The 52818-nt window shown below is 42.5% G+C and overlaps 3 protein-coding genes across 6 annotated transcripts; 1 reads left to right on the top strand and 2 right to left on the bottom strand.

Moving 5' to 3' along the window:
* Positions 1 to 2759: 2759 nt before the first annotated feature.
* On the bottom strand, positions 2760 to 17000 carry C11H9orf64 (chromosome 11 C9orf64 homolog). Its single transcript, XM_033164387.1, has 5 exons — positions 16928 to 17000; positions 14737 to 15088; positions 12367 to 12626; positions 6765 to 6960; positions 2760 to 3418 (listed from the first exon to the last, which is right to left on the bottom strand). Exons 2-5 carry the CDS (start codon positions 15071 to 15073, stop codon positions 3186 to 3188), a joined length of 1026 nt encoding a protein of 341 aa, XP_033020278.1. The 5' UTR covers positions 15074 to 15088; positions 16928 to 17000; the 3' UTR covers positions 2760 to 3185.
* A 2995-nt stretch (positions 17001 to 19995) lies between these two features.
* HNRNPK (heterogeneous nuclear ribonucleoprotein K) lies at positions 19996 to 37400 on the bottom strand. 3 transcript variants are annotated; one of them, XM_033164380.1, is made up of 16 exons: positions 37270 to 37400; positions 35386 to 35449; positions 35210 to 35282; positions 34377 to 34474; positions 33704 to 33760; positions 32384 to 32427; positions 31430 to 31502; positions 30126 to 30239; positions 27057 to 27185; positions 26566 to 26867; positions 26197 to 26251; positions 24193 to 24243; positions 22476 to 22497; positions 22314 to 22396; positions 21800 to 21969; positions 19996 to 21073 (listed from the first exon to the last, which is right to left on the bottom strand). In XM_033164380.1, the coding sequence occupies exons 3-16, from the start codon at positions 35256 to 35258 to the stop codon at positions 21040 to 21042; spliced, it is 1281 nt and encodes a 426-aa protein (XP_033020271.1). In that variant the 5' UTR covers positions 35259 to 35282; positions 35386 to 35449; positions 37270 to 37400; the 3' UTR covers positions 19996 to 21039. The 3 variants fall into 3 exon arrangements, with proteins under 3 accessions (XP_033020271.1, XP_033020273.1, XP_033020272.1); XM_033164382.1 differs by having other exon boundaries at positions 19996 to 21013; XM_033164381.1 differs by lacking the exon at positions 35386 to 35449 and having other exon boundaries at positions 37270 to 37319.
* Positions 37401 to 37522: 122 nt separating this feature from the next.
* RMI1 (RecQ mediated genome instability 1) lies at positions 37523 to 41786 on the top strand. Of its 2 annotated transcripts, none has more exons than XM_033164379.1 (2): positions 37523 to 37598; positions 39405 to 41786. In XM_033164379.1, exon 2 carries the CDS (start codon positions 39439 to 39441, stop codon positions 41161 to 41163), a length of 1725 nt encoding a protein of 574 aa, XP_033020270.1. In that variant the 5' UTR covers positions 37523 to 37598; positions 39405 to 39438; the 3' UTR covers positions 41164 to 41786. The 2 variants fall into 2 exon arrangements, with proteins under 2 accessions (XP_033020270.1, XP_033020269.1); XM_033164378.1 differs by lacking the exon at positions 37523 to 37598 and adding an exon at positions 37754 to 37926.
* Positions 41787 to 52818: the final 11032 nt, after the last annotated feature.

Genomic DNA, 52818 nt, shown 5'->3' with positions numbered 1-52818 from the left:
CCATTGCTGGATTTTTATGGACTACTAGGCCTCAATCGCCCCCATTCCAGCTTCGGCAGGCTGCCTTCCTCACCCACCAAGAGGAAACAGCGTTGTGTGAAGCTGCCACGACTCTCACAACTCTGCCAGCTGCACAAAGCGGCCACACTCCTGTACAAGCAGCCTATGGGTCTACTGGTTCCAGGAGTGGGGGGGCTTGCCCAGGCCTCCCCCTGCTTTATGTGGAGATACTCCACGTAAAGGTAAAGGACCCCTGGACGGTTAAGTCCAGTCAAAGGCGACTATGGGGTTGCAGCGCTGATCTCACTTTCAGTCCGAGAAAGCCAGCGTTTGTCCAGACAGCTTTCTGGGTCATGTGGCCAGCAGGACTAAACCGCTTCTGGTTCAACAGGACACCGTGACGGAAACCAGAGCACACGGAAACGCCGTTTACCTTCCCGCTGCAGTGGTACCTATTTATCTACTTGCTCTGCCGTGCTTTCGAACTGCTACCGTGTTTCTCATAAAATAAGACGTGCCTATAAAATAAGCCATGGCAGGATTTTCAAGCGTTCACAAAATATAAGACATACCCCGAAAATAAGCCGTAATGCTGGGCAGTTCTGGAGGGCGCCAAGGAAGAGGAAGAGGTCTGTCGGGTTGGCGCCCAGAACCGGATGTTGCTGCTGCTGCAGCCCCGATCCAGCAGGACCCAGCAGGAGCTGCAGACCGCGCCGCATGGATCCCCGATCCAGCGGGACGCGGCAGGAGCTGCAGCGCGCGCCGCGTGGAGCCCCGATCCAGCGGGACCCGGCAGGAGCTGCAGCGCGCGCCACGTGGATCCCCGATCCAGCCGGACCCGGCAGGAGCTGCAGCGCGCGCCGCATGGATCCCCGATCCAGCGGGACGCGGCAGGAGCTGCAGCGCGCGCCGCGTGGATCCCCGATCCAGCGGGACGCGGCAGGAGCTGCAGCGCGCGCCACGTGGATCCCCGATCCAGCCGGACCCGGCAGGAGCTGCAGCGCGCGCCGCGTGGAGCCCCGATCCAGCCGGACCCGGCAGGAGCTGCAGCGCGCGCCGCGTGGAGCCCTGAGCCAGCAGCAGCCAGCAGCAGCAGCCGCAGTGTGCGCCACGTGGAGTCCCGATCCAGCAGGACCCAGCAGGAGCTGCAGACCGCGCCGCATGGATCCCCGATCCAGCGGGACGCGGCAGGAGCTGCAGCGCGCGCCGCGTGGAGCCCCGATCCAGCGGGACCCAGCAGTGCTCTGTACGGTAGCAATTTGAATCCTCCTCCTCCTGTCGCGGCTTGGGGCGATCCGCGCGGCGCTGCTGGGCGCTTTATCAACACTTCAGCAGCAACAGCCAGTTCCGGGCTCCAAGCCATGGCAGGAAGAGGAGGAGGCTTGCCAGGTCGGCGCCCAGCAGCCCCCCGAGCCTCCGGGAGCCAGGAGGAGGAGGAGGTGGCCTGCCGGGTCGGTGCCCAGCAGGGCCGCGCGCCCCGAGCCAGCTGGACCCAGCAGCACCAATGCTGGACACAGCAGGAGGAGGCAGGCGCCCAGAACCGTACGGTACTTAATAAAAAAATAAGACACCCCCGAAAATAAGCCATAGGCTTATTTTCCTGAGTAAAATAAATATAAGACGGTGTCTTATTTTATGAGAAACACGGTAGGTTGGCAGGAGCTGAGACATGGGAGCGCACTCCATCGCAGGGATTCGAACCACCAACCTTCTGATCGGCAAGCCCAAGAGGCTCCGTAGTTTAGACCAGTGTTTTTCAACCTTTTTTTGGGCAAAGGCACACTTGTTTCATGAAAAAAATCACGAGGCACACCACCATTAGAAAATGTTAAAAAAATTAACTCTGTGCCTATATTGACTATATATAAAGTAATTTTTCAATTTTTCTCACGGCACACCAGGCAACATCTCGCGGCACACTAGTGTGCCGCGGAACAGTGGTTGAAAAACACTGGTTTAGGCCATAAATGCTCCATGTAGGCACATGGCTGCTCTAACTCACATGTGCCATGGTAACAGGTCTCAGAAGGTATCCATCCGAAGACCCTTACATACAGCAACGTACAATTGTCTTCATTTTGTGTGCCTAGATTTGCATCCTTGTAAGGGTGAATTGAGAAGCTGTAAATCAGGGGGTAGAACACATGCTTTTCATGTAGAAGTTACCAACTCCTGTATCTTCAGGTATCATGCCCAAACCTTTTCATTAGCTTTGTCTTTAAACGTCCAAAATGATGTTGACTGCTCCTTTTGGTTGTTGGTCTCACCCTTTATGCAGTTTTTATTATGTATATTTGTTATATACACACATACACACACACAGTATAAAGCATCCTGGAATCCACTGGGATAATGGGCTAAAACAAAAATGCTTTACATAAGAATAAAGCTTGGTGGTTTTAGTTCAGCAGATATGTGGTGCTGGAAGGTATGAGGCATATGTATATATGCATACAGTGGTGCCTCGCTAGACGAAAATAATTCGTTCTGCGAGTGTCTTCGTCTAGCGATTTTTTCATCTAGCGAAGCACCAAGGCAGAAAGTGGTTTTCGCGACGAAAGAAGCTCCATTGACTTTTCCGTCTTGCGGGGCTGCCTTCCGCTAGCGAATGCCTTTCACCTAGCGAGATTTTCGTCTAGCGAGGCATTCGTCTAGCGGGGCACCACTGTATATGCACAAGCACATTAATTTGGTGATTAATTTGAATCAGCATTTACAGTACTACGATGCCATATTCAGCTTATTGGTATATTATGAGATATAATCCAGAATTATGTTTAATATTATTCCACACCATTTTCTTTACTGAACTGAATACAAAAATATTGCTGAAACAGAAATAGAAACTTTATCGATTACAGACTCAGGTGCACTTGAAACAAAGCAATCAAAGCAGCAAGGGAATAGTGTAAAAATTACAAGAAAATACATTTCCTGTGATACAGATAGTGTGCATAATTATTAAAAGAGTAGAGTCTGAAAAATACATGATAAGTGCTCTCAATTTACTCTTTGCAAGTTTGTATACAAAACAATTATTGGGCTGGATCAAGAGTCAAATTTAGGAATTAAATGAGTCATGACCAACTTAAGCCTTACTGATTTCAATGGGACTACGCTACTTGGCACAACTCAGCATCTAGATTTTTGATACTATACTTCATCCTCAATCATTAAAGTAGTATTCAGTAGTATATGCAACGTGTACGATGGAAAGGAATTCCCTTCATATCTTCCCGATGATCCCGTGCATAGTCCCATAGATAATAATCAAGAAGAACTGCATTGATCTTCTCATCCATGTTCTTGCCTTTCTTTCTGTAAAGCTCCAGCAAGTGATTGCAAATGAGATCACAACACCAAATAGAGCAACCTCGAATTTCCACTTCCGGATAGTCTCCAGACTGGAACATGTGCCCTACAGGAGAGTAATATAAATTAGTAAAACAGAAGAGGTAGGACACTCAGAATATTAAACCTACCTGCGGTACACATCTCTCTCTCTGTATATATATATATATGTATATGTGTATATATATATATATATATATATATATATATATATATATATATATGGCATTTCTAATGCTTTCAATCAGGATAATTCAGGTTATATATATTCAATGGTTTAACCTGCAAACCTGACAGGAGCTGTGTACAAAATACTGTTTGCTCTGGCTTTAGTGCACTCCCACTGCTGGTACATGTGTGTGGGACGTGTGTGCATGCCTGGGTAAAACACATAATGCACAGGAGAGGGTGCCTCCTCTCTAGTGTGTACAGCAACATGCAAATGCAACTTGAAATGCAGAAGGGGGAAGCAACCTGGCTTCATTTTAAACCACTAATGTGTACATAGCCTAAGATAGGTGGTGATAATTTACCAAAAGAGATTAACAATGTGGTCCATGTCCAAGAGCCCATCTGGTCCGCTCCTTATAAATAGCACCAATCTAAATTGCAATGTAGTAAATGAAGTATTGGGGGAGATATATAAATATGTTTTTAATACTGTTACAGTACTCACCTTCTGTGAGAATGAGAGTGAGAGCTCTAAAGATCATTTGGCCCATAGTCCAAAGAACTGTCAGTGCCGTTAGGATTCATTAAAAGACCCACCACATATGCTTCACACTCAACATTCCTGTCTTTATCCAACCTTCCAAGTAAGGGGGGGGAAATAACTTGGATATAGGATCCAAAGAACTGGGAGTAGTTCCCAAGTTCCTGCTTCTTATTGCATCCCCCCACAAGCTGCTGTAAAAAGTTGAGGCATTTTCTGGAATGTCCTCAGATGCAGGTTGAACAGCTGCTCTGTATCAGATAAATTTGGAGACTGCCATGCATACTCAGAAGCAGTTGGGCATGTGTATGTCCAACTGTAAGTATAACATAATGCCATTTTTATAGAGAACTGAAGGGTTGTATTAAGAAGATAACTCTGCCTGTTTTATAGAGAGTTTCACAGAAAGAAAGGCAGATCAGGGATGGAGAATGAAAGTATTATGAAACGTTACATTTATTTCTGTAAAACTCTCTATAAAACAGGCAGATTTATCTTCTTAATACAGCCCTTCTGTTCATACTATGACCAGAAGTTTAGATACAGACTCCCATTTCTCCATAAAGAATGGCTTCATGTTATTGTTCATTGTAAGATTCGTGTTCCCAGAGCTGATATTCAAAGAACCCCATACACATGCCCTACGGCTTCTGAGTCTAAAATTGAGGAAGATTGTGCTGGGTCCTTGTGGAAGTGGGTAGAGACTACTGGGCAAGAAGGTTTCCCCAAAAGTAAGTAAGTACAGTGGTACCTCAGGTTACCTACGCTTCAGGTTACAGATTCCGCCAACCCAGAAATAACGCTTCAGGTTAAGAACTTTGCTTCAGGATAAAAACAGAAATTGTGCTCTGGCGGCGCAGCGGCAGCGGGAGGCCCCATTAGCTAAAGTGGTGCTTCAGGTTAAGAACAATTTCAGGTTAAGAAACGGACCTCCGAAACGAATTAAGTACGTAACCAGAGGTACCACTGTACACAGTACTGAGTCGCCACTTCCACAAGGACCTAGTAGCTGTATTTTTCAGTTGCACCTGTTTCTTTCAGTTGCTTACTCTGGCTACTTACTTACCATACATTTAAAGAGAACCTGTGTGGAATAACGGTTGGAGTGCCAGACTAGGACTTAGGAGACCAGGGTTCAAATCCCCTATCCGGCATGAAGTTCATTGAGTGTGAAGTTCATTGGGCAAGTCACTACCTCTCAACCTAACCTACCTCACAAGTTTATTATAATATTAAATTAGGAGGCGGAGAACTAGTTATACCACCTTGAGCTCCATGGAGGAAAAGTTGGGATATAAATGCAATTAATAATAATAATAATAATAATAATAATAATAATAAATGATAAAGCACCCCTGTAGTGCAAGGAGGCCTCTCCAGAGGTGAACTTGGGGTTGCCGTGCATAAGAAAAGTGGCATTTTGGGAATGTGGGCTTGACTCCGTGCCTGGCTCTCTCTTTAAGATAAACTTTCCCCTCATCCTCCTTTAAGGGGCTATCTGGAGTCAAACGTGGATTTATGCTAAGTGGCAACCTTGACACAGCTGGAAGGGAGAGTTAAGGATCAAATAGTGATCATCAATTTGGAAACAGCGAGGCTGGGAAAATAGGGAGGAACCAGACGTTTTTGGAGACCTGTGAATCAACATTCTCACAGCTGCAGAAATTACTTGACAATAGTGAAATACGCTTGAGGTCTTTATCCATTGGTGGAATTAAATTAAAGATCACTTAGAATAGGTCGAATCACGGAACCCCCATGGGGTAATTTTGTATATCTATCCAGCATCTAAAGATGCTAATTGTCAGACTATTGTGGGCTTTTGTCAGACCAGGATGGCTGTTTACCTCAGCTGTGGGCAGCGGCCGGCTGCCTAAGAAACCAACCATGCGTTCTAGCTGGAGGGCAGGGCCAGGGAAACGACTTTCTTTATTTTAGCTGATGTTCTATTTTGTGAGTATGATTAGCCAGTGATATTTTACAATTTATTTGTTTTGTGATTGTACTCTTTTCTAAGAAACGTGTAACCTTTGTTTTTTAATCATTTACTTTTAATAAACTTTTGAACTATAGTTTTGCTTGGCGTCTTTGCCTTTGGTTAAAGTGAAGCTGAGTCCAGCGCCTAGCCAACTCGGAGCCTACCAGGTTTTATGAGTGTTGTTTGGCTACACGGTAAAGTGGGCCAAGGTGTGAAGTCTGGGTAATTAAGTTAGAAGTGTGTCTCCCTGAAACTACTATCGGACTTCACAGAAGGAGAGTGGTGGCAGCCTACTGTGAGTTTTGTTCTGCTAAAGGATTCTGTGAACCTCCTCTGCATTGTTTAAAGCTCAAGAGGTGGATAATTGGCTGGAGGGGGTTTCAGGACCGCTATAACCCCACTCCCAAGAATCCTGGGAATTGTATTTTACCTCTCACATTTTAATAATCTCAGAAAGTAATAATCAGTCTTATATTTTTGTCTATATTTTTCTTGAATAACAGTAGCAGGAAAGAAGCTGGTACTTTAATTACAGATTCAATCTAGCAATTTACTGGTAATTTCCATGGGCTGAAAAAACTTGCCTGTAATAGAACTTAGCCTATATTTTGTTTGAGCACCACTACAAAGATTTGTGTCCCCCATCCCTCTACAGTAAGAGAAAAGCTATTTCTAAAAATTCTCAAATATTACATTTTTTGATGATCCTGAATGGTTTCATACCTTCCTTGAGTTTCTTCATTAGTTCATCAGAATATTTCATTGCTCCCAAGTGAACAAGCACCTGTGGTATTCTATAATCAGCAAATATAGTCACACTGGAAATATCACTGAAGCAGCCATCTCCTTTTCCTTCCAGGACGCTCCAAGTGTCAGCCACAAGAATCTGCGCTCGTTTGTAGAAAGCCACCTTTCTACCCTGATGGGCAAAGGAAAAATATACACCATTATAATACTTCCAAGGATCTTTTCGACCAAGTTACAGCACAGGTGCATGTTGAGACATCTCTCTGAAAACAGCCTGGAAACTTCAGCGACTCCAAAAGAGGGGGGCTATCAACTAGAACGGGACGATTCACTTGCATTACAACAGCACTTAGTCATGTACACTGGCTTCTAATCTGGTTGCGGAGTGCAATATAAATACTATAGAATCATAAGAGTTGGGAGGGACCAAGAGGGTCTTCTAGTCCAGCCCCCTGCTATGCAGGAATCTTTTGCCCAGTTCAATAATAAATAAATCTTCTTCAACAGCAGGATTTGCTGCTGCAATGCCCTGCCAAAGCTCTAGGTACAGGATCATAGACTTTATGCGCACTTTATACCAGGCATGGCCAAACTTGGCCCTCCAGCTGTTTTGGGACTACAACTCCCACCATCCCTAGTTAACAGGACCAGTGGTCAGGCATGATGGGAATTGTAGTCCCAAAACAGCTGGAGGGCCAAGTTTGGCCATGCCTGCTTTATACATTGATAAACTTATTTACTTCAGTCATTTCAGGGATTTTGCATTTTTGGCAAAGGGCTGTGCTGATATACTAATGCAGGGGTCAGCAACCTTTTTCAGCCATGGGCCAGTCCACCGTCCCTCAGACCATGTGGTGGGTCCGACTATATTTTGAAAAAACAATGAACAAATTCCTATGCACCACAAACAACCCAAAGATGCATTTTAAATAAAAGTACACATTCTACTCATGTAAAAACACCAGGCAGGCCCCACAAATAACCCAGAGATCCATTTTAAATAAAAGTACACATTCTACTCATGTAAAAACACGCTGATTCCCGGACCATCTGCGGGCCAGATTGAGAAGGCAATTGGGCCGCATCCAGCCCCCGGGCCTTAGGTTGCCTACCCCTGTACTAATGTTTGCATCTGTGCTCTACACTGGATTACTTTTGTGTATCTCCAAACATCAGTATGTTTCTGGATTCTATATATATTTCTATACATATATTGGATTTCATTTGAAGCAACATGTTTCTGGAAAATTTCAAAGGTCAGATCACATTCTGATCTGAAACAATCCTTTCATTACCCTCAAAACTCCAGTGCCATATCAAAATATTACATTTGCTAAATTATTCCCTGACCTGTGTGTTTCCCTTACGGCACGAGACAGGATAACAGGCTTTTCGTGTGCAAAAATAGGAGGTAGCCAATGCTTCTTCATCGCAGAATTCTAGGTGTAACCTGATACTTGCAAACATACAGTAGAGACTAATCGGTCTGCAATCACTATATTCAGAATGAGTATAAATGCAGACTTCAAGGCTTTAACATCCAGCCTATTTTTTAAATGGATTTTTCCTGCATTCATCCAACTTCAGCTTTGTGTAATATCTACCTTGGTGAAGAGTTATAAGTAACTTAAAAGCTCAAGCACTATTTTTGAAACGTTTTGATTGGTCCTACTAAAATGCATTGCCCAACTGTGGATTTTGATGATTATGTATGTTTTTCTTGCTTTTTGTTAGCGTGCTGTTAAATTTACAAAAGTTCCAATCTTTAAAAAAAACCTATAGTGAGCAGTGTAATAAGAAACAACTCCAAAACATTTGTTCTATTCAAGAATAAAAGTGGAATTTTTGTTACAATATTGTTTTACTTCCATAATTTATGTTTCACTTTTAATTAAATTTTGCAAAATAGCATAGGGCAAACTAGCCAAGCCATCAAATGTGTACATCTCACCAAAAGTAATGCAGTGCATATGGTCAAAATGCATGACTGATTTGTAGCTGACATTCCAATCCAGCAAATTAACAACACTTCTGTGTGTAGATTTCACTGGGGCTAACAACTTCATAACTATTATTGGTTTAGTTATACCACATGAGATGTGGTCAAGATATATTGTGTTAACATTAGTACGTCACCATACTATGTCACCAGCATGAAATGATTCATTACATTGCTAAATGTAAACATTTTCATATCTATAATTAGCAATTTAAAAGTATTATTTATCCATTGACTATTTGAGAAGCAAGTTCATTGAAGTAATATACAAATCAAAATTATACACAATCAAAATTACATATTGGAACTAATACTTTATTTTGTTTGTTTTTTCATAGATCCCTCAGGTGAATAATAGAGTTTTCAGCTGCTGTCACAGGCTGAGATCTCATATAGCACCTGGTAAAATGAGCAGAAAATCTATGGCTACGTCTCAAAAACAGATACATAGAAATCCCATGGAAATCAACAGAACTTCCTTCAATATAATTATGTTTAGGATTAGGATGTAATTCTAATAAATTTACCATGTTCTAGTATGCATTTTTACTAAAGTGGTGAAATCTAATTCATTTTCACCACTTAAATCTCGTCTCACACCCCTTTCTTGGTACTGCAAATCTCTGCAATATCTCAATCTGTTGCCAGGGCAACTGTGTTGACAATGCGAGCAGATACTAGCATCCATCTTGTTAGACAAGTGGTGAAAATTTGGTCTTCCTTCAGAACATGTAACCTGGTAGGATAAAATAGCCAAGGACTCTCCCTTAGAAAGTTAGTCCAATTGTATAAAAACGAGAGGACTTACTTCTATTACAGAGGTTGTTCTTAACTACTGTTGCTTTTAGAGAACACGGGATTTTAAAAACCCTTAAGGGGCCTTAAATTCTGCATTTTAAAAAGATCTAAAACTTTACAATCGAAAAGTTCAGACAGTTCAATTGTAACAAGCTACTATGCAAATAAGTAACAACTGCATACATTTGGCAGGAGGAGGATTCTGAACTCACACTTCAAGTCTCAAGTTAAATAATACAAGAATGACAAATGATATTGTAGCTGAATACACAGCAGCCATAGTCAAGTGTTCAAATCTATGGATACTGAAAACAAATTACTACATTTTAATATATTATGTTATTTAGCCAAGATCTTCCAAGTCACATGGTAACCAGAATATACTATCCAACCCATGTTTGCACACTGAAGTCATAGCTATCTATCTATCTATCTATAAGTTGTAAATGTATAGGTAACTGGCTCTATTTAAGGATCACACTAAACTCTGGTTAATGGTGCTGATGGCTATAATACTCTACACAGTTACATGGGAGAAAGTCCCACAGCTCACTATTACTTCCTTTTGAGTAGACATGCGTAGGATTGCATTGTAATTATGGTTTAGTGTGAAGTGTGAACTAACAAGCCAGAGTTTGTGATCCTCTAGCACAGGCACGTCCAACTCCCAAGAGACTGGGATCTACTCCCAGTATAAAAAAAAAAAAACTGGCATTGATCTACCCATTGTCATTGGAGAGAGGAGGATCATGCATGGGGAGGGTGGGTTGCCCAGAGTTGTTGAGCTTTTTGGGGGGTAGGATTGCCCAGATTTCTTCAGCTTTTATTTGTTAACTTTTGGTAATCTTCATTTAATCCCACAATTGATAAGGGTCCCGTGATCTACCAGGATCAGCCGGGGATCTACCAGTAGATCACAATCTACTGGTTGGACATGCCTGCTCTAGCAAATCGGAGAGCATGGTTTAAAGTGAGTTTTCAAAACACCATGGCTCAGTTTGCATGTTAACACTAAAGCAAGCTGCCGCTTAAAGCAAACACACATTCGTAGGGGCTCTCAAGAGAAGATATTGTTAGTTCTTTGCTTCTACTGTAGTGTTGCTGAGCTTCTGTGAACTATGCCATGGTTTGGCTTATGGTGTCATCTGGACCAAGACCTGTCGTTTGACTTCTCCAAACAAACCATTATCTGTGAACTAAGAACAACATAGCTTACAGCTTATGGTTTGTCTGGAGCAAGAAAAACTGTAAGGCAAGGTTCAGATAACACACTTTGCTCACAGCAATGCAAGAACAGCAGGAGAACCAGAGGAAGAACAAAGCGGCCCCATCTCCTCTCTCATGCTAAGACATAGTTCGACCCTATTTGCATGTAACCCTAAACTGATTTATGCCAACAAACCGGATATGGCTCCTGAGGCTGCTGGAGCTAGATACAGTAGTACGATTCACGCAACACGTTGGCGACACACAGTATAGTAATTACCAAAATAATTATACATTATTTATCAATCTTCTGAGAAAGACTGCTAAGCAGAGAGAAAAGCAAAGCAAACAAGCAGTTCTAAACCATGGTTTCCTGACTATGTGAAAGCCCAAGGCCTTGTTTGGTTTCTAAACTACATTTAGAACATGCCATTGCCTGGTGTGATGTCTGACAAAAGCCACTCACTGTTTTGTGAAGTCAATGAAATACCAATCCATAATATTTAATAGTGTTTGCATTTTATTTCCCCAGAGAAGAATGGTGTCTATTTGCAATGGGAAGTTAGGAATATTTAGAAGAGAAAATTTTCTACACTGAAAATTAAGAGTAGATCCGGAATATACCGTATTTTTCGCTCCACAAGATGCACTGTTTTCCTCCTAAAAAGTAAGGGGAAATGTCTGTGCATCTTACGGAGTGAATGCATGGTCCCTGGAGCTGAATTGCCTAGGGGCCAAAAGCAGATTGTGCTCTTTTTTTACAAAGAGAGAAGGGGATGTTGAAAGGAAGCCGCTGAACAGCTGTTCAGCAAGTGATCAGGAGAGAGATAAGGCTCCCTTTCCAGCCCTGCCCCCTTGCCCAGGCCTCCATTGCTGAATGCAGAGGGAGGCTGTTTGTTTCCCCAGCTACATGTGACTGGCTGATTAGATTATCTGTCTGCAAACTGTAGAAATGGCTGTAGGACTAGAAGCTGCAGAACTGTGAATTGAACCCCATAAAAACGGGGCTTTTCCTCTTTGAAAAAGAAGCTGCACCACTTTCAGCTGATCCTCAAAAAAGCAGGGCTTTTCCCTTTGCAAAAAAGCTGCACCACTTTGAGCTGATCCTCAAAAAAGCAGGGCTTTTCCCTTTGGGGGAAAAAAGCTGCACCACTTTGAGCTGATCCTCAAAAAAACCGGGTTTTCCTTTTGCAAAAAAGGCTGCACCACTTTGAGCTCAAAAAAAAAACAGGGCTTCCCCCCTTTCCTCCTCTAAAAACTAGGTGTGTCTTCTGTTCAGGTGCGTCTTATGGAGCGAAAAATATGGTATTCCCCCCAATGGGTGATGGCTGCCACCCTGGCAAGAGACAGGTAAGCGTCATTCTCACAAAATTTAGTGGTGTCCTGTCCTGAAGTGGCTTCCCTTCAGTTGGTTGGATGTTTTAATCCTGCCTTTTTATAAATCTGAATGTGTTTTTAGCTTTTACTGTTTTTAGTTTTGAGCTGGTTTTTAATGTAGGTATTACTTTCTGTAAACCACTTTGAATTACATTTTGTAAAAAAACAAACAAAAAGCAACTATAATAAAAACAATACCTGAAATGTAGCTTCATCTCTAAAAGATGGGAAATTTTCTACTATTAGCTGTAGTAATTTCTGGGCACTTTTCCCACTTTTCTTAACGCAGGAGAGGAAAGAACCTCCAAATTTCTCCAGGAGAACCGTCCCGGTCTCATTCAGCACCCGATGTCTCTCCTCGATTAAAGGCATGGGGACCTCTGTGTCCGAGCGAAAGACATGTTTCACTTGCTCCAGGGTCATAGTGGCATAATATGAAGCGCTGGTAATGGGTATTCCTTCAGAAAGCAAAAAACAACAACCAGGAACAGTAACAACCATACAATAATAGATGAAGCTCTATTTATTTATATCCCAGCTACAGAGTTGCAAAGTTTACCACTGCTCGTGTTATTAAAGCAACTAAACTGTTTACCGTATTTTTCGCTCCATAAGACACACTTTTTCCCTCCTAAAAAGGGGAAATACCTGTGCGTCTTATGGAGCGAATGGTGGTCCCTGGAGCTGAATTGCCCAGGGGCCAAAAGCAGATTGTGCTTTATTTTACAAAGAGAAAAGGGAGTGTTGAAAGGACCACACTCAGCAGCTGATCAGCAAGAGATAAGAGTCCCGGCTCCCTTTCAGCCCCGCCCTCCTTTGTTGAATGTGCTGCAGAGGGAGGTTGTTTGTTTCCCCAGCGACATGTGACTGGCTGATTAGATTATCTGTCTGGAAACAGTAGAAACGGCTCCCTTTCCTTAAGATTTTTCAGAAATGTGAGTTAAACCCCATTAAAATGGGGCTCTTCCTCTTTGCTTTTCCCCCTTTGCTAAAGGAGCTTTGCTTTTCCCCCTTTGCAAAAAAAAGCTGCAAAACCTTTAGCTGATCCTAAAATAAAACAAAAAAAACCAGGGCTTTTCCCTTTGCAAAAAAGGTGCAAAACTTTTAGCTGATCCACAAAAAACAAAAAAAACACGGGCTTTTAGAGCAGGAAAACCAGAAAAATATTTTTTTTTCTTGTTTCCTCCTCTAAAAATGAGGTGCGCCCTATGGTCTGGTGCGTCCTATGGAGCGAAAAATGCGGGGCTTCTCTATATTATGCCAGGCGCCCATCTTGCCCAGCATCCTGCTCCTGCCAAACTGATGCCTACGGAAAGCCTGCAAACAGAACCTGAGTTAACCTATTATTTAATAAAAAAACAACTTTATTTCCCCCCTTCAAATTGTGTTCCTTAATGGATGTATTTCTAACTTCAGCTCCAGCTTCTCAAACCACCTAACTTTAATTACAATAAATACATAAAAACAATATAAAGCAGAACTTAACTCTCCGATGCACAGCCGCCGAGGAGGGCGATACACGAGCGGAAGAAGGCTCTAGCATACCCATCCCCTACCAAAGGCACCCAAATATTACCGTATTTTTCCGTCTATAAGATGCCCCCAATTTTGGGGGATTCAGATTTAAGAAAATGGGGGAGATGGCCCCATGTATAAGACACCCCCTAATTTTTGACATTATTTTTAGGGGGAAAGCCTAGTCTTATATACGGAAAAATACGACAATTAACCCAACACTTAGGCAGCCTATGTAGCCCCCAGTACTGGATTGGAAATGCCACCTACTAGAAGGGAGGTGGAATCCCCACTCACAAAAAGCCCCCACGGGCTAACAATATTATTTCATGATTTCCAAATGAATCCTCAACCCTACTAAAAGAAATATTGCTTATATTTTGTTTAGATTCGCCCTTGATTACAGGAGCAACTGGTTTTCTGCTGATCTCGTAATGATGGTGGTCTAGTAACGAGGAGCTGCTTTTTCTGTGATCTAGAAATGAGGCTGTTACCTCTCTCCCACCCAACTAAGCCACTTCACCTGCACTCTCCGCTTGCAGGCTTCCCAGAGGCATTCGCCTCTCTCCTATTAATACTCTGTTCATACCACAAACTGTCATTTCTCTTTGCTCTCTCACCTCACTCATTTCTACCAGTCACCAGAGCTCTCCGGTGTTGGATTGTAGGATTCAGGGCAAGGAATTTAAGATAGGGAATTTAAGAATGATAGCTGCTGCCCAATCTCAGCAGCTCCTCAAGCTACCTAAAGACCACACAGGCACCAGTATAGTGTTCAGGTTTATCCCCAAGGTACAGAGACTGTGGGAGGCAAATCCTGTGACTTACTGTTAATTCTGGTCCTGTGGTACTAGAGTTCTGAAGCATGGCAAGATGGATATCAAGTGCCCTGCTTATTTAAAATAATGATGACACCTGTGACTCTGGGATCCAAACCTAGAGTTGCAGATGAATGAGTAACACAAAGATTTCAAATACTTTGCATTCCCCCCCCCAAATCAAGGTTATTTGCCCACAAATTCTCTTCTTCAATTTTGAAAATTAAGAACTAACCCTCATCAAGTGCTCTGTTGATGGCAGCACAAAGAGACCAGTAACCGCTATACGTTTTGCCTTTATACTTCACCAGACATTTGTAATCTTCACGCTCGGACCAAAAGGAAAAATTGAGGGTATCGGCAAGAAACACCCAGTTCACTGCGTCTTCACTTGCCGCTTGAGGGTTAAGCTCATGAGAAGACTTCCAGCCGGCCACACTGAACTCCTTGTCCAAGACCTTGTCAAATAACATCTCTCCAACTTTTCGTACACCATCATCTTCAATGTACACATCTTTACTGTGTTCTGCTATGAATTTGGCAGATTCTTTAGGGTTCAAGAATGGCTCCATGGTCTTCTTATGTTTCTAAGTAAAGGTAACATTGCCTGTTAGTCCGATCTGGGTGAAATCCAATTATCGTGCAAGCAGAAACACTAATTCTGCTTTCTCTCCTCCTCAAGCACCCCCCCCATCCTTATTCTCCTCCCACCATGCCCCCCTCAACCTTCTGTAGCAGATTTTCTGGTTCACCAAGGGCCCCTGGTGGCGGGGACAGGAAAAGGATGCCCTGCGTGGAAGTCTGTACCAGCCTGCACATGAACAGAATTAGATGTCACCCATTGCTCAGTTTTCCATTTAGTATGCTGTGCATGGGGCACTTTTTGCTATGGCATCTGTATGTTGAGTGTAATTGTTTTGGGACATCATAAGTGGAACACAGCGCTCCAATCTGAGGTGATTTTGTAGCTCATGGACACAAGGTGCAGGGGAAATGAACATACTCGAGGAACAACATGGGGGGGGGGAATAGGGTGGGAATGATTTCTGATACTGCACGTAGTCAGTACGAAATAGCAGCACATGCATTCATTGTTCCAGGATTAGGGATGTATGACTAACAGACACAAAACTTTCCAGCACAAACACTTTGCGCCACTGAGTGAAATATGTGTTGAATCAGCCCTCATTTATCTAATAAATAAGCTTCTGAATGGATCCAAGAGTCTCAAAGGTCAAGCAAATAACCAGCCAAGCCTCTCCGAGGAAATAGCCTATGGCAGGCTCAGCTTGCTGTACTATCTAGTTATCAGCTCAGAGCACAGGAACCAAAGCAGGGCCTGTGGTTTAGAAGGAGACGGAATAAAAAGCTCTACAAAAAAAAAGGAAGCAGGTCCCTTCACTGGTCCACAGCACCTGCAACACTGCAAAGAAATCTAGGGTCCCTCACAGAGATGCAGCCAGAGGCCTGAGGAGGTGTTACTTCTCCCACAATTGTTGCATTGATTGTCAATAACCCCATCTTTCTTCTGGGATCACTCTCTTCAGGATATAACCTGCCTCAAGGAAAACTGAATGAACATTGCCTACAACAGCTTGTTTCTCCTTGCACTTGGGGAAGCTTTTAGCTTTGAAGGAGATTATTTACAACAGCTTCTCTTGTATAATATAGTACTCTTCTAGCCCGTTTAATAATCTGGGAGGAGAGGAAGAGACGGCATTTCTTCTAGCTTCCCTGGCCTACTTATCCCCATAGAGCCCAGCATTACCGACTCTGGCCGGCAGGGGCTCTCCAGGGTTCCCAGCAGGACTCTTTTCCCGCTCCGCCTGGCGATGCCAGAATATGCTCTCTTACCACCGCCTACTTCAGATTAATGGTTTCACTCATGACTACGCTTTCCAGGTGACTTTTCACTACTGATTTTATCTTCTTCTTCTTTTTAAAGCGTTGATCTAAAATCCTGCTGTCTTGTGCAAAGCACATAGCTGTCAACTTTTCCCTTTTTTTAAAAAAGGGAAATTCCCTTATTCCGAATAGGATTCCTCGCAAGAAAAGGGAAAAGTTGACAGCTATGAAAGCAGCAGCCAGGTGCAGAATGCTAGCGGATCTGCCGGTTTCTGGGGACTCTCACAAATCCAGGCATTTTAGACGATACCAAAAAAGGCGCCATTCCCCGCCAACCCGTTCCTCCCTCCCGCTCCCATCCCCAATCGGATCCCAGTGGAAGGTCTCCGCGCGAGTCGGGGGCAGAAAGGAAACGGGTCCCCTTCCTCCATGCACGTGGCCGCGCGAGGCCTGCTGCTCTCCCGTAGGCCTGCGGAAAATAGGTGCAGGCGCGCAATTTGTGACTTTTGCAGAGTTACGGCGCCGCTTTTCTCTCCTTAGCCAAAGATCGCCACGCTTCCGAGCGCTCAAAGCCCTCTTACCTCCGCAAGCAAGCAGGTGTTACCACGTTCAGACGATACCTGGACTCCGGTTGCAGGAAGGGCAACAAGATTCCCCCCCACCCCACCCGCTTCCGCGCGCGAAAATGCCTTCCTTTCCCACCTTCGTACCAGCCCTCCCACTTTCACGCTCCAATCAGAATTAGGCATATTTGCATACGGCGGGCCTGACTCTGAAAGCGAAAGTAGCTGCCTGCAGCCATCCCGTGCCGGATTTACGTCTAAGCGAAACCAGGGGTCAGCAAACTTTTTCAGCAGGGGGCCGGTCCACACTGTCCCTCAAACCTTGTGGGGGGCCGGATTGTATTTTGAAAAAACTAATAATTAATGAATTCCTGTGCCCCACAAATAACCCAGAGATGCATTTTAAATAAAAGGAAACATTCTGCTCATATAAAAACATGGTGATTCCCTATCCGTCCGCGGGTTGGATTTAGGCGGCGATTGGGCCGGATCTGGCCCCCGGGGCTTAATTTGCTTACTCATGAAATAAACAAGCTATAACTTAAGGCCCCACTCCCTTGGGGACCCCCCCAAAAATTACAGAAACAAACCTCTGGATGTACATTTAGAAATATAAGATAAACAAATGAAATAAAACCTACATACAGCAAGTGTTTTGTGTTGTATAGGCTCCTATGATGTAAGTAATGGGCCCCACCTGCTCCCTAAAATATCACTGGTTTTAAATAGCTATTACGTCCATATAGTATCACGTAGCATATATTCAACACAAAAAACAGAGGCAATTTATTGACATGTTGACAAAGGACAGCTGGACATTTAAAGAGCTCCATTACCTTCAGTAGTTTAGGGCCTCATCAAACCTACCGGTAAATCCGGCCCTGTGCCCAGGGTCAAAGGGGTTCTGGGCTTCCAATCCCTGCAAATAACTTGCTCTGCTTGACTTTCTCGAAGGTTGCTGGAATTGCATTTATTTTAAAATCAGCTTAAATAGCCCATGCCCAACTATGCACATTACTTGGTGGCGCTTTTAAGAACCCAACCTGGACTCCTTGCACTGCAAGTGCAGCAGGCTGTATTCTTCCTTCCTGCAACTGGAAAAGGCTTTGGAAGAGATGCTCCCGTTCATGTTACTGTTCCAAGGGGAACGTGCTGCATTCGAGTTCAGTTCTTAGCATGGGGGAAGCCCTATGGAAAGTGGACATGATTGAACAAGTATGGACTTATCATTGAACTTATGTCTACGGGATAGTGGTGGGATGTCAAATTTAATAAATAATATACGCATTTAATAAATTAAAAAACGACGTCTAATTAAACGGCCTGCAAGAAAACAAGCTCGTTTATTCAGTATAGCGACTTTGCAAGTCTGTTTCACTATAATCTTCACTTGTAAACTCAAGATTCTTTCGTGAGAAAAGTATCACTTCTCTGCGAACCTTTCAAAAGCCTGGTTGTAGGGGCAAGGACTCAATTCTTAGTAGAAAGGGATCCCAACCTGACAAACAATTGAAGGGATTTTTTTTTTTTAGAAGTACTGTAGTTGCATTTAATGAAACGTTAACCTTGCCATCAGAGTCCTTTTATTACGATGGTTGCAAAATTCCTACATTTTCATTTCCTTTACAATGTATTTCCTCAGAGCAGGAGTCAGCAGAGTTCGGTCTGGTAGGATCTAGGTTGGTTTTCACTAGAACCAAGGTCACTAGCTGGAACCCAGGAAGAGGAGCAGAGTTGGGAGGTACTATTCTGAACAGGTTTCAGTAGTTGAACTAGATCTCACATTTACATGTTTTTCTCCCTTTCACAATTTCAGCGGCCCGATTTAGGAGGGGGAAAGGCTACCAACCCATTCCAGTAATGCAAAAATACCCCATCTGCCTTCTGCCCACCGAAGTTTAGAAGAGGCAAAATATTTGCTTGCAGCATCCCTTCCATACCTGTTGGGATATAACTCGTGTTATCATGAAAACACCCTAGGACAAAATAAGCACCTTGACAAAAAGTACCACCCCTGGTTAAAAATAGTCCTTCTTTCAATCACACTCAAATGTTAACATAGCCAAAGGATACAGCAAATACAGTGGTACCTTGGTTTAACAGTCCTGCTTACAAATGATTTGGTTTACAAACTCCACAAAACCTGAAGTAGTGTCCCAGTTTGCAAACTTTACCTCAGTCTAAGAGCAGAATCTGAACAGTGGAAGGGCACCGGCGGTGGTAGGCCTCATTAGGGAAAGCATGCCTCGGTTTAACAACGGTTTTGGTTTAAGACTACTACTGTACTGCTACACAGGGACCTAAATCTTCTGATTAAAAACCCATTTACTCAATGCTCAGAAATAGGACACAACAGCCTCAAATCCCGATGCATAATGCAGGCTGTGACACACCTCCCCCCCCAGAAACCCCTCCCTCCTACATGATATGCCAACACCCAGCTAAAGACAGCATTTTGTTTTAGGTGAATTTCACTAGAGGTATTAAAAATACACTCTAATGCAAGGATGTTTCATTTTGTCTGAAAAAATAAAGGTCCATTAATCAAAGCTTAGTGCAAATGGCATAAAACTTTATAGTCCAAAAATATCCTTTTGAGTACCAAAACTGAATGGAGCTCTTCTGTACTCAAAATCCACTTCCGATTAATCCAAGTCTTCATTTCACCAATGGGGTATCAAGTATCACTGCTGATCCACTTCATATCAGAGATCTACCAGACAATCCAGATCTATGTTGTTCTCTTTGCTCTAAAGCACTCCACTGCAGCATAGCTTCCTCTCCGCTTGCAACTTTATATGCCATTTTTTAACTTTGACACAAGTAGCACACATGATCAGGTTTTGCAAAAAGCCCTCATGAAGATGTTCTTCCTTATATACTAAAGGTATCTCAAATGAAGGAATCTTTGGCAAATATTCTTCTATAGCTTCTCAGTGTAGCATTCAGAGCTAAGAAAGAAGGGCATGGTAGATTTCAACTTGTCTTTTACGGTAATTTATTGTGAAACACAGAGAGGAAAATATTTTAAGTCTGTAGAGAATTAGACCTTGAGTAAATATTGAAACCTCGATGTTACATGCAGCTGGATGTTATTACAATGTTTATTCAAGACAAATAAACTTGTAAACTATTAATACAAATGCTGAGATTTTTACATGAAAATATCCAGGTTCTTTTGATTCCACACACATTTTCTATGCAACTCAATAAACAGTGAGATACAATTGGTTTTTCATTCAGTTTTTATACAATAGAAACATTTTAAACAAGTTACAGTTGGATATGGGCAAGATTGCCAATGCTAGAAATAACTAAAATTCCAACAGCATCTACAGTTAATTGCTATTTCATGACAAATCAAGTTTTGTGAAATTTTATTCAAACCAACAAGTTGCAGTACAATAATTAGGGGCATACATTTGGAGTAACAAGAACGTAAAACTGTTTCAATATTTTTCAGTTTCTTCACACATCAAACTTTGGAGTCAGTGCATTATCAATACTCCCAATTTGCCAAAACAATGAAATTGGGTGTTCTGCTTCTCTGGTATAGGGAAAAAGCCAAGCTCTAATTAATGGTGTAGAGAGTGTATTTTAGCTACAGAAGTATGCATAAAAAATGACTGCAAGAATTGGTTCACTAAATTTATTTTTAAAATCATAAAACATCTTACAAAAGAGCATTACATTCTGCACACTGCTTTGAATGGATGCCAGGGATAGGTAAGTGAACTACCAGTACTCTTCTCCCTCTTCAAAACAAAAAAGGTATAAAGCAGATGGTTCACAAGTGACAGAAAAAACATTACAGTTTACAACCAACATAGAACAAAAATAAAATCCACCTTCTCTGCTGCTGTTTCAAAATACCAATGTTAGTTTTGCAAGCCACCCCACTCCCACCCACCTATATGTAGAGAACTAAAAACATTACAATCTGGTGACAGCAAAAAAAATTCACTACACCTCAAATGCAGAACACCTATGAAGCAGAGGAATGTTGGCTTTTTAAACAGAAGCAGATTTAAGAAAAAAAAAAGATGCAGGACTCCTTCAGTTCTTCACTAGTCTTAGAAAAACTTTCCAGAATACTGCTTCACACTATAAAAAAGAAAAAATATCTTGCATTAGAATCCTTCAACATCTGCATACTGCTTCACACTATAAGGAAAAAGAAAAAAAAGGCATGTATTAGAATGGTTGAACAAACAACTTGAATCAATATTTGCAAATACATTTTAAACAATTACAAATATTAGACAATACATACTGGTTAAAATTTTACAGTTTGTAATTAGTGGTTATCTACTTTCAAAAAGACAAGTTACACATTGCAAAATGTTCACTAGACAGCTGATGTTAGAAGAAATAAAGCAAGTAAAACCTAGAGCTGTTATACATGGCAGAAAAGGAAGCAATGCCAGTGAGGTGTGAAATGCTGCATAGTTTTCAACTTGTCCTGTAGAGGCATGGTCTGTGCCATATGGCAGACTGCGATTTGTTGTCGATTTAGTTATCTAAAAACAACAAAATCACTAGTCTTCCACACAGAACTAGACCAACATCCACTGAAATCTTCTATATTTTCTACAGGCTCTATGTAATAGATTACAAGTAGGTTTTTTGCAGCAGTTTTCACCAGAGAAATGAGGACTGCTTGGTTAAGATCCCTTCCAGCAAGATTAGTTTTGAGGGTGTCTTCACAGAGTAAGAATGGAAAACAGAAGAGAAAGGCATACTACCAAGTGCAGAAGTTAGTATACACTACCAGCATAAAGGTGTTTTGTCTTTTTAAATAGCTTTCTTTAAAAAGGCATACCATACAAGAGACAAAGTTCAGTAATGATTTACACATTTAGTTTACAGCTGCAGTTCTATGCAACTTGCCTGTTTTGCAGTAAATACTGTGCATTTTGAATCTGGTCCTGTGTGCCTGTGATAGTTATTATCCGATCTTCTGAGCCCTCTAAGGGTTCATCAATTTTGATTGAAGCTCCTGATTCATGGCGTATCTGTTTGATCCTCTGGCCTCCTTTTCCAATAATAGAACCAGCCAACTAGAAAAAAGTTAAGGGTTGTTTTTTAGTAGCAGCAGCTAGTAATTGCAATATTACAGCATACAAAGTTATTACCAGAGTACAAAAACATACCATTACACAATATGACAATTTATTAGGCAGCACTCCTGGATAGTATGTTCAATAACAAGTTAGGGAGGAAATTTTTAACCCATTTCCTTCAAAGCAGAATAGAAGCTTAACATTTAACACTAAAGGTAACAGTATGTCTAACATACTGCACAAAGATTAAAAAACCATACGTCTAAAATTATTAAAAAAACAAAAACAAAAAGGTCTCAAGGTTTATTTGAAAATATTTTAACTACAGGGAATATACTTACATCTTTGGGTATTGTTACTTGTGTTGTAATTATGGGTCCGCCAAGATCACCGTAAGAGCCACGACCCCCTGCATAAGAATAGTCTGATTTAAAACGTATGCATCTTGCCCTTTTAATGACTGAACAGTAAATTGTATATAGTACACATGCATTAAAGCTTACCATATCCTGATCCACCCTCGAACTAGCAAAAAGGAAACAAAAAGAAAGTCTTAGCAGCTTTCGTTTCATGTAACATGGAAGCTAACGAAAGTATTCTACACAGCTGCTATCTCTATCTATCTATCTATCTATCTATCTCTACCTATATATAACTGGACCTCTGCCATAAAACCATAGGTAGATTTCAAAAGAGAGCAAGGGCCTTTCACCACCAAAGCACCAGCACTGTGGAACTCCTTCCCCAATGAATCTAGGTATCTCAACAATCTCAAAATACAGTGGTACCTCTGGTTACAAACTTAATTTGTTCCAGAGGTCCGAGGCCCGTTCTTAACCTGAAACCGTTCTTAACCTGAGGTACCACTTTAGCTAATGGGGCCTCCCGCTGCCACCGTGCTGCTGCCGCACAATTTCTGTTCTCATCCTGAGGTTAAGTTCTTAACATGAGGTACTACTTCCGGGTTAGCAGTCTGTAACCCAAGGTGTTTGTAAGCCGAGGTACCACTGTACTTTCCAACGGAGAACACCAAATCAGTAATTAACCAGACGTATTTTATGCAGCATGATTCATGCAAAGTCAGTGATAATTATAGTGGAATTGTTTATATTCCAATACCAGATAACGACTAAACTATATACAGTGGTACCTCGACTTACGAAATTAATCTGTTCTGAAGGCGCGTTCGTAAGTCGAAATCTTGGTAAGTCGAAGGCGCCATCTCGGAACGGGAAAAAAATTCGTAAGTCGAAAAAAGCGCATTCAAATTTTCGTAAGTCGAGGTATTGTGCCGCCGCTTTCCTTTCGCAAGTCGAAAATTTCGGAAGCAGCGACCATTTTTTTGCTTCCGGAGGTCATTCGGAAGTCGAAAAATACGGAAGTCGAGTCGCTCGTAAGTCGAGGTACCGCTGTAGCCCTCAATAATAGTCTATTACCCCTGAACCCTATTTAACATTCTGACAACCTTGTACAAAAAAGGCAGGCAGTAATGCTAATTACATTCCCATTAACACTCAAAACATTCTCAGTTCTAGTCAGAGGTATGTTACAAATTCAGCTCCACTAATTCAACATGTGATGGAATGCCTTCCTAGTGCACTGGCAAGCTCTCCTTCCATCGCCACCCAGCTTAAGCAGCCTATGCATACCCATGCATACATTCATCATGTCAGTGTGCGCACACAGGTTTATAAAGGTTTTTGAACATTTTCAGTTAAGGCCTATCAAATACACATATTAAGAAAAAAACGAAAACATTTTGGAATCTTTCAGGCCTTCAATTGCCAACTTAGAGGCACACACATTTCCTTATAAGGACCTCAAATCACTGCTTCAGGTATTTTAATGTTTCATTCATCCCATATTAATTAACTATACAAACAATATGTTGTAACATTTCTGGGATTGAAACGAGTACACGAGAAAGAATTCCACAGTACTGTACAAATCAAGCAGCAGGTGGGAAATTTTGCAGCATCCCTACTTAAGGAAACTGTTTCCTTTGCCTCTACAAGTATTTGAATTTAATCTAAACATATCCATTTCAACTACAAGCTTCTAGGAGAAGATGCAGGAGAAAGTTGTTGCTAAAAGTAACAGCAAACCCCCAAATGGAAGCTTTTTAGCAATGGCAGTTTATGAGCAAAACCAGTTCCTTATTGCCTCTCTCCTACCATCAAGAACACCAATCAAAGCAGGCTTTTTAATTAGTGTACTCACCATTTCTGGAGTTTCTATGTCATCGCAAGCATTGACATGACATTGCATCATCTTGCCAAAGAGGAGAAAGAAAAAATACATTTGAAACAAGTTATTTGAAACTTTATAGACTCATAAATCATAAAGCTATGTGCCTCTAAACTTGTATATGTGATACAGACTGCATGAACCAGTTTGCATGTTAGAATATATGCAAAACAAGCTTGATAGGTGACAATTTAAGGCAATTTCCATATGCACTACTGTACTTATATTATTCTGCAGCCAAGTGCAGCTCTTAAGCAACATGATTGAAATCCATAAGCAAGCAGAATTGACTTCAGTCAGATGCAGAGAATGCTCCTTTTTCCATACCTTCCCCTGCAGACCACCCCATTCTGTTACAAAGGTTGGGAGACTCTCCAAAGGAGATTTGGTGGGGGCTGCAGGGGTAAATCCCACTGTGTAAGAAGTGGGCAGTGGCCACCACTTACGCAATTTACTTACACAATTGTGACCTTGGGCAGACAGTCAAAAAAGAAATAAAAGGGCAAGAAAAACCCACTGCTTACCAACCTCTGGGAAGGATGTTCAAGGGTTATGGGATGCCACCAGGGCCCTTGCAGCGCCTCCCCAGAGCTCAGTAAGCAAGGCAGAGATCAAGGCCTGCTCTGGACAAGTATGGATGATTGCGCAGGGTGAGGGAGTAGTTCTGGGGGTTTCCTGGGTTTACGTGATTTTGCCTTTACACATGGATCTGAACCCTCATGTAAGTGACAGACCCTGTACGCATGCAATATTGGATACTGCTTTATATATCATAGGCTCTTTCAATTACTTACATAAATTCTCTCACAATGCCCAAAATAAAGTAACATAAAATAAACAAGCCTGACTTGATTCAATGTTTCAAATAGTTATTACATGTACAGGTAGGTAGCCGTGTTTGTCTGCCATAGTCAAAACAAAATAAAAAATAAAAAAAATTAATTCCAGTAGCACCTTAGAGACCAACTAAGTTTGTTCTTGGTATGAAGTGTGCATGCACACAAAAGCTCATACCAAGAACAAACTTAGTTGGTCTCTAAGGTGCTACTGGAAGGATTTTTTTTATTTTTTAGTTATTACATGTTTTAAGTTAAAATACAGTTTGTGGTTTAATTTAATTTGGCAGTTTAGTACTATATTGTTATGTATTTTTACTACATTAAAATTTATACTGTAATTAATTTGCTTCTGAGTCACTCAAAGAACTTGTGTTATGAGTTACTGAGTTCATTTCCCCTCTGGTATTTCCTAAGAATTCTGTACACAGTAAATTAGACTGAAATCTTGTATACGCTAAGAGCCTTGCAGTGCAATTCTATACCTGCCCACCTAGATATAATCCTACTGAAGTCAATGGGCATTTTTCTCAGGTAACTGGCAGCAGTAAAATATAACTTTATATTCCCTTCATACTGCAAACATAAAATACTATGGAACTACAGCCCTACATGATTCTGACCTAAGTAACTTGGTCAAAATAATTTCTTCTTCATTTTGTTACTCATTTTGAAAAAGATGACCCACAATTAGAATTATGTTCCTAACCCTGAAGCTTAAGATCCTGCAAGTCAGAGCTTTCCAAACTTCTCATGCTGGCAACACACTTTTTAGACATGCATCATTTCATGACACAGTAATTCAGTTTATTAGCACTCTGGAGGTTAAACTAACCCCTTTCCAGCCCCAGGAAAGCCTACAGACTGCAGCCAACACATTAGCCTGTCGTGACACAGTTTCAAAAGCTCTGTTCTAAGTACACATGTGCCAGTGAACAGAAAAACTTGAGCTACAATACTATTAAAGTCTCCAAATACTCAAGATTCATGAACACTTCCTTAAACAAAACTTCAAGTTAATTGTGAAAGGTAAAATTGTAAAAGGGCATTGATATCCCAAGTCATACATAAAACAATGCTTTCAAGATACCCAAATTACTGAAAAACTGTATTCGGAGTTCTCCTATTGAACATAACTTACCATTCCATCGTAGCGATCACCAGGTCTGCCCCTTCGGTCATAAGACATAAGGTCCCTTAAAAATGCAAATGATATAATTTAGAATGTTTACAAGTGAAAAAACTCACATAAAGACATTGTCAAATACATAAATAAGCAAATTGATTTGGTGAAAATAAAGCAATCAGTGTTTTTTTTTACTTTTAGACCAATATTATGTCACAGAAATTCATGTTTTATAAATCCACCCTTCCCACTTAAAACAAACATAAAATCCAGTTCCATTTATTAACTACTATGTTCTCCCCCAAGCACAAACCTTTCTCTAAGCAGCTGTTAACTCAATACTGCTGTACAAAAGCACTCTGAAGCATTACAATGTTAACTTACCCGCCTCTGGGAGGAGGAGGGGGAGGAAGAGGAAGATTGCGAGCTCTGCTGCCACCTCTACCACCACGGCCTGGAGGAGGGGGAGGAGGTCCTCTGCGAGGGCTCATATCATCATAATCTCTTCGTGGAGGCATTGGACGACCACGACCTGGAGGCATTCGATCAAAGCCTCCTCTGCCACGCATTGGAAATCCCACAGGACGCCCCCTTCTGTCATCAAACATCATTGTAAATCCACCATAGTCGTACGTTTCATCATAAAAGTTTGGATCATAAGGCTGTGCACGTCCTTTGATTGGTGACTAATATGAAAAAAGGAAAACAACTTTAGCCTTCTGAACATTTCCCATAATTATATTTTAACACATATATTAAAGGACTACCAATTCTTCAAGTTGCATGTATAGCTTATTTCAAGCAAAAAATGAAACTATCTTTGCACAAAAGGCATGGGAGGGTATGAAAACAAATTATTGTAAAGATTTAATTACCTCTGATATAAGATCCAGTATTATTTTGATGCATTCCACAACTCTATCAGGCTTTCCACCAATTAGCACCACTCGGTCAGAAGAATGAGGACAGCATTCTTGGAAAAGCTTAATGGTGGTCTGAGTGTTCTGCCAAGAAAATTTTAAGTTAAAAATTATTTAGAATCGGCTCCAACCAGTAAGAAAGCTGAAAACTATTTAACATAGCTTGGTTTTGATATCTGTATGCTGAACAAGTAGCGGCAGAAACAATACACACTGAAAGCTCATTGGGGAGAACCTTTAAGAAAACCCCATTCTCAATACAAACCATATAATTACACTAGTTATGGTTCGCCTACTTTTCACCGGTTGATATCTTTAAAATTCAACAATACAGGAATGATTTATGGTCCCACCCCTATTGAGTTTCCTCCCTCCACCCTAATTCAAAATCGAAATTTGTAAAATGCATTTAAAAGCAGAACTGTTGTTTTTTCACATGCTTGGTTCCACAACTTACATCCAACCCACATACTCCCTCCAAAGGTTATTCCTTAAATTTAACCATTTACTACATTATAGCTTGATATCTGGGCTTAAATTTGGTCTGAAAACAAAATTTCTTGCCAGAAGAGCGCCAGCAAATTATTATAAGCTTCTGTCAGCTAACATATCTAACCAACCAAGTAAAGTTTCCAAGCTGTTAAGTTGCTGCAGCTCCAAAGCCCACACATTACTGTGGTCCAATCAGGAAGGTATTAGGGCCTGCACAATCCTTCTTTAGCAGGCATTCAAACCATTGGTACATTAGCCAAAGTCAGTAGACAAACACTCCTGGCTACCAACTCCACCTGATATAGGAGGCCTGGACATAGGAACACTCCCAATTGCGTATCTGCTCTTTTAAGTGTAACATGACCACATCACAAAGCAGTTTTCAAGAACTACTTTTGGGGCTACCAACAAATCCTGTGCTTCTCAATTGGACTTTTTACTGACATCATGCTAAATAGTGCTACGTACAGTCCTACCTTGGTTCTCGAACGGAATCCGTTCAGGAAGTCCTTTTGACTTCCGAAAATGTTGAAAAACCAAGGTGCGGCTTCCGATTGGCTGTAGGAGCTTCCTGCACTCAATTAGAAGCCACGGAAGCCGTGTTGCACGTTTGGCTTCCAAAAAACGTTTGCAAACCGGAACACTCACTTCCAGGTTTGCAGTGTTTGGGAACCAAAACGTTCAAGTCACAAGGCGTTCAAGAACCAAGGTACAACTGTATTACTATTTACTAAGTAATGCTAGCATGCTGCATCATGCTAAGTGATTCAAGGAATATTGCCACAAACGTTTCAGATTATCAGAATAAATTGAGCTGGACCATCATGAATCCGCTCCAAAATCCAAGATGAGCGTTTTCAGCAGTTTTAGTTAGGACAAACCCCAGCAGAACTCTACAAGAGCCAACGGCGAGAAGTACATTAATGTCCCAACGAAATAGAAGGAACCATTGCAAAACAAAACCTCTAACTCAGTGCAATAAAGTGTGGTGCTATTTTTTATATTCTCAATAACCTCAAAGCGTACAAGACACTCAACAGGGCCACATTCAATCTCTCTCCTACAGAGATGCAGAAAGAAGATGAAGCCAAAGAAGTCCCAGCACCAAACCCTGGTCTTTAAATGTCTAAATAATCGAGTGCTCAGCCACCACAGCTAGCAAATGGTTTGACTTTAAGTAATTAATTGGGAATCAAGCAGAGCTTCTGCAACACTGCTCTTACTATTGCCTCTAAGACTAGATGAAACAATGTCCTTTCTTAATCAAATGAATAAAATAAAGTCTTCACAATGAGTCTAAAGCTTCAAAAATTTCCAGTGAAAGATTGCCAGGCTGCAAAAACACTTCAACAGTCATAAAAAGGTCTGCTGAGCAAAACTGTGCAGACACAATTGTGGCAGACCCACTTGCTTTTATCATCAACTTTAAACACATTTGTAAGTTGTATACAAGTCATATTTAGTTGGGTTTGTCCCAGTATTCCTCCATCAGTGCTCAAATCATAGACAGACTTTTAGCCTTGGAACCCTAATTCATAGAGGCCTGTACTCCAGAAACTAAGTGACTAAGGCAGGGGTCAGCAAACTTTTTCAGCAGGGGACCGGTCCACTGTCCCTCGGAACTTGTGGGGGGCAGGACTGTATTTAAAAAAAAAAAAAATGAACGAATTCCTATGCCCCACAAATAACCCAGAGATGCATTTTAAATAAAAGCACACAATCTACTCATGTAAAAACACCAGGCATGCCCCACAAATAACCCAGAGATGCATTTTAAATAAAAGGACACATTCTACTCATGTAAAAACACGCTGATTCCCAGACAGTCCACGGGCCGCATTTAGAAGGCGACTGGGCCACATCTGGCCCCCGGGCCATAGTTTGGGGACCCCTGCTCTAAGTAGCTATTTTGTCAGCAGCCCAAGTTGGTTCTTTATACCAGGAGTGAAATGTGTTTAACAAAGACCACTGTGAAGTGTTTGACAATTATTAGGTTATGTTTTCACTCTATAGATTTCGTATTCCATTTTTACACTTAGTGATGCTACTACACAGGCTCAGATTTTGGTGAACCTCCAAATACAGTGTACAAATTATGTGGAAACTGCCACCTTTGCAGTAACTAGTAAGAAATTGTTTCTCTAGAATCTCTGGAGTACAAGTTCCATCAAGGGGATCAGACACCCACATACCTTTTTCACTAGCCATTTCAACTGTACAATGAGAAACAGCTTCAGATACTACAGAAGTATTAGAGACGGTCACCAATTTTAGTAACCAGAGTTAAAACCAGAATAATAAAATTGATCTCTTTCTCTACACTTTCTTTCACTGAAAAGAAACTGTGTTTGCAAATTATTAACATATTTGGGTTTCTAATTCTTTAGCAGCACGAGATGAATAAATTCTAGTAAGGTTGAGGCATTCTTGCCACCCAATGACTAGTAACAACTATGAATTGAACATCATCTTCAAGAAAGTGATTATTTTTAAGGTAACTATGTTTATATCAAAAGACAAAAATTATTTTACCTCTCTGAGTTCTTTGATTTTAGCACCCTTGACACCAATAATTCCTCCAGCCAAACTCTGGTGAATCAACAGCCTTAACTCACAGTCGAAGTCACTTCCCTTGTAATGTTGATACTATAGACATATTCGGGCGAAGAATGAGAAAAACAGTCAGTAAGATGTTTGCTTGAACAAGTACCCATTTAGTACCCAGTACAGTACCATACTGTTACTTTTTCTGATTTCCAACTTATGCAGCCCAGCCAGCTGCTTTTAAAAATCTAAAAGGTGTTTCAAACACAGCTGTGATATGGTAGTGGGGGGGCGGGGGTTCCTAATGTTCAAAGTAGAAATTCTCACTGCAAGGTGTGCATATGTAAATAAAGGTAATGGTACCCCTGACCATTAGGTCCAGTGGCAGACGACTCTGGGGTTGCGGCGCTCATCTCGCGTTACTGGCAAGCATGACTAAGCCGCTTCTGGTCAACCAGAGCAGGGCATGGAAACGCTGGAGTGGTACCTATTTATCTACTTGCACTTTGACGTGCTTTTGAACTGCTGGGTGGACAGAAGGGACCGAGCAATGGGAGCTCACCCCATTGCGGGGATTTGAACCGCCAACATTCTGACTGGCAAACCCTAGGCTCAGTGGTTTAACCCACAGCGCCACCCGCGTCCCTGCATATGTAAGTAGACTAGCCTAAAATACTTTCCCAGCCAGATTACCGTTCTTAGTGGGTTTTATTTAAGGCAAGGAACATTCAGTATATAGGAAAAATCAAATCACCCCCTACTATCAAGGCCTATGACCACACACAGTGACCTTGCTATTAATAATGCACCCCAAGATAACATGGGGCCACAGCTCAGTGATAGAATTTGTATATAAAAAGCTCCCAGGTTCAAGCCTTGGCATCTTCAGAAAGGGTTGGCAAAGTCCCCTCTTAAACTTTGGATAGCCACTATCAGTGTAGACAATATGATGATGTTGATGATTTATTATCCAGAGATGTCAAGGTGGTTCACACAATAAAATCAAAATACAAACTAATACTGAGCTACATGGACCTTTGGCCTGCCTCAGTGCATTAAAATTTCAAACTTAATTTTATTTTGTGTGCTATAAACAAACAACTCTTGCTGACACTCCAATTGGGCAAGTTAGCGACCGAAAACAAGAGCATTTGAAGCTCACCATTCAGATGTAAAAACAAAATAAAAAATTCCTTCCAGTAGTCCCTTAGAGACAAACTAAGTTTGTTCTTGGTATGAGCTTTCGTGTGCATACACACTTCCTTCAGATTTATACACCCAAATACACTTACCTCTTCCAAAGTAGGGATAATTTTCTTCAAAATTTCTCCGATTGTTTCGATATCTGCACTTATACTCAGTATGCTGTCAAATAGCATTAAGCATCAGGTGTCACAAATAAGATAGGGAAAAAGGTAAAGTAAGTTGTGTATTCATAATTGTATGTGTTATAAGTCAACTTTACAGAGCTGAACTTATGAGTTAATATTCCCCACTTAAGTAAACCTTTTGCTGAAGATACAGCACATGCACCTTTGTTTATGCCCAATAATATAAATGGTACAAGTTTAAAATAAGGTTGTGGAGATAAGAGAATGAGTTTCGTGGAAGGAGTCAGATTAAGTGGACAAGAAATTAACGAAGAACTGAAAGCAGGAGTGAATACTCATGTTCCCCGCCACCACTAATTTAGGATACCCTCACTATTACATTGTTAAACTGGCACACCTTCTCATAGGAAACATGGGAATATGGAAGTGGTGAACATTATATTTGGAATAGGGTTATGAGACCAGTTAGAAATTAGGTTACTAATGGGCTCTGCAAGAAAACGAATACAAATGCAAGACAAAAAAGACAACACAAATGAGAAGTGAAGGAGAGTGAACCAGGAGTTAGCATTTCATCAGAAAAAATTATGAACAGGCAATGCTGGGGGAGCAAGGTGGACCACAAAGACAGAGCAGAGCAAGAGACTATTTTGAAACAATCTGATTTACAATGCAGCAAATATACATCAATTGAAGCTGTGCTCCTTCCATTGAAATAAAATTAGTGGATTGTTGGGTGGGCAACTCACGTAAAAGTTCAGTGACAAAAAAGACTTAATGGGGAAAATAAGACAGAAAACTTAAAAAAACAATACACCGTCTACGGGGATACTATTTAATTATATAAAAGGCAGGTAATAATATACATTTCTCTCTTTCTAATCAGGCAGTGAGGCATAAACTGTTGGGACATACCGCTCGGGGCCACTGCTGTCTGGGACTGAAACACTGGCATTGTACTGCATTGGTCATTGGCGTTCGTGGATGTTGGCATTGGGCATGGGCATTCAATCAGAAGTTGTCAAGTAAGGCACCCGTTTGGCAACGAGCACATTTTTGGGCATAGCCAACCAGGGTTTTCACATGGGCGTTCAGGGGCGGATGGGCCAACGTCATGGTGGGCAACGCAGGGGCATGTCGATCCAGTACATGGGCAACGGAGAGATATATGGCCAAAAAAACAAGGAGAGGGAAGAGGGGGAAAAGCAATAAATTTTAATTTAATACAAACTATACTCATTACTCTCAATGAAACAAGCTTAAGTTGTTCTGAAGACTAACACAATAACGGATAGCTACATTGACTGTGGCTTAACAGTTATGGACCGTAAAAATGAGTTACTTGGCCTAAACTACTTTTAACATTAGAAGTTGCAGTAGCAGGCTGGCTCGTGAGGGTAGACACAAAATCTGTAGAGATTCAGATTACTGAAATCCTGGGAAAATTGGGAAAGCCACTAATCCATGAATTATATGTATGAAATCTAGATTTAGGCAGGTGAATTTTTAAGTACACTAGCTTCAGAAAGGTCAGTTAATGCACATGTGATTACTACCCAAGTTCTTACTTATACCTCAGATCTAGTAACCAAAGTTGACAGTTATAACATTCTGCAGGCGTTTTACAATATAATGAAAATATCAAACACAATGTGAAATGATATCGTGCCAAATATTTCATTAAATACCAATATAATACTTTCAAAAACTGAAGACTATGCACAATATAAAAAATTTCTTTTTACAAAGCATAGTGTTTAAGTATTGAGGCTTAATACTGAAAGTGTCTATTCACAAGAGTCAACCCACTATAAAAAGGTAGGTGTATTTACTGTGATGATCATGAAAAATTCATTCTGGATTAGAATGCAGCTAAACTGTTCTGTACATAGTATCATGCCAGTCTGAACACTTCTCTCCTGAAGAGATAGACTGTTTAAGCAAAGGTAGTTGTATAGCTGGATAAAGAATGGCCATCCAGGTTTGAATTATTTTAATTGGAAGCTTAAGCTCTCTGGTATTGCAAGCCAAAGCAATGAAATACAGTTTAGTGTAATGCTTTGTAAAATAAGGGACAGGATTTTTTCCATATTCTTTGTTTTAATTATATGAATGGAATATCCTGACACTTAAGATTTTAAAAAAAATTAATACAAGTGGCTTGTACTAGACACCTATATAAAATTTGCACAATAGCTACGCAAAATTATTAGTGTTTAACTTGTAAATACTCACGTCTGTACGAAGTGCCTTAATATTTTTGCCACCTTTGCCAATCACTGCTCCAGCATTCTATTAAAAAAAAGTTGAAATTGATTTTCACAAATGCAATTATGATAATAAGGCTGTGATTGGAAATGGAAGCTGACACTCCTTTTCTCAGATAGATTTTTAAAAGTGGATAAGGCAAATAAATCCAACCTAAACACAGAACTTTAAGTTATAGCAAACATGAGACTTGCCTTTGGTTTCCTGATAAAAAATAAATTCAAACAATTAATGCAGATTTGAAATTTAAATACTAATGATATGTTTTAATAAGGTACAAGTTATGGCTGAATATTGTAATGCTTAACTAGGAATCAACTTTCAACCCTACAAATGAGCTGCAGTTTTCCAAAATTCAGAAAAGCAGGTATGTCATATAGCTTAATCTTTTCTTCAAAAAATTAATGCCATGTCATTCTTAAAATCAGGTTTCTTGTCTCACATGGCAGAAACATTTTGCTGTTTCTCCAAACAGAAATCTGTTAAGAGTTCTGTGATATAACCCCTGGTATGCTTAAACTGATAATCAGATATTCTCTTTATTCTGAACACTATTCATCCTCAAATGTGGATTGTCAAATTATTACAACAAAATACCACATACTCAATAACTTTTGTGCAATTATGTAACAGAACATACTTTGCTCTGAAGCAGAATGCGTAGTTCCACCATCTCATCCGTGTTCCTTGATCTTTTGAAGGCCTGTTCCTCTTCAATATCTTCAGCTGGACGTTTGCCTAATATTTTAGAAAACAGAGAGGATTAACAATCCAAATTTTTAGTTTCTACAAGCTGTAGGGCACAAGTCATTTTATTAAATGGAATAAGGAGTCTTTTAAATGTGGGGATTTCAAAGTTTAAGCCAAGGCTAATTAGCTATAAACAATTACTATCTTAACAGCATTAATAAAAGTAAGCTATTTTTAGCTTTAATGAACAGTCAAACAGTAAGTGTAATATAAGAGACAATAAAGCAACCTTATTGTCCATTTCTACTGAAAGCTCTAAAAAACCTAACTATAAAACTATGTTTGCTAAGATAGCATTTTATTCACATTAATAGTAACAATACCAATTAGCATCTAACCCATCAAAATGCTTATGTTGGGATTATCAGTTATGGAATGTAAAATAACTCACTATGGTTACCATTTTAATTACACAAAGTTTTTTCATCATTTATGTAATAATTTTAAATATCTGGAAATGTATTCAGCCCTTTCCACGTTTGGAAATCAAAACCCCCAGGTGATTCAAATGCCCTCAGAAATCTGAGCGATCCATGTTAAAATGACCAATGAATAGGACATGGTTGCAGCATTTAATTTAGGTTTTCATTAAACCAACACCCGTTGCATATGGTGGCTGCCTGGACCACAAATCATGGCATTTATAATTCTGAACCCTTGACAGATAGTTACTACTTTCACATATTAGAGCTGTAATTTCTGATTACATACAAGATAGCTTACCATTAGTTTCTGTATTAGTGAAGGTCTCTTCTTGCTGTTCAGTCTCCATTATTTTTAGCCTTGCAGATACAACCTGTCAAATAAAAATAAATAAAGCCCCTTAAGTGCTTAGAATAAAGCAGCCAACTCTGCAGCTTGCTAAAGAAATGAAGTGACATTTGGTTTCCAGCACTTACCAATATTATATAGCTTCGCCAAGCAAACCTTAAACGTTCTGGGCGGGATCAAAGATCAGTCAGCCTATGAAAAGCAACATACAGCCATTTTGGTCTTGTTCATTTACAGTTCAATATTCCAGAATACAGAATAAAAACGAAACATATCAAATGTCTGTCCAACAATGCCTCTTTTCTCCTAAGTGAATTTCTCAAGAATTGTATAAGAGTACATACCATATCAAATATCTTTATTTGCAGCCCAGTCATGAACTGCATCTCATGCATAATCTTGACTTCACTCTAGTTTTTACAGGGAAAAACACTAATGCCCATTCACTTTTCCTACTGAAGCCAAGTCCTCTGTTTCAGGAACTAAAGCAATTACTCTGAATTTCTCAGATCTGATTAGTTTTCTCAGCTAATTAACGCCACCTTATAATTTTTTTGCTAGTTGCAACTTATATCCTAGAAAACTTCAGAACTTATTTTCACATGAAAAACATGCCCTGTATCCAATTTTTTGAAAGGCACTGTTTTTTCTTATTAACACAACATAACAGTGAATACAGCTCAATATAAGCCAGGGACTCCTATATCACAGTGAAAGAAACTGAATTCATCTTCATGGTATTGCAACTGATGAATAATTGCAACCGTGTGATAAAGTGCAGAAAATAGTTGCGACGTTGGGAAGAAGTGGATTTACTTCCATAAATTGGCTATTGCTTTAAAAAAAAACCGCAGTACCACTGCAGCTTGGTTTCTTTGTGTTTGGTGCAGGTCATTTGATTTGAGGAAAACAAGATAAACCCCAACACATGCAATCGCAATACTGTATACAAACGGATTTCAGGATCTACGATAACGTAGAGTTCGATTAAACAGATTTAACGGTGTTAGCAAGAGGGAAGGAGCTATTGTACCAGGCTGGCAGTACCAAGCAAGAACACGATCTGCGAACACTGGCTCTGGGTGGAGAGCAGGGGGGTGGAAGGTGTCACAAACCCCTCATAAACAGCTTTCAACAAAAAAGATTCCCCAGTTCTCCTCCCCGTCGCGCTGCGGACAAGGCGGCCCACAGCACAAGGCACTCAAGTACTTCCGTTAGGGACCTCGAGGCTTCAGGAGGGCCCAATTTAACCGCAACAACCCACGTCAGAACCCGTCAAAAAAAAAAAAAGCTAATAAACCCGCAACAAACAGGTCGCGCGGGGAGCGCAGGAAGATTCCCTCTAGTTGCATAATCTCAATCTGCCTTTACTGTAGAGCAGAGCGACTAAAAATGGCGGCTCTCAAGAGCTGCTTCGGCTGTAATGGCGACCACGAGCTACTAGGAGGAGCCGGGAGCGGAAGGAGTAACGCCACGCGGCGGCCCCGAGCGAAGGGCCCACCCGCCCGACAGACAAGACACACAAAAGAGGCCCGGCGCCTCCTCGCTCCGTTCGCCGGCGGGAAAAGTCTACAGGGAGCGCCGGGGCTGCTGGGCTGCGCCAGGCCCGGCAGGAAAAAAACCCGCCTCCCGCTACCTCTCCACCCACCGCGTCCGCCATGATTTCTGCAGCAGCACTTAGCCGCTGCAAAACCAGGGAAGCTTTGTTTCCTTGCGCCGCCTCCCTTTTCCCGGGCGGCTGCAGAAGCCGTGGCGCTGAGCGGGCGGCGCCACGTAGAGCAACGGCCGAAACGCCCCCCCCTTTCACCGCCATTAGCGGGACCTCCTGTCGCCCCTCCCCCACAGGCTCACCCGCCCCTCAGGCACAAGCGCCCCCTCACCCCGAAAACCTCCTAGGCCCGCCGCGGCCGAGACCCAGCGTACAGAAATATTTTCAAACACACACACACACACCCTGCCACCGGCGCAAACGGAAAATCTCTCGAGGAAAGAAAGCCCTCTTGGCTCCTTACCGCGCAGCGCACTAACGCCGCCGTATCCGTCGCTAAGGAGTGCGAGAGAGAAGAGCCGAAAGCAGCCGTAGCGCGCGCACACTCACACACGCCACGGCCGCCCGCTTATTGGCTCGCCGGCCCCGCCGCCGCACCCCTATTGGCTGACGGCGCCGCCCTTCTCTAGCCAGGCACGCTGTGCTGTCGGGGCCCGCCCTCCGTGGCGGCTGCCGCGGCGCCAACCCCGCAAACGGGGCTCTGGGCTGGCCGAGCGGCTGAGGGCGCCTCGGCGTCATTCCAGTCCTCTTATCCCCTGGCTGTTTCCATTTTCCCTGCTCACATACTGCTTGGTACTTACATTAAATATATATATTACAAAACAAAAAACCGCAAGAACCCAGCAGTCAGTCCGTATCGTTATGGTAATGACAAGGGAGCGAAGGGCTTCAAGGAGAACGGAACTGATCCGAGGTCGCGCGCGCGCGTGCGTGCGTGAGGGGAAAGAGAAGCGAAACAAAATGGCGCCGGCGCAAACTCCGTCTCGTCCTCCCGCCGTGTAGCCGGCGGGGCGGACTTCTCGCGAGCCTGGGAAGTTCGCTTTGGCGCTTAAAACAAAAGCGGGCGAAGGGCTCCGAGAACCCGCGTGTGGCGGCAGGACGCGAGTCGAGCGCTTCTCACGTACGTCGCGGGATGGCGGAGGGAAGGGGCAACCTTGGGTTTTTCTTCTCCCGTTGCTCTCGGATCCCGCGGAGTCCGGGGAGCGGGAGGAGAGAGGGCGCCGGATTGAGAGGACGACCCACCTCATGCGCTAAGCTTTCCTTTTAATAATAATACTAATAATAAAAATAGCTGAGTTTAGAAAACAGAAAGAGTTGCGCTGCCATTAAATGTTCGTTTGTTGGAAGTAGTGTAGGTGTGTTTCAGGATTGCAGTCTTAATCCGTTTATGGAAATGTTGTCTTTGGGGAATCCGAATCGGAGTCAGATTGCAAAAGTCAGGAGGTTTGAGAACCTCCCCCCCCCTGTAATAATATTTAGCCCATTCTCGCAAATTTATTAATAAAAAGGAACTAAGGGGGGGAAACGACCACCACCTTTCCTTAGGTTGCCTTTCAGATGATTTGTGGAACAGTAGCCTGCAAAATTAACAAAAAAACTCCACCAACCTTTAATTCTCTGAGGGCAGCTTTCACCTTATGTGCTTAATTTCTGCATTTCAGGCTGCTGTGGAAGGCAAAAAAAGAGGTTTTTTAAGTTAGAAAACCTCTACTTTCTAATACAATGCTAGGAAGGGTTTTCAAATCAACAAAATGTGTCCATCATTTTGACAGTTTTTACGTCCCCACCCCACCCCAATTTTCCATTGCTTTGGTTCCTTTAAAAACTTTGTTTTGTGCATTTTCATTCCATGGTGCAATTATTTGCACATGTGCACACAGTGACCTGGTCATTCACACATCATTCATCTTGTTGTGGTTTTAATTAAGTGACTGTATTTACTTCAAAGTAAATGCTTTGTGTACTGATTTCTCTAATGCTTCACACAGTCTTGCTGATAGGGCTAAACACCTTAATTCAGTTGGGGCTACATCAGGATATTTTTAGGATAGAACTATACATATTCAGATGGTTTCATAAACCCTGCTCTTTCTATCCCTTGCTTCTTCATTCCTTCTCTGTTGTGCAGTGCTGGATTATGGCAGTGACCAACCTACTATCTCTGTTGTCTAGAATTAGCATTGGGTGTTGGAGATGTATAGTTCTGCACCAAAGGAGTAAATTCTGAGGAAGGTATGCATAGGATTGGGCTGTTAGACACTTTCTAAAATCCTGACAATAAATTGTTAGAAAGAGATGGTCTTTGGCTGTCATAATACTGTGGTTTCCCTCCCCCACCCCCCTAGTCCAGTAAGTGTAGTAATCATATGATAGTTTTTTTGGGGGGGAATACTTTTAGCTGCTCAGTTGCTGACCTACGGACAACTTACTTTCGCTAAATGAACAGGTAGAGCTAGCACATTACTTGGCTAGCTTACCAGTTAGGTTGCGATTGGTTAAATTTTGCTGCATGAGTTTCCACATGCAATAGGTTGTTTAATCAGACATTTAGTAAAAACTTACAGTGAAGTCAGCAAACCTATTTTTGTTTCATTCCAGGGCATTAAGAGTTTTCCTTTCACCTCAAAAGAAAATGACTGCATCAGGTCTGGCAGCAAGAGTGGAAACTTGGCTTTTATCTACGTGGCATGTGAAGGTTCCTGCACCATGGCTAGAAGCGTGTATTGATTGGATTCAACAAGAAAATGGCAGTGGCAGTTTGGCTCAGGCTTCTATTAACAAACAAGTTTTTGAGCAGTGGCTTCTTACAGATCTCAGAGATCTAGAATACCCAGTTCTGCCTGACTGCATTTCAAACAATCCAAAGGGAGAATTGAACAGCTTTTATTCCATACAGATTGATTCACTTGTTGATGTGAGTCAGCCTGCCTATTCCCAACTGCAAAAGATAAGAAAGAAAAATACTGTAAATGAGGAAATAACTGCTAATACACAGGGAACATTGAGGCCCTGGGAAGCGAAGCCTACTCGAATGCTGATGCTGCAACTGACAGATGGCATACATGACATTCAAGGCATGGAATACCAGCCTATTCCTGTTCTCCATAGCAATCTTCCTCCAGGGACAAAGGTTATGATACAGGGGAAAGTTGCATATCGCTTAGGTGTTCTTTTGCTTAAACCAGAAAATGTAAGATTGTTGGGGGGTGAAGTGGATAGCCTTGTAGAGGAAAACTCTGAGGAAAGAGTTCTTGCTAGGCTTATTAGAGAAGAAGACAGAAATCCTAATGCTGAGAGATCAAATGCTGCTGAATGTGACATTTCAATACCTGTTGATGAAGTGGGCCCTTCTGATGAAGAGCTTCTGGCAAGTCTTGGGGAAAATGAAGAATTAATGATAAATGAGGCCCCTTTTGAAAGTGGATGCTATACCAGAAGTACCAGATTAAATTCCACCACATCTCTGCTTCCCACTACTGAAAGCTGGTTGCAGCAAGACCCTGCAGCATTCATTGCAGAAAATGAAGAACAAAGTGTTCCAGTTCTGGGAAACATGGAAGGAGATTTCTATGAGTTACCATTGGAGGATGATTTACTTTTAGAAGAAGAGATCTTGCAAGAACAGATACAGGTTATGAATAGAAGCCCTAGCATAAATAGTTACCTTATCAAAGAAGGGGAATCTGGTGAAACAATAATGTGTGATATACATGAAGAAAGCACAGGAGATTTTTTAATGAAACATAATGCCCAGAGAACCAAAAACATGGAAGGCTGTTTTGGAAATATGACGGTACAAGAGAAAAACAATGAAAAGCCCTCCAATAATTCTAACAATAGGCTAACAGACATTAATGTAGAACTTGAACAATATCCTCAACCTGAACAGACTTGCAGAATACAAAATAAGTGCCACAAAGTTGATCTAAATGCCCTTCCCTTCACATATTTAAGAGTTTTATTAAGTAACAAGCCCAAGGCTATTACAACTCTGAAAATTAGAGCATTTATAGTAACTCTTACCAGAAATCTAACAAGCAGTGGTGGCTTCTCAAGTTTATCAGCAAAAATATCTGATGGTACAGCTTATTTAGAAGTCAATTTTGCTGATGAGATTCTAACAAGCTTGATTGGGTTTTCAGCACCTGAAATGAAACAACTAAAGAAAGATCCTGTCCTAGGCCCCAGAATTAAGGAAGGTTTACAGAATTGCCAACGAGCACTAATAGACCTCTGTTGTTTGATGACCATCAAATTTAACCCTTCTCAGACAAAAGCAACAGTAATAGTTTTGCAAGACGTTAATGCAAATGATTTCAATAGTTTAAAAAAGCGCCTAAATACATGCTGCATTTAAGTAAAACTCTTGTTTGCAATCCCAACTCATATTTAATTATTAGGTGAAATGCCATTTTGTGGGTGCTTGAATTCAGAAAAGTAATCAGTGGGGTAGTAGGAAAATACTTGAGTACTGTGGCATGTTTTCATTGGTACTTGTCTATTTTAGCAAAGGTTTGTGCTGGTTTTTTCAAAAATACTTTCTCATGCTATCAGGAAAAACGAGTTATAGCCAATAGTAACAGTGTGAAGCTACATTCAGCTGTGCCCTCACCCCACATCGGTCCTGGAGGGTCCTTAACCTTCTGGAGTGGATTTAGGGGGTGGGGGCTGCAAGAGGAGGGGGAATCACTCAAAATTGCTTACCTCCTTTTCCGTTGATGAGATCCTTACTATCAGCTAAGCGACACTGTTGGATATAACTGAAGGTTTTGGAAATAAGTGAAAATCCAGTATTACCGGAGCTCATTTCCAAGACTTCATAAACTTTCTGAAAATATGTTGATGCTTAAACTCTTGTGATGGGCAAGTCAGAATTGTTCAATTTGCAATGTGTTTTTCTGCTACTTTTAAGGTATTTGTGTATCATGTCATTTCTATCTTACTTGTTTTGAAAAACCTGAAATAAAACTGTTTGTAAGCATAGTGGACCAACGTCTTGAGCTGAAACACAAAAGACAACCAAACAAGCCTGGAAAAGAGGACTAGGCTCCTGTGCCTTTAATTTCAATGGGTATAATTTGCACAACAATCTACACCTATAGAAATTGCCTTTTCTACGCAACTATTGGAGGTTTAAGAGCCTTGTTTCCCTCTAGTTACCCTAGGAGGAGAGAAAGCGGAAGGAACTAGCAGGATAAGCCATTGCTACCTGATCTCCCTCTTTGCTAAGGTGGTTAAAGTTATCTTCATGGCAACAGTATTTGGACTTATGTGCCTTTAGCAGATCTTATTTATAAATTGTGATTAGTCAAACAGCTCAGATAATATCTAGAATAATCTTAAAATAGCTGATAGTTGAGTTCATTTAATCATCCATTGTGAGTCAACCCAATTGGATCCAAAACATTTTAGGCAATTATTTTTTGTGCAATAATTGCAGGTTGTGATCATTTGTTGTCGGGAGATCCAGGCATCTCTCAGGATGGCATTTCTGATGCAGATATTTTGCATATCCCCCATCCAGGTTTATCATACCTTTAGTGATAAAATATGTAAGTTCTTCACACTGAGTGTGCTTGCATTACTTTGTAAGCTTGTCAAAGTCATAATTAATTGGGTTGGTTGATCCTAATACTTTTGGAATATTGCTTTTCAGCTGGTGCACTGGGAGCAACGAATGAGTCACACTGATCTAAAGTGGGATGAAGTGGTGGCATCTTCACCATTTTCAATCTTTGATTTAGAAAAAAAGAAAATATTCCCAGAAGCAACTTTTACTTTTCTTATACCTTTTAATACAGTTGTTTTTTAGAAGGGAATTTCTGCAGACACCCTCCGTATGATAACCAATACCTGCCCCAAATCCTGCTCCTACACAGCTGATTCCACTATAGGAGCCTTGTCTTTTCTTACACCTGCTTAACTAAAAACAAGAAGATGGTCACATATGAGTAAAAAAATTAGATTGCAGATTGTAGTTCAAGGTGCGTTCTAGGTCTGAACCTTTACAGAGTTATTCTAAGCTAACAGGAAAGTCAGCTGAGATGCCATTGTATTCTGAGAACCTCATTCTCCACAGCCTGAGAGAAAGGTCTCGGGCGTCCCCTGTGCTGTAGCAAAAAAACTTCTTGTTGCTAATCTGCCTCGGAAAGAAAAAAAGAGAGGGCATACTGAGGAATGCTGGATAGATTGGTGGAGGATTTGAATCATAAATGGCCTTAATAAACAAAAAGAACATACCATGAGCATGTGCACTTAATACATTTTCCTTGCTCACTTCCTACCTTGGGTCAGTAACCAACCAACCTCATGGCTGTTTTTTGCCCCCAAACAAGCTTGGTTCTGCAACTGGGTGCCTAGGGCCGTGGGTGGCATGCAGTGTGCATGGTTCTGGCACAAATGTGTGGGTGCCCAGCTCCTTCACAGGGAATTTTGTGGGTGCTCAGGGCCCCAGGGGGTTGGCACATGCCCTAAAAATTTAAAAAACAAAAAACCAAAAGGCAGATTGGCCTTCCTCTGTGTGCAGCCACTTCCTACACAAAATCTCTGTTCTCCAAAAAGGAAGGGTCTCAAAGGAGCTTAAAAAATGCACTTTATATAAAATTTAAAACAGAAATTAAAACCTCTGAGAAGAAAATGTGTCATTGAACTCTGATAATAACACTTGCTTGTCTGAATGGAGAATAGAGAGGGGTGTGTAAGTGTGTAGACACTATCCTGCTGCACAAACACGAAATTCACATTCATTGCTCAGCCTGCTTTTTCCTCTGGCCCCAGCCACCACTGCCATGCGGCCCCTAGAATGTTGTCAAGAAAGGAATGTGGCTAGTGGCATGTGATCCGTGGATTAGGGGGGCTAGGCTTGTCCCCTAAATGTTCCCCTGGTGCCCCCTTTCCAAAGCCAGTGAAGCTTCTCAGCTTGGGGGGGGGAGGTGTGATGCTCTGAGGGGTCCAAGAGCCCTCCCGCCACCTTCCCAAAGCCTACTCCCGCCACCTTCCCAAAGCCTACTCGGCTTTGGGAAGGAGGTAGGAGGGCTCCAGCATCCTGTAAGAGCCTTGGAACCTCCTTCCCAAAGTCAGGGAAGCTTCTGCCCAGCTTAAGGAGGGAAGTGTGAAAGTTGGAAACGCGTTTCTTGTGTTTGTAAGCGTGCATCCTGACGTGTGGTTTCACGTTGATCTGGTGTTTCCTCGGTACGCATTTGAGTCATTCTTTGTTGTACATTTTGTGATGAACGTTGTTCCCGATTTTGTTTTGTAATTACACGTGTTGCTTTTGTTGCGCGAGTACGACCTATGTTTCAGGTATTAAAGGAGATTGATGAAGCTGAGAAAGGAGAAGGAAAGTGGGGGGGGGGAGAGAGACATGGGGAAAAATGGCAAAGAGGGCAATATATTGTTTTTGCATAAAATCACATTTTTACCTGTGAAAGGTGTGCTATCTGTACAATGTAAATAATTCAAGATGGCGACCAGCACTCTCCCTCAGGCTTCCTTGCCGTTGGCATCTTATCTCCTTGCAGACAATCTCCCTCCGACTCGGCCACGGCCCCACTTGTCCCCTCAGCCCTGCGCCTTAGACCTACTCCCTGCACATCTCGCGCCACCCCGCCACCTCTTCCCTTTCTGGAAGGTGAGCTGCGACCGCCTAGGCCCAATCGTACAGGACGGAGGCTGGGGCCGTGGGCTACTTGCTGCCTTCTCCGGGGCTGTACATTGGCAGGTGTCGCAGCCTGGTCCCATGCGGGGTAAGGGGCTAGCTGGGGCCTGTCCCGTGGTGCTTACCTGGCGGGGCAGCGGCCTCTGCGTGGCCTTTATGCGCATAGCTGGACCGATCTCGGTGGTAGAGCCGTAGTGGCGGGGCAGCCTTCTTGGAGCCTCCACGTTGGTGTGCGGCTAAGCCTGGTCCTGTGCAGGGTAAGGGCATAGCTGGGGCCTCTCCTGTGTGGAACCGCTCAAGCTCCCCGGGCCGTGCTGCCGTCAGCACGTCAAAGGCGGCGCTTCTGCCACCTGAGCCACCTGCTCTTCATGCCAGGAGCTGGGCCGGGCCGACCGGGTGGAGGAGGAGAAGGAACCGGGCAAAGTGGAAGGGCAGTGGGTCTCTGGCAGCCCTTCCTGCTGCAGTTGCTGCTCCTGCTGCTGCCACGCCGCCGCCTCTGAGCTCCACGGTAAAATTGCACTCCGGGCCAGGCCCAGACTTGCTCAACTCGGTGCCGGGGAGCGGAGGGGTGGTGATGTAGGAGGAGGAGGGGTGGGGTGTGGAGGTAAAATGAGATGTGTGGTCTTTGACGTCCACTGGAGGGCGCTATATTTTTTGCACAAAATCACGTTTTTACCTATGAAAGGTGTGCCATCTGTACAATGTAAGCACATACAAACACTCCCATATGGCCATGAAACGTTGTATCCAGATTTGAACGGAATCGGTCAAGCGGTTACAGAGAAGATGGGTCACAAACATGCACGTTTTACATTTTTATATATATAGATTCAAAGCTAGAGACAAGATGTTATCAGCCATGTTGATTGCCTCAACACAAATGTATCAGGATCTGGATTCAACGCTACTTTCCAAATAATACCACAGTTCTTACTGGGTAATTCTAGAGTTGCCATATTTTGAAAATTGCCTTCCCGGACAGACCTACCCTTAACATTAAGGCTGCAGCCAAGCAGAGGTTTCCCCCCCTCTTGTTGCCCAACTCCTTTCCAGAACATGCTCCAGCTTTGTGGTTTGAAACAGGGCTCCTGCTTGCCAGTGCCAGGGGGTGACTCCGCACCACTGAGTGGACTCCGTTATGGAGCTACCTCTCCCTCAGGCCTTCGGCCTCCAAGTGGCCACTGGCAAGGTCATGCCTGGGATCGGTCCAGGCAGGAAGGCTCATCTGTGGCACCAGAGTCCCCCAATGGCTGCTCAAGCCACATCAGATGGGAAAACCCAGGAAGGACCAGAGAGGCCATGAAGCCACCACCGATGCAGCCGCCACCACCCGTGACCCCTCTGACGTGACCTGAGCAACCATATAGCCAGATTTCCCCAGCTATTCGAGCGATTTCCACCCGGACACTGTTTCTGACGGCCAAATTCCGGCAAATTTCAGACATATGGCAACCCCAGGTAATTCATGTGCTGGGGATGTGCTAATTTATTAGGGCAGAGTAACTACTTGCCCAGGAACGCGGGTGGCGCTGTGGGTTAAACTTGCCGATCAGAAAGTCGGTGGTTTGAATCCCCACGACAGGGTGAGCTCCCGTTGCTCGGTCCCTGCTCCTGCCAACCTGGCAGTTCGAAAGCACGAAGTGCAAGTAGATAAATAGGTACCGCTCCGGCAGGAAGGTAAACGGCGTTTCCGTGCGCTGCTCTGGTTCGCCAGAAGTGGCTTAGTCATGCTGCCCACATGACCCAGAAGCTGTACACTGGCTCCCTTGGCTAGTAAAGCGAGATGAGCGCCGCAACCCCAGAGTCATCTGCAACTGGACCTAACAGTCAGGGGTCCCTTTATCTTTAACTACTTGCCCTAGACCCTCACATTGAGGTAGGGATATGAAATATCCAACAATCAGTGGCGTATGGAGCCGCTTTGCCACCTGGAGCGGCAAACGCGGGGGCACCTCCCAGGGGTGGGGTGCCACTCCGTAGCGAGCGTGTCGTGACATCATGACACATGCGCGCTACAGAGCACAGTCTGTCTGGGCTGTCGGGCACGAGCAGCTGCACGGATGGGCTGCCTTGGCTCATCCAAGCGGCAGCTGCTCGCACCTGGCATCCAAGACGGATTGCGCAAGTGCACACATGTGCAGTCTATCCCGGATGCCGGGCACGAGCGGCACCCCGTCTGTGCAGCAGCTGCTCACGCGGCAACTCAGCGGAGAGTTGCCACTCGAGCAGCCGCCGCACAGAAGTGGTGCCAGGCGGTGGCTTGGGAGTCGCGGAGGGTGGCGCCGAGCGTCACCCCCCTCCAGGTTGGAAACGGAGGCGTGCCGCTCTCAACGCCCCCACCTTGCTACGCCACTGCCAACAATAAGTGTTTGGAGTCCTAATAGCATCTGCTACTTGCAACATTGTTTTCATTGTACTTTTTAAAATAGGTCAATGGGATACCTTTGGTTTTAGGTTCAATCTTATCACAATGGCACGGATAGAATGTTATTTCTTCAACTTCTCAGACATCAATAGCAATGATGCAACCAGTTCTGTGATGACAGATTTATCATGTGGAATCTGGAGACAGCCAGAAAGTAGCCATCTCATCTGCCCAACCCATGTGGTACCAAAATCCTGCTGCTGTGGCATATATAGGCCCCTCGCGGCAGGTATCAGTTCTGCTGCAGAGGTACATTTAAATTAGGCATTGGCAAATTATACAATAACTTCCACTTTCTGAATATGGAAGCATCTGTCTGATAAGGGAACTATAGCTAGGAAAAGGTGATTATATTTGACACAGAATTTTCCCATGCTGCTTTTAAAACAATGTATTCCTCATTTTAAAGCATCTTCTCCCGCTGTGCAGTTATAATTTAAGAGTGTTATGTACTGTCACTTCTCCATTTGTAAACATCCAAGACCTGCTGAGTAATTACTGAATAACCTTCTAATGAAATGCAGTAGAGGGTTCTAATTAAATTGTAAAGTTGCTTAACAACTATACCACTTAAAATGAGATTTTGCCAAGCATGAGTCTTAATGAGTTCTCGGAATACATTACAAACATGTATAAATGCCAGGGTCAACATAGAATATTGCCTCCTGGGTGTGTGAGAAAAGGTTTTGTAAACAAAATAAGTATAATACACAAAAATTAGAGTGATATTGTTGGAGAGGAAAATGGGAATTTCTGTAATACGTGTCAGAAAAGCTTACATTTGTGACTTAACATGCAGAGACTAGTTACTCTCAGAGCTCTAGAAATAATAATTGGTTTTTTAAAAGTGAAATGTACACCAAATTCCATATTCAAAATTAGCAACTCAAAGTTAGTAATAAACCAATTACTAACTAACACACTTGTTAATATTAACCAATTTGTTACTTAGTATTTCCGCTAGTTTTGGGAATACTTCCCATGTGATCTTTTTTTATATATACTGACAGGAGTCTTGTTTGTTTTTGCGTATTTCACTCATGTCATTAAATCTCCCATTGAAACTGTTTTGTTTGGAAATCTGAACTTGTCCAACTTTGATTTCTCCTTCTGAAAGGAAATTGTAATTTCTTTGTTTTGTTTCAATCTTTGATCGAACCATCCTTTGTTATCACTTTAAAGTAACCCCAGTTAAAGGAACCGGGCAAAAAAAACAAAACCCCAAAACAGCAAGGGAAGCATACGCTAGCAGCCTCCAAAGCAAGGTGGAAGCCTCAAGGAGGAGTCGCAAAGTGATGAACAGAGCTCAAACAAACCAAAGAAGATTCTGGACAGATTCTTGTACACCATAAAAATTTAAGGACACCAACCTTCATTAAGACTGAAGCTCTAGATGAGGGGTCCTCAAACTTTTTAGACAGGGGGCCGGTTCACTGTCCCTCAGACACTGTTAGGGGCCGAACTATGTTTTTTTGTGGGGGGGGGGTGAACGAATTCCTTTGCACACTGCACATATTTTATTTTTAGTGCACAAAAAACAGAAAAAACTACAATATTTAAAATGAAGAACAATTTTAATTAACATAAACTTATGGAATTAAAAATATATATATTTCGACTGCATCGGACCAACACGTCTACCTACTTGAATCATAAACTTATAAGTATTTCAATGGGAAGCATTAGCTTTTGGCTAATGAGATTGTCAATAACTGGTTCCATATTTGTCACTGCTAGTCGTAGCAAGTGATGCAAGTGTTCATCAGTTAGTCTCGATCTGGTTGGAGATTTTAGATGTTTCATGCGGGAAAAAGTCTGCTGCCAAAGATGGTTGCAATTTTGAGTGCATGGTTCTGAGATTACGATGTGTCTCAGAGGGGAGAGATGCATAGAAATTAGTGAGGCTGCTTGATTTGAATGTGTCTCATTGGGGGTTGTGGGGAATAAATGCGGAGGGTGAAAACCACAGACCTTTTGCTCCTGGGGTAAAAAATGTGGGGTGCAAATTCAGTAACTGCTCAGTCCCGCTTCTGGGGGGGGGGGAGAGATTCAGATGAACCCATACCCATATTTTTTCAAAGCCTGCCTCTGCTTGGGCTCCTCTTGGATGGCAGGCAGATGTTTACTCGCGAGCAACCCAATGCTGACGGGGATTCCTTGCAAGCAAGTGTGCCTTGGATCCTCGCTAGCAAGTGTGACTTGGATCACAGCCCAGCCCCCAAGCACTTTTCCCAGGACAAAAAGTCACTAGGATGATGGCGGCCATCCTTTTCCTCAGATGTGATCCCCAGCAGCCCCAAGGGGGGGGGGGCTTCCTCGCAAGTAAACACCGCAGCCCTGTGTTTCTTGTGAGCGGCCTTCCTGCTTCCCCTGCCCTCCGCGTGTAGCTCACTATCAGTGTGGAGGCTGCTGCAGGCGCGGGTGATGGAGGGCGAGCCGGAGGAGGTGGCGGCTGGGGCTGCTGAGCAGCATGGTGAGCAGCATGGTGGCTGGGGAACGAGGGATGCGGATGCACGTGGGGAGAGACAGGCCGGAAGGCAAGGTAGAGTAGGGCCAGGAGGGGAAAATCCTGACCCAGCTCTTTCCCTCCCGTCTGCTCTGCTTAAAGGCACTGCGGCACAAGCTCTCCAAAATGCATTGAGTCTCCTCAATGGCTTCGTGGCGGGTTCTGCAATGGCCAGGCGGGCCGAATCCGGCCCACGGACCTTAGTTTGAAGACCCCTGCTCTAGATTTCTGGTCAGCCACAAGTTTTATTGCAGCCCAATCCTCTCAAAAGTTCAGGGAATTAGATTTGCATGAAAGAGGTCCCAGATTCAATCCCCAGCATCTCCAGGTGTGGATGGGAATATTCCCTATCTGAAACGGTGGAGAGCCACTGCCAGTCAGTGTCGACAATACTGAGCTAGGTGCACCAATGAGCTGATGGCATAAGGCAGCTTCCTGTGTTCCTATATTAGGAACACACAAACCCACTGCAATCAACAGGCTTGGGCAGACCCAACTGCATAGGATCGGGCTGTTAGTGGGCCACTTTGATCATGGAGTGAAGATGAAAAGACCAAGTTCTGAATCTCAGCCCTCATCTCTCGTTGCTGCAGGCATAATTCCCTCCATGGGCCTTTCCCCCCTTTAGACTGGCAATTAGGGAGCCAAACGTGGATGAGCTATATACCATAAAGTCCTATGTTTGTGCCGTTTGCCCCTTCCTTTTTGAAGAACTGGCAATCTTTGCTTTCTGCTGTTTCATAGAATCATAGAGTTGGAAGGGACCCTGCGGATCGTCTAGTTCAGGGGTAGGCAACCTAAGGTCCGGGGGCCAAATGCGGCCCAATCACCTTCTAAATCCGGCCCGTGGACGGTCCGGGAACCAGCGTGTTTTTACATGAGTAGAATGTGTCCTTTTTATTTAAAATGCATCTCTGGGTTATTTGTGGGGCATAGGAATTCATTCACTCCCCCCCCAAAAAAAATATAGTCCGGCCCCCCACAAGGTCTGAGGGACAGTGGACCGGCCCCCTGCTGAAACAGTTTGCTGACCCCTGAACTCTAGTTCAACCCTCTGCAATGCAGCGATATGCAACTGTCCCACATGAGGATCAAACTTGCACCCTTGGCATTATCAGCGACATGCTCTAACCAACCGAGCTACTCAGACTCCATGTGGAAGTGATACCTGTCCGCACTGCTTGTCATAAGATCTCTTACAGTGGGCAAGTCCCACTGAGCGAGAGGGGCTTTCTTCCTCATTGGTGTGCTTTAGACTACAGCTGGCTCCACTAATGTCCCCCCTCCTCCTTGCTGCTTTCACTTAAGAGACATTGCTCTGTGTGTTCAAATGTTCAAGGGCAGATGCATGTAGCAGAAATGTCAAACTGTAGTCCGGCGTGGGTAGCCACTACGCTCTTGTAATAGAGGAAATGTTATTTTCCGCTCCTGAAGATGTGGATTTATTAGACCTTTTATCAAACAATTTGGTCTGACAATGCATTACCAGGAATTAGTGAGATTGGTTAGGACCCTAATTATGTTTTTTTCCCCCTAAAAAAAATGTTCTTGGTCTGCTCTGAAAATTTTTAAAGTGGGCCTCTATTATAGTGGCAAAATTGTATAAAAGAGCACTGCCCTCATAAAATGAGGGTCACAGGTGGAGTGTGGCAGGGCTAATAGGAAGGGTAAATAGAAAAATCCAGTACTTGTGCGCCCTACTTAAATGACATGGTTGGGTAAATGGATTTCTCTACTTCCTAGGAGTGTGCTTCTACATTAGTCTAGCAGCAATTAGAGAAAAGAGGTTGCTCTGCAAATTGGCTCTGCGAACCCTGGGAGCTCATCTTTTTATTGTGCAAAACATAAAAATTGCTCCTAATCAATCCACTTCAATTTTGAGTCTAAAAATTATTTATTATCCCTTTCATCCTAGGGTACTTTGACAATGTTTCCCTTAAATTAACTAAGGGGGGGGGGAGGCATTTGTATCAATAAGTAGATTATGGCCGTGCAGCATAAATCTTACAGGGGCAGGAGTAAAGAGATCTGCATTATTTCTTGAGAGTTCTTAACAAATTGATTAATGCTTTTTGAGTAATTAGTCCACATTTCAAGTGTAATCGTACTTAATTAATTGAGGCGGGGTGCAGTCCTTGATGCACACAATGCTAAAATGATTCAAGTTATTTTGGAAAAAAGACGACGTGCAGTGTGATGAACTTTCTTTCACTAGCAAATGGTTAATTTGGGATTTGTTAACATTGCTCTCGTTTGAGAAACTTCTCTAGACAATAACATTTACTATGAATGTGAGTTAACAAATACTGCAGCGGCAACCCAGAATGCATATACATATATGTGCTGAAGTTTCTGCATGCTTATGCCATATACGCTATAGGAGTTAGGGGCTGCAGGCACATGAGCACTTAGACCTAGAAGTAGGGATGGGGGGGGGAGTCAAATTGGTTTGCTTTTAAAGGCAAAACTGCTTAATTCACATTTTCCAGTGCGAACTGACGCACAGCCAACCTTCAAAATCAAAACTTCTTTGAATTTTGCAATGCAGCTCTCTAGCCAAGTGACATGTACAAAAATGCATGCAGCAGGGTAGGGTGTGCATAAAAATGAATATATTTTTGAAAGCAGCATAAAAATGTATTATATTTGGGGAAATTTCAAAAATGTGCATATTATGCAAAACTATACAAAAATGTGTATAGGAGAAATTTGAATTTCTAAAACGCTGATGAATCTCCGTGAGGACTTTTAAAAAATCCAAAACTGATTTGGAAAATGTGGAGAACTGGACTTTAAGTTCAGGAAAATGAGAAACAGAGAGAATTAAAAATTGACAGATTCACCCATTCCTTCCTGGATGGTAGCCTCACTGAACACAGTGGAGCTTTTCCCCCTCAGTAAACATGCATCAGATTTCTCTATGGCAGGCATAGGCAACCTTCGGCTCTCCAGATGTTTTGGACTACAATTCCCATCACCCCTGACCACTGGTCCTGTTAGCTAGGGATCATGGGAGTTGTAGGCCAAAACATCTGGAGAGCCGAAGGTTGCCTATGCCTGCTCTATGGGAATGCCTTGTTGTCCTCTTTGTTGTAAAGCATCTATTTTTAAACTCTGTACAAATGAAACACCTGTTTTATTTTCCTGGGAATATTTGATCTGGCCACAGCAATACATCCTGTTTCAGTTATATTAACACGCTCAACTTGGAGCTGCCTTTGGAAAATGTTTCCAACCTTCATTTCTTCCAAGATGCAGTGGCCAGATTGCTGACAAGAGGGAGAACAAAAAATCCTTGTTACAGCAGCTCCACAGCTACATACCAGACCATTTCTGGGCACATTTCAAACTCTGGGTCATGACCAACGAAACCCTATATGGCTTGGGTCCAGGCTATCTGAAGGACCATATCTTACCAGATGAT

Source organism: Lacerta agilis, chromosome 11, assembly GCF_009819535.1.
Source record: "Lacerta agilis isolate rLacAgi1 chromosome 11, rLacAgi1.pri, whole genome shotgun sequence".
In the NCBI taxonomy this organism is placed as follows: Eukaryota; Metazoa; Chordata; class Lepidosauria; order Squamata; family Lacertidae; genus Lacerta; species Lacerta agilis.
Note: the sequence above shows the minus strand (reverse complement) of the source record. Positions and strands in the feature narration are given on the sequence as shown.

Excerpts from the sequence above, each read along its gene's own strand:
- HNRNPK (XM_033164380.1), bottom strand. The coding sequence starts at position 35,258 with ATGGAGACTGAACAGCAAGAAGAGACCTTCACTAATACAGAAACTAAT. Across the intron at positions 27,186-30,125 it reads AAATCAAAGAACTCAGAGAG|AACACTCAGACCACCATTAA; the intron begins GTAAAATAATTT and ends TTTTCTTGGCAG. Across the intron at positions 22,498-24,192 it reads ACATAGAAACTCCAGAAATG|TTCGAGGGTGGATCAGGATA; the intron begins GTGAGTACACTA and ends CCTTTTTGCTAG.
- RMI1 (XM_033164379.1), top strand. The coding sequence starts at position 39,439 with ATGACTGCATCAGGTCTGGCAGCAAGAGTGGAAACTTGGCTTTTATCT.
- C11H9orf64 (XM_033164387.1), bottom strand. The coding sequence starts at position 15,073 with ATGGAGCCATTCTTGAACCCTAAAGAATCTGCCAAATTCATAGCAGAA. Across the intron at positions 6,961-12,366 it reads GAGATGAAGCTACATTTCAG|GGTAGAAAGGTGGCTTTCTA; the intron begins GTATTGTTTTTA and ends TTTGCCCATCAG. Across the intron at positions 3,419-6,764 it reads AATGAAGAAACTCAAGGAAG|GGCACATGTTCCAGTCTGGA; the intron begins GTATGAAACCAT and ends ACTCTCCTGTAG.